The 72089-nt window shown below is 43.2% G+C and overlaps 4 protein-coding genes and 1 pseudogene across 8 annotated transcripts in view; 1 reads left to right on the top strand and 4 right to left on the bottom strand.

The window, feature by feature from the left end:
- ampd2a (adenosine monophosphate deaminase 2a) overlaps positions 1-21234 on the bottom strand; it is a 35767-nt gene extending 14533 nt beyond the window's left edge. For 2 of the 5 annotated variants that reach the window (XM_008289414.1, XM_008289415.1), the window contains exon 1: positions 15410-15915. In XM_008289414.1, coding sequence (XP_008287636.1) covers positions 15410-15869 — 460 coding nt within the window. In that variant the 5' untranslated portion in view covers positions 15870-15915. Of the gene's footprint in view, positions 1-6179; positions 6372-15409; positions 15916-20178; positions 20216-20536; positions 20601-20892 lie in introns of those variants that run through there. The other 3 variants (XM_008289416.1, XM_008289420.1, XM_008289419.1) reach the window with 3 other exon arrangements.
- A 4988-nt stretch (positions 21235-26222) lies between these two features.
- On the bottom strand, positions 26223-27626 carry LOC103362893 (probable G-protein coupled receptor 61). The gene has a single exon (XM_008289413.1). The coding sequence runs from the start codon at positions 27624-27626 to the stop codon at positions 26223-26225; it is 1404 nt and encodes a 467-aa protein (XP_008287635.1).
- Positions 27627-41904: 14278 nt separating this feature from the next.
- Positions 41905-47090, top strand: LOC103362892 (amphoterin-induced protein 1-like). Its single transcript, XM_008289412.1, has 2 exons — positions 41905-42091; positions 42533-47090. Exon 2 carries the CDS (start codon positions 42600-42602, stop codon positions 44127-44129), a length of 1530 nt encoding a protein of 509 aa, XP_008287634.1. The 5' UTR covers positions 41905-42091; positions 42533-42599; the 3' UTR covers positions 44130-47090.
- Positions 47091-49810: 2720 nt separating this feature from the next.
- On the bottom strand, positions 49811-55169 carry LOC103362907 (pepsin A-like). The gene is made up of 9 exons (XM_008289434.1): positions 55114-55169; positions 54229-54379; positions 52464-52581; positions 52040-52158; positions 51777-51973; positions 51585-51701; positions 51374-51518; positions 51188-51286; positions 49811-50035 (listed from the first exon to the last, which is right to left on the bottom strand). Exons 1-9 carry the CDS (start codon positions 55167-55169, stop codon positions 49907-49909), a joined length of 1131 nt encoding a protein of 376 aa, XP_008287656.1. The 3' UTR covers positions 49811-49906.
- Positions 55170-59727: 4558 nt separating this feature from the next.
- LOC103362891 (putative RNA-binding protein 15 pseudogene) lies at positions 59728-67703 on the bottom strand (annotated as a pseudogene).
- Between the last annotated feature and the right edge of the window lie 4386 nt (positions 67704-72089).

Below are 72089 nucleotides of genomic sequence, written 5' to 3'. Positions count from 1 at the left end.
TATGGACTCAGCTCTTTAAACAACTCTGATCATCTCGGTCATACATTATAAATAAAGTGATCTTAGAAAGAAGACAAACTCTTGATATCAAGCACTCTCTGGCCAAGACTTCCCTTACCTCACCTCCATCAGCTAAATGAACACATTAGCTCATTTTTTTTCTTTTAAATCTACTCAGAGGACATCAAACACAAGGACATCAGATGCAAAAACTAAACAGCCAGCCAGAAGTTTAAGAAAATGCAAATAGGGCATAACTATGATTAACTGTGAAGCTCTGGTGACAGTGGCTGCGGCGGCAATCTGTGACACAGCATGAAAATCCTTGTAAAGCGTCCAAGAACAGAGGCCGGCTTAAGAACAGACAGCTGTACCAGCAGATACTGTGTCACTTCAGCCTCACATAGGTATGCACACGCTGGAAACACAATGACTCACATGTACACATGAACAGACACACCTGAGGGTGACAGAGAGGGGCCTTCCCCACTCCACTGCTGGAAACAGATGACAGCAGATCCACTCCAGACGAAGCCCAACACAACAGAGAGCCACCCCGAGACTACATACGTTTGTCTCCTGTTACACTAAACAAATTCACTGATTGCTGTGTATCTTCAAGCTAATTTCGGTTAAACAGAACAACAATTCAGAGCACACCATAGTTATTTGGGCACACACTGTAGTTGATAATAAGTCTACGGCTTTGGGAGAGGTTTGCTCATGCTCCTCTGTAATTGGGGCCATTATTGGTGCTGTGTCTGCCTTGTGACAATTAGTTTCTGCCATCTGCTGTCTGCCTCCAAGGCGCTGGAGTCAGGAATGAGCAGAGGGTGACCCTCCACGGTGAACTAATATGTGAAACGTTTCAATATTGTGCATGGATGTGACTCACAGCAGAACTTTCTGGTGACACAGCGAGCTGGCATGCAGGAGCGCCGGAGCATACATGCACTTGCATTATAGCCCAAGTTATACTAGAGGTTTGGGACAAAATGACACGTCCCCCGATAGCATATCTGATACAGACCTCCTAATTCATGTTTGAATAACATGTGGTGAGCAGGATATTTCATTTCAGTGCTTTCTGACACATGAATCATGCATCAATTCGAAGATCTTTTTCTGTTCTGATGTTTCTTGGCAACACAGACACACCTACAAAAATGTTTCAGTGATAAATGAGCACCAGCTTGGTCGATTTATCAGATTATATGCAGACATGTATCCCCGTCCTTCCGTACATTGTGTATTTTCAAACGAACAAACAGGTGACTTTAAGCACACACACACAGAGTCACCCCCAGTATAGCATCCTCGTAATCCCCTGGCCTTTCCACCGCAGATGACTCTTAATCCAGTACCCCCAACTCTATTTATCTCAGTGACATCATTGTAGTGGGCAGCACAAACCTTCAGCGTGCAAGTCAACACGACAACAGTGGCAGTAGAACAATAAAAATACAGTCACGCAAAGCAGAAAACAACAAACAACAACTTTCTCCCGATGAGTGGGTCGGATTCAGCTCAACATCCATAAAAAAATCACAAAGCTATCATTCAAAAAGGTCTAATTATACCATAATGCACGCTTATGCTAATTACTTGAGCAAAAATAAAAATGTGTGTCTATAATCTCTGAATAATATTTCACTGCAGGCTGTACCTTGAGACAGTTGACTCATTTGTGCATCAATGCAGGACATATAATCTAATCTTGTTCTTTTCGGCAGCATTTTTGTGATTTCTTAATAATAATCACTGTTGTGTTTTAGTTGTGGTACACCGGCTGGTACAAACAGGCAGCCAGTGGCTTCATCTCGAACATGATGTTTACCGCGTCCACCGTTCCTTCTTCACGATGCAAGTTAATTTCTAATACAAGTGAGTAATACTGACAGAGCTCTCCAACTTTGCTTTCCGCCACATCCCTGAGACCTGTGTCTGCACACCACCCACATGCTCATTTAGCAACCGTAGAGCTGCCTCTGCTCTGTAAAGATCAATACAATCCTTCCAGTCTGCCTCATCCTTGACGTCCCTCAGGCCAAAAGCAGCAGCAGCAGATTGGTTGTGGCAGCGCCATTCTGGAGAATAATGAAGTATCAAAACACAAGCAGATCCATGAGCGTACTCCACCACCACCACGGCAAGCTGGATCAGTTCGCCAAGTTTATTCTCTCATGCTTTCAAGTGCATTTTGACATCAAAACCACTCTGTATGAAACAAACTTCCCATAAGCCCCACATTGTTAACAAAACCTCCCCATTAGTCCTGCCGGCTCACAATTAATGAGATTTGGCTTCGGTCCAACGTGAGTTTGGATCAGTTTCCTGGTTGGCAGAATATTTCGATTTGTTAAGCTGCAACGTTAACAAAACTCCCGTCAGACTTTTTCATCTTTCTTTTTCGCGAAGGTCAATGTTGAGAACTTGCAGATAACCTAAGCAGGCTTCTCATTTATAGCTGGCAGTGACGACTGCTTTAAAATGACCAGCGTAGCAGATTACATCAGCGTTGGCTATTTCATTTCTTAATGGTTACACTCAGATGCTGGATCTCTGTGGAGTTTCTGGCATAGAGCAGGTTCCTGTTTTGCTTATCTGGTGCACATGTTCAGGCCTTCCAACAGTGTCCTGCTGTTCCACTGATTTACAGGTTGCGGTTACGTACTAAGATATGCAGCAGCGTGCTATAAAAAAAAAAGGAGGGCAGGAGACTTCAAAATAGTAACGTTGGTGTAAACAATGCAGGATTTAAAATACTTTAAACTGGCGTTGAGGATGTTTTATGAGGAGAGAAGTGCACTCAACATCTTTCTCAGCGCTCAAGGATGTACACAATGTGCTTTAGTGAGCAGCGCTGAATGAGGACATAACTTTTGTTTGCTTACAAGAAAAACTCCACAGGGCACCTTTAATGTGCTCTCTCCGAGCCACTGGCTGGAAAAAACTGTGTTTCGGTAGTTCAACGGAGCATCACATGAAACACAAGAGAGTCCCTGTCAAATCAATATTTGAAGCTCAATAAGCTTTGAAGCAGGACGCTATTATTTGGATCGCATCGTTTAAATCTGGTGTAAACGTCAGTATGATACAGCTGTCATCGTAGTGGATCAGAACACCGACTATTGGACATTTTAGATGTTGTGCTGCTCATCTCATGTCCATGCTGTAATTACAGATTGTGAATATTAACGAAAATTTCTCAATTAATGTTAATGTTGCTTAACTTAGTAACTGACAACTTACAAAACTGAAGATATTCTGGCTTCAGGTCCAACAGCATGTGATCCCAGATCTAAAGTGAAGCTTTACGTTGTAGATATTTACAACTTTGGTTACTTGCAGAGGATGAAAGTGGAACTTAATTATATTTGATAAGGGATTGCAAAGGATGTGGATTCAGTAATTGGATTAGACTTGTTAAAATACTATCCAACCCCAGCCCGAGATGGGAACAGTGCCTCCCCAGCTTCACAGTCTAATTTCTCAATTTATTCTATCCCTCTACGTAAGTGATGCGAATTTCTGTCAAGTAATTAGAGTATGTTTACTGGTTCGATCCCCCCCAAGTATCTGCTGCCTGACATTGCGGCTAAAAACAGATCTTGTTGTCAGTCAACTTTTCTCAGTGCAGGGACAGTTTTCACCAAGATAACAACACCCAAGGTGACTGACATTTTGGTGGATGGAGCTGGCCTTGCACTGATTCATTTGCATGGATTACAACTCACCGTGCCACGCCAGAGTCCACAGCGCATTATGGAAATTTAACCAGTTGTCTTGCAACAGTCACATAAACACTCACGTAGGATTCATTCTGATGCATTAAAGATAATCCACCATTCTTTTTACTCACATAGTACTCAGCTGTCAGGGATTGGCTCTCTGTTGGATTTATGCAACTTAAAAATGAAGCCGACTGTCATCTGTTTTGTTTTTTTGTTTTTTTTAAACTTTGCATTTTTTTTCCAAAAGTGACGGTGACAAGAGCCACACGAACAAATCACCTACTGCACTGTTTAATCTTATCTACTTTTAAAATAGATACACCCTGACTTAACTGGATGAATACGAGGGTGTGTCTACCACGGTCGCTTTAATTGCAGCAAACGTCACCCAGACGTTTCTCTTCTTCATCTTTTGCTTAACTGGCTCTCGTGTCTTGTAATGAAGTTTGACTCCATCTTTGCAAAGTAGAATAAGACCTTTTTAATTAACGCTGTCGTTGATAGTGAATATCTTTGTCTCCGCAGCAACAGACAGGAAAGAGTCTATATGACCCTCAGCTGAACAACAACAACAACAACAACAACAACAACAACAACAACCACAGCGGTTCTGCCTCTTGTGGTCCAAGCTGACTGAAGTGTTTCCTACTTTTGCAAGAATATAGTTGGTGTTATTATCACAAAGGTATAAACAAAATCCCTGTTTTCTGATATCAGCACATCACAGTACGGCAACTGCACATCAAAATAAACATGACAATAATAATAATTAATCAACTGTTATTAAAATTGCATCCCACTTTTACACGTTACTCGACGAGACTTCACGCGCGTCAATACATTTTAATAAAACCTAATTTTAATATTTAATTATTAAAGATCGTTTTATACCAATATCTTCAACAACAGAAAGAATAATAATGTAATGACTGTGAAATTATACTATTACTATGCTTGAAGTCATTAAGACGCTAACACTGACATATTGCCCAGCCCTGCATATCGTTGTACAGCTGACCTTGTGTTTATATTCAGATATGAAAACTCCAACACAATCGGTTTGCGTGTGCCGTTATCAAGCCACAAGAATATTCATTGAGACAATCTAATGAAATAGAGGCAGTCTGCGTAGCTTTGTAATGATGTTAAACTGGACCACTGCAAACACAAGCGAGCCTGTCGTCCTTTACAAAGCTAAAAGGCATCATCCAGCCAGGGGATGTCATGCAGCAGCGATGCATCATGGGCATCTGAGTGTACGGGAAACTGTTGACGGCATATAAAACAACAGCATGTATGCGAGCGGTGTCCCACAGTAATGTGTTTTGATATGACTTTGGGCCCAGTGTGACTGCAGCGGCAGTGCGTACAGACTTGTTTTTCTTTACCGATTTCACTTTATTCCCTGAGAGGGAGAGTGATGACACATGCTTCAGATGTTCCTTAGCAACCGCAGATGAGAATAAACCTGTACTTTAGGTCCTCATCTCTAAAATATATTATTAGTGCCCAGCAGTCAGAAGGGAACAAACACAGCGGTTTGGAATTGCTTGTTAAAAACGACCGCATGCAAAGTTAGTTTCTGAGCAGTTTGAGCATTATTATTTTTAACTAAAAAAAATGAATAAAGACATGCTAGAATGGGGGGAAACAATCAAATGCATGCAGAAAACATGTTCTCAGTACTGTGTCAAGCTTTGTAAACTTTTGCCTTTAAAAGGAGACAGACATCCCATCATATAGAGCAAAACACAAAACAGATGCCGGCTGTTCTCATTAAAACCCTGTCCTTATAAACAGCAGGAAGGTCGACGTGTTCAGGTGGACTTTTAAACCACAGAGCCCAGCAGTGCCTCGGGAGTACAAGGTTAACGAAGATCTGAGCAGGATGTTTGTTTTCTTCCAGCTTCAACGGCACCTGTTCAGCCGTGGACACGCCGCTGCCGCCTGCCTTTCTGCTGTGCTGCACACTCTCGCGGAGCAAGTGACATAAACTGCATATGTTTAGCGTTCATCAGCTCTCTCTGAAGAATTTCAGCCATTAATCTGCTGGGCTACCGTACTGCATCACACTGAACAGGAGCTAACAGCAGCAGGGACTTGATGCCCCAAATGTTGGCTCACTGCAACAGCCCGACTCCGTATAAACTATGGAGCACATTAAAGCTTCGCAAGGATCAGCACCATAAAAACAGACCAATCTGTTCATGCTTTGCCATTAAAACAAATTCCTCATTTCTACATTTCACATCACTGTTTTCTGCCCGCTGTCAGCTCATTCCAGCTGTCTTTGCTGGCACCTCATCTGTCACTACGAGCACGCTTGTGCAGTATTTCTGAGAGTGATGTGGCCGACGCAGAACTAGTGAAACTTCTAGTAACACAGCATTCACATTACAAGGCGTTAAGGTACTGTTTGTTATGAATCAGCATTGGTTACAGTACCTCTATCTCCCTGTCTTGTCCTGCTCTCACAGTCTCCGTTACGGTCGCAGTGGCCTTGTCTGAGCTCTTGCGGGATGCTGGGACATATAACTAGGCCTGGGACGGCCGATGCACCCTCCCCCGCTGGTACAGTGGAAGAGAGAGAATGACAGCGAATAGAGAGAAGAGCGAGACAGCATATGCTCTGTTGAAAACACAAGCTGCTCTAACACCGGGATCTCACAGTCCCCCTCCTTTTTCTCTTCCCTTCGCTTCTTCTGTTGTAACTGTCGTCACCTCCAATGTGCTGGTGAGACAGTTTTTTTTTTTTTTTTCCTCTCTTCCCTCTTTCCCCCCTGATTCTGTGCCTCAGCTGCTTCCTGGATTACACCGGTTTTTCAGTGCATGAACAGCACAGCCTTCAAGCTCCCGGATTTAAATACTGGGTTGGAGCGTACCACGTGGCAGAAAAGGGGAAGGACCGGGGTGAACCACTTTGCGCCCTATTGTGCTGTAAAATGGAGGAGGCCCTGGATGACTGGCCACTCCCACTTCTCCTCTGCCTCCCACCTCTTATTCATGAACACGCTGCTTCAATCATGTCATGACTGCCAGCCTTTGAATGATATTAGCAGGGCATCACAATATACGTCAAGTTACTACAGACAAAGAGTGGTTTCTCTATAAATGATCACTGATTGTGCGTCCTAACTGGCTTGCTGTGACTTTGTTTAACTGCTATCATGTGCTGCTGATGCTTTTTTTTATTCCATTTACAGTCTGTTTTGATGCGTCTGTTTTTGCCATGTCAAACCACATTTTCCTGCAGTGATTTAACTTCCTGTCACGGTTTAAATCTGAGCACATGTATGTACGACGGCAAGCACATGCAAGCTTGGCTCATTTCCATATTGCATGCCAAGTCGCGCCACGGATCACATGATTTCCTTCCCCTCTCACATGACAAGAAGAAAGGCCTGTTTGCTGTCTCTCTAAGCGACTCTGCTCAGCCGTTAAAGTTCCATTTTTAGTGAATTTTCAAAGCCAAACACTCAAAGCAACGACTTTTCCAGATGAAGGTCCGGGCACACAAAACAGCAGCGTAACAGACACACAAAAGGCAGACGCAGACCACAACAAGGACTGAATTCTGGACACATCCTGCTTTTTGTGCAATCCCGTCACATACCCACACACCTACAAAATGACAACAATGTGGCCGCACTTGCCATCAAAGTAGCTCAGTGACATTTAGAAATGTTGAAGCCGTCCAGGATGTGATGAACTCGTGAACCCTGCTGTACTAGTCGGGTGTATTTATAGCTGTTTATAACTGAGGGAAATTTTGGGAAGAATTCTAACAGCCTCCCTCGCGCAGAGAAATCACAGATACTATCTAACCGCAATCGAGCGCTACCCGCTGCCCACAGCATTTGAAAATAAAATGCACAATACGCTCATTGCTCTGGATGAGCAACCCAAACCGTGATGGAGCTAAAACGATGTGGTCAGTGATATTTCCACATCCTCGCTGCTGCTGCTGCTGCTGCTGTGTACTCAGGGGCAGGATTTCTACAGCTCAGCTCTTACTACACCACAGCAGATCAACAATTTATCTAAAACTTTCTGCTGCAAGAGAGACTTGAAAGACATGTTTGTTTTCAGAGTTTCTTGGAAAGCAATCTGTGTTAAACTAAATGCTAAATATAACTTGGCTTAGCTTGACTTATACACATCGAATGCCTAAAATAAATACAATTCCTGAAATTTCTGACATACTAACTACTTAGAATATGAGCATTACATTTAATTAACCTCCAATTTCACAGTCGGTGTGTTGTTAAAATCATCCTGTAATAACAGAGGAGAATCAGAACAAAAAAAGAGCGCATAATTACGATGTTTGAGGACAAATTGCTCACGACTTACACTTTTAAAAGTCATGGTAACAAGCTTAAAATGCAGCACAAGATTTAGAGAAAACACTTCCTCATACAAAGGATTCCACTGCTGCTCTCTTATGATACCATCAGACTCATAATGGACGTGTCTTGGGAAAAAAAAAAAAACAAGATCCAAAACCAGAGAGTCTTTTTTATTCCATACATTTTTCCTCCTACACGTGACAGCTATGTTACCCACAATGCAACATGACTGCATACACTTGTGCTATAGATCTGGGTGTGTTATACCAGCTGCAACCAATACAGCCTCAAGCTGAGGTGAGTAGAGGCCTGCAGAGGTTTGCTAAGGCTTGCACTTCATGAAAACATATCACAAGCGAGATAAACTCCAGGATAACCTAAACAAGAGGTTATCGAACAACAGGACTGATGGTGCAAAGTTTACAGTTGCATTGTATATGAAGGTTTATGCTCATGTGACGGCCACATCACTCCGGCTGCCATATATAAATTGCCTCCAGACGACATAATGAACACAGAAGAAGCACTATATGTAGGAAGTTAAATTATGTTTCCATAGAACTGCCTCAGGGTGTTTAGGTGAAAGTATGTGTGACATTCAGTGTTTCCTATGGGCCATGTGGAGATTTCTAACACTTTATATTTGCATGAACTTGTACTGACTTGTTGCAGTTTTGGGGTTTTTTTCCCACTTTTTCTTCTGAGCTTACAGACAGAAAGAATGTATATAAAGGACAGTGTGTTCTGCCATCGATGGTGTTGTTAACGGCAAGATAATCAGCGGAGAGGTTTGCTAACAAAAGCCAGCTCAAGCTGGTGGGAATCTACGGCAGATAGTCCACCTGTTTTATTTAAGCCACGTTTCTCAAAAGCATGTATGTGATCTTTTTCAAGCCCAGCTTGAGCCTCTCTGCTGCTACCGCTGTTGCGTTCAGCACATCTTTTTCCCAGGACATTAATCAAAAGCACAGGGGAGTAGCTGTGTACCATTTTCACTCCCTTTCTCCCAGAGGAACACACTGGCTGGCATCATTATTATTATTATTATAACAGCCACAGTCAAGCAAGACCTGCACAAAAGTTCCCGTGTGACTCAAAGAGGACAAACATTCACAAACATGGCTTCCCAGCTGCATCTGGACTGATGTTGTGTTTCTTCTTCACCAGTGCATCAGGAATGTTCTCAAAACAATACATCCTCCCTGGAAACCGTCACATGCAAACACATACAACACACACTGTAAACCCACATTAACACGTAACACATTCACTGATGCACACACCAACAGATACACACACTAAAAAAAGGACCATATACAAAACACATATTCATGTCCCTCCTTCCTGTCAGCGGTGATTATCCAGACTATAGGTCTCGTCACCTCTGTCAGTGTAACTCTCACCATATCTGAATATAGCTGAGAGGAGCACTCTGTCACTTGACACTGTCAACATGTAACACTGTGCTTAGCGCTGCTTGGACATCAAGAGGTCAGTACGCCGCTCCTGAGACGAAAGGTGAGTCAAGCATCAAAGCCAGAGACAATAAAAGGAATTCTGTCTGACTGAGATGACTTAGAAAGGAGGCTTCTGGAGACACAGTCCACGTCCTTTGTCTGTGAATGTTAATATAAACTCTCACGTACATGCAAACATCTCGACACTGCTTTCTTTAATTTGAGTTATTCTGCTGAGAGTCACCATTCTTATGTTGATTTAGTAGAACAAACACAAAAAGTGCTATAAATGCTACAAAGTCTGTTTTAAGTTCAAATTCTGGATCATTCTACCTGGTTGAGAGCTTTTAGAGACTCAGGTGCTCATTTCTCAGCAAACAATTTGCTATTACTGATCAATTTGTGGATTGTTCCATTCAAAGTCCAAAAAATAGCCTTAAAAAAATCAGATTTTTTTAAATCACAGAGAACACCTGAGTGGTGAAGTACACATAAGAATGTGCAAATGCAAACACAACAATAAGGGACAGTTATTACTGGTAATCTGGTACTCTTTAGGGTTTGACATTTAAATAAAGAATTATCAGAAGCACAACAGGACTTTATGAGCATAAAGGAAAACACTCTCATGACATGGAATTATAAATGACACACGCTGGCCTACCAATCAGATGGAAGCGAGCATGTCTGTTTGGTACTGACCTTACCACAAATGATATCAGAATTTTGTTTGTTTTTTTTGGTGGGAAACAAATGCAAATATTAACATTCCCAATATTGCAATATGATTTTTTTTATTGCATATTATTAAGCCCTGGTGTGAGTTACTGCTCACTAATGATTGTTAAACTCATCGTCTCACACCCCATCAGTGTGTGAGCGTTCCCAATCAAAGTGAGAATATGATCTGGGAGGTCATTGACTGAACAGGGGGCAAAGGGTTCAATGACTCACTGAGGTCATATGACAATAAAAAGCCAGTCAGGGACCAGACATCAGCTGACGCTGGTTCATCTGCGATCAAATGAGGTGGATTAAATGAAAGCGGATCTTCATTAGGAGCCATGGACGGAGACAGATCAAAGCAGTGTGCTTAACTGTACCTCAGCAATGAAACACAACCCATCGTAACCATGTGCACTGTAGAGTCAGCCTGCAGATCACCCAGTGAGATACGGCGGACCGGTCCGGTGCTGAGTCTGGCTGCTGTGTGTTTGTGTGAGTGTTGGACAGATATGGCAGTGGTGCTGGCTATCTGGTCGCCTTCAGCAACAACAACAGGCACACCTGTTGGTGTGAGAGTTGTCAAGGCCCGGGTTCCCAGCTCTTCAAAATCCCTTTTCCAGAACCGGCACACTCCCTCTGTTACACGGGAAGCTATCAAGCTATTCATAGCAGAAGAAAGCCCTGGAATTTTCCACCCAAACACAGAGCAAATTGGTCCTCAGTCATGTCTGACTGCAGACTGGAGACGCTGACAACCGGCCACTTGTTTCAAACTGATGGGATGTGTTTACAGAGCACTTTTACAGCAGAGTCTCCCTCTAGTGGGGCGATGGAGAAGTGCAGAAGTGTACTTACCAGATGTGAGATATAATGTACGGTAGACAAAGCAGTCCATCAGAAAAAGTGCATGTTGTTTTTTCACATTTTACCAAAGTAATTCCCACATACACATGTTCAAACTGAGTCATTACTGTACCTCTGTAGCTGCTCGTAATCCCAGATGCGTCTTCACTGGCTCACAATTCGTTAAATTTCACAGTTCAACAATATAAATATGATAATCTACTGTGCGGTGACAGCGAGGCTCTGCTTTGTCTCTCAGCTGAGAGGAAACAACCTGACCGTGGCACCTTTTCAGCAGGAGAGGAAAACACCCACTATATGCTGAAACAACTACAACTGTGAGGTTATGGGGCCCAGGGGAGGAAGTCCCAGTATTTGCTTGTCACATGTTTCACTCTAATGCGGGACCGGCGGGTGGGAGTGCGATGATGTGGGCGGGCACAGGGGTTACCAGCTGGGCGGGTTGAAGTCCACAGGGCAACAACGTGTAGATGTGCTAATGACTCAGGAGGGAGTGAACCAAGCCCCTCTGGGCCGACAGAACAGAGCTCACACGACTCGGCAAGTCATGAAAGACAGAACACATAAATTCATGACAGACCCACAGAGGCATGCCATGACAGGAACAGTACATCTGATTAATAATGAAGCAGAACGGGGGCTGCTGGAGCGGTGGAGGGAGTACAGTAACTACTCAGCTGCAGCATGCAGCAGGATGTACAGAGAATAAAAAGCACACATTCATGTGGAGCTGGTGGTCTAATGAGAACTGATGCAGTTTAAGTTCATATCACCAGGTGATAGCGTATAGCACAAATATAATTAAGTATTTAGAATAAATAAACATTTTCAATTAATTACACACACAAACACAGTCTCTCAGTAAAGTTTAGGAAGGTGGCACTTTGTAATTTAATCCAAATGCACATTCCACAGACCCTCTATCCTCTTGATATATTATCTGGTGCCAAATCTAGTGTGAACACAGCAGGGATCACTGTTATTGAGCCGACAACCCTTCCTAAAAAAGCTTCCAACATCACACTAGATGACCAAACAGCTTGCAGATAAAATGCACACAAGGCTGCATCGAGCTGCCGCCCAGCGTTTTAGGGAGGATCGAGATGGGAGCCTTCGTATCAGGGCGCAGCAGAAAGCAGAGCAGTAATTCAAGCCGGTGAGAGGAATCCCCTCCACCTCTCTGGGAGATACTTTAATAACCTCTATATATCACGTCATATAACTTAGGCTGCTGAACACATTACATATTCTGCTTTATGTGAGGCAGTGAAGGTCCAGCGGGAGAGAGCAGCCTACAGGCAGAGACGGATTCCTGCAGATGAGAAAGCTGACTGACTAATCAATGTGTCCACCAGCAAATCAACTCCAAACATTACATAAGGGAACTGAGCAGGAGCGCCGGATAGATATATCTGGAGAAAAAAATAAAAAATGTAAACTTCAACAAATCTTGAAAGGAGGGATGAAACAGAGCAGAGCTATTTCTGCAGAGGTTACAGGAAGCAACAAAGGAAACATACAGCCGGCAGCTCATGACGTAGTTAGAACTCCAGCTACTCAAGCTGCAGCTACGGTGGGTTTTTTTTACAACAGCAATTTGGAGTCAAAAATACTAACAGGCTGGTGTGGTCAGATGGAAGCAGCATAATGGGAAGGCTACATGTGGCGCTGTTGACGGACTGGGAGTGCAGAGGGCTCAGCCAAGCGGCTAATTGAGAGGACTTAAATGACTGCATGGATGGAGAGACCTCTAAGTTATTTATTACTGCAGCAAATACAGGCTTCCTCAGCAAATACTGTATACTGTGTGTCAGCGTGAGTTACTGCTCGAGATCTGCTGCTGCATCCCTCCAGTCGCTCAACTTTTGTGCTGTGCTATGGCACGCTGAGGATATGGCTTCAAACTAAATCAATATTAACATTTAATTGCTTTCACAGATAAATTATTGGTCTAGCTTTCTAGCTTCTCCCCGTCGAGACCAGTTAGCATCAACCTCAAAGATAATCACAGAACTACAATCATTTGGCGTGCATCCCATCACACTCAAAAGTTAATCAGACCTTGAATGAATCCACCAGTGAGCCACAGGCCTGTTAAAACAAAGTCTAAAGAAAATGTCAACATGTGTGCTTATTAATCACATAAATCAGCCAATAACAAATATCTTTTATGTGGAAATTGAATTTTCAGCTGCTTTTTCATAATAATTATTAGTGTTATAGATGAGCTGAGTAAGTAGCCTGACTCAGGAAATCAAAGCAGCATTTGGAAACTGAATTTTACAAATGTTGTTTCACTTTGCACGTGTTCAGTTCAGTCTTATTCATTTAGCGCCATATTCACTACATATTACCTACATGAACTAATGCCGAGGCACATGACGTAGTAAGATGACAGCGACAAACTCTGACAGCGGCACACCCAGGACGGGCGGACATCTCCAAGAAGATGTCACGAGCGTGTATCTTCAATTAAAAATATAGCCAAAGGCCCAATCAAAGCTCATTACACTTATTGTATCTGGAACAGTCTGAAGAATAAGGAGGACTTTAGCTATGAATAAAGTGATTATTAGCTAAAGTAACATGATAAGAGAGGTGAAAATCCCATCCCACTGCTCTGACTAACCCCGGCTGACAAGATAAGATAAGAGAAGGCAAGAATCTGTAAAGTACTGATAAACTGTAATGGTCGAGGGAAGAGGTCAACCAAGGCTCTGCATCACTTTTCAATCTAATAAACCAGCTTACTAACTTTTCTAGACTTATAAATACATGTCAAATATTCACTGTGAAAAAGAAATGTTCAAAATGTTTGAGTGTTTTCTACGAGTTGAGGCAACGTTAGACGTGAATGTAAAACAGATTATAGTCACAAGTTAACTCGAGGGTGTACATCAGTGCATGATTTGGGAATTTACACATAATTTAGACACAATCACCTGATCACAGCTGTCTGAACTGATCATCCATCTATATAGAAACAAACTGAACCATGTCATGTTTCAGCCACTATTTCTGCATCACTTTCCACCGTTTGCACTTCCTTCTCCAGCGATGGTTTAATGTGACGGCGCTGAACTTCTAATATCCGACTGAGTGCGTTTCAATGAGTGTCTATTGAGACTAATGTCATTGATAAGCTGAAAGTTAAACACCACGGCACCACTATGAACACATTCTAGTTTAAATGAAGAAGAAGGATCACTGGACCACTAATCCAAAACTAATAGAGACATAAAATTAATGGGGAAAAAAACTATTAAATCACCAATAACAATTTTATGTATGATAATTAATCAGCAGCTGAAATTTCATAACTGTGACAGCCCCAATAATCAATACAAAAACAGGGCTGTTATCTATTTGAGTGAGCAATAACAATTTCTAATTATTAGAACACACTTGGGTGCTGTTTCTTCATGATTACAGTTATGGTAGTAATCAGTAAAAGCGGTGTCAAGTTTTTAATTGCAGTTAAAAATAAACAACAAAGTTCCTGAAGTGACAGCTAGTAAACAGCAGCTTACGAGTTTTGTTAATTAATCGATGAGTTGACTGGAAAATCTAATCAACAAGTATTTCAGCAACTCACTGACTGTTCTAAGTAATTAAAACAGCAAACGTTTCATTGGAACTATACGCAATTTGTAAAATCAATAGAATATGAACAGAAATCCAGCCTCACGTGTTCAAGCCGCAAAACAATTCTGAAGACGAATAACCAGCAGCTCCTCTCTGCAAGCTGACAGAACTGGTTTCTTGAGTTTGTTACTGGTGGAACCCTGGAAGTCTGTTTTTAAGATTGTCATCGATACCCTGCAGCTTCAAGGTGGAACTGCACAGATGTGCTGTTGAGTGGTTGGTTGCTCATTATGTGTATGCTAGCATCTAAAAAACATCCCATAGGCACAGTAACAAAACAAAAAACAAAACTGACTTTAATAAACAAGAGCAAAAACAAAAGTGCAGTTAAAAGATCAAGTCAGTTCCAGATTTGTGAAAAAAATCTTTGAACTTAAGTGTATCACTAAAGTAAATTACACACAGAGGAGCGTGCACGCTGAATGCTAAACAGCCAACATCAGTCATTCAAGCTGAACATCAACAATGAACAGAAATAAAACTGAGCAACTAACTAGAGTTGCAGCGCTCCCCACCTCTTACTGCTACTGTGGAGCAGCATGAATTAAACACCAATGCACAAGCATCTTTTCTGCACATCCATGCAGCAGCAGAGTTCACTCTTTCTATGGGACCCCTTTTCACCCACACTCACCAGGGCTGGTGGTGCTCTGCAGGCTCCCTCTCTTGTGAAACGGGGATTTAGGTTTAGGCTTCCCTTGTCCATCGCTGTTGGAAGAGGAGGTAGAGGAAGAGGATGACATCTTGCCGCCTGTGCTTCCGTTACTACTGGAGCAGAGCGAGTCAGAGCTGCGCAGTGGCCAGAAGAGGGAGAGAGGAGCGCTAGCTCTGCTGCTGAGGCTCTGTCTCATGGTGGGGCAATGGGGCGGCAGGACCCAAACTGGGCCAGGAGAAGCTCCTCTGCAAAGTTGGCTCCTCCTCCCAGGCAGCAGCAGCAGCAGCAGGTCAGCAGGCGTGCTGCACAGCGACGAGCTGCAAGGCAGCCCAAGGCTTCCCCAACTCCTGCTGGGGGCCATCCTCCTTGGTTGCCCTAGCAACCAGGAAACGAGTTTCCTGTAGCTAATGCGGTGAAAAACAGCCACAGCGGAGGCCATCGCAAATCAAAGTGTGTAGCTAGCATGACAGCCAGCAAGCCTGAGCAGCGACCACACTCCACCAGCTGAGAGCCAAGGTGAGCGAAGGACAAAAGCTTTTCCACTCGTCTATAAATAGCCGTTAGAAACACCAGATATCATGACAACGTGTCCATTCAGCCGAGAGGAAACAGATATAGCATCCAGATGAACGGCAAGTGACTAAAAAGTTAAGGAACACAGAATGGACAGTGTGGACAGGCACAGGAACCAGCTGAGTGAGTGAGCTGAACTCCCAGTCGTCTTTGCTGGAAAATTCTGAGGGGAGAACAGCCGCCTAAACACATGCAGCACAGGCCCACCTGACAGAAAGTAATATAAATAGTGGCGTCCAATAGCCTGCAAGGGCCAGTAACACAACCTATGACAAGTTCAGTGTGTGCAGAGCTTTCATGGTTCTTGTAGTCCAGGAAAACAACAGCAGTAACGAAGCAAGCTGTCAGAAGTCAAGTTAAACAAATCAGGCGAGTGTCTTCTTTCTCTTTAATGGCACTTTACTTATTTTAAATTTCCTTTCATGGTATTTCCTGTTACAGTCACACTCATCACTAGATTGTGAGCTAAACCTGATAAACTACGGTGGTTAGGTCAATCACACAGACTCACATTTTTACTGCCTGGTAGCTCTACTTTGGCTTTTCAAACTCATCTTGAATACAACCTAAACGACTCAGAAATGCTCCAGATTAAGGATCTTTCGTGTTACAGATGATTAAACATACATTAAAACTGCGTTACTAAAGCCAGAAGAACTGACTACCGACTGATAACATGAAAGCGGATTTAGGAAATGTTGTTTTATATCATTAACTGGAGCATTCAGGCCAAGATTGACATTAAAAAAAAGTAAAGACCCCCCTCTAGTGGTACAAATTATTTATGCAGTTCCATCATCGCTGCTCCGGCAGATTCAGACACATTTTGTGCAGGCAAAGTTTTTACTATGACAGTATCAGAAACGCCACCTTACAGGGCTTCAGCGTGCTCTTAATGCCGATAACGTAATTAACTGAATTTGTGTATACAGGACAAAAGACGATATAAACACCCTGCTGCTGCTCTCTAGCAGCTCTTCTGCACTCAACACTTTTTCGCAACACAATCATTCAAATTAATTCATTTCCTCTATTATGATCCTAAAATTTCTACCAGTAGAAACAGGGTTATCGGCCCATCTTTCAGCAAAATATAGCCGAGAAAGGTGCGTCTCAGCTGGAGGACGGTACGTTTCCAGTGTACAGAACGTCAGCTGGAGCACACTGCTTAATTCACAGCCTGTTACTGTGCAAACAGTTTAACTCTAACTGTGTCCTCATCACACTTCAAACTGCGACTGAACCGACATCACAACCACAGGATCAGGCTAAAAGTGGTGGCAAGTAAACTTTGGAGCTACAATATAAAAGAATAAACTGCTATTCAATATTACTGGTGGGCTTAAACCAACAGACCTCAAAACACTCCAGCTGACCTATAAAGCACACAGTCTGTACATGTGTAGAAACTACGAGCGTTTTAAACAGACTGGTAACAGACAAACCACTAAAAACCAGCCTTTCTATCAGATGAGCTTCAACAAAAAGACTGAAAGACAAATTCAGTGGGTTTCTGCCAAAACTGGAAGCAGGAATCACTGGCAGCTTCCACGTTTAAATAAAAATAATTAAATACATTTTTCAGGGTGTCTCCAGCCTTTTCTGAAATCTGACCCAGTTTTTGAGAGCGTCACCATCTGGTGCAGCAGCAAAGCCTAAAAAACAGAGGCCTACTTTTGTCTGGAAGAAAAAACCAACTACCCCCAAGAATATGTCCCACATGTTGCTACGAACCAACTCGCTCACATTCTTACGGTCCTACAAGAAACCAGAAGGCAGTCGTGTTACCTGATGGCTCCTCTTTGGTTTCTCTTTGCCTCTGTTGCTTGTTCAAGCTCTCTGTCTGCTGCACAGCCGCCTGCTACAAATGAGACCACTGTGCATATCACCGGCTGCTTGGGCTTTTTTTTTTTTTCTCTCCTTCTGAGCAAAGCTCATGTAATTCAGCATTTTGTTTGCAGAGGCCATACAGCAAAAAAAAAAAAAAAAAAGGAAAACTGTGTGTGCTCTCTTTCCACAAATAGCCTCTTCATAAGTAACGTGAAATGTAAAACCTCCCTGAACAAAGCACACGTTTTCTAATTAAATGATGTGTCCACTGCAAAAGGGAACCCAGTTTTATTTTAGCATTGGACAAAACACTGCAATGACTTTCTCCTGTTAATTGTATTTTTTCTTTCTTTTCCTATTTCTATTATTAATTCTTAGGGTGACACCAACAGCCGAAACCAAATTCCTTGCATGTTGTGTCGGTATTTGGCCATTAAAGCTGATTCTGATTCTAAAATCTGCTTCGATAAATCATCAGGCAAGTGGATATCTAACTTAACTTTTCCACTTACTTCTTTTTGAGCATTGTGCCAAACTGTTTTGAAAAATGCAGGAGGCTTAAAGACGTCTACAGTTACCCTGTTATAGCAAAAACAGATACTCAAGGGAAGTTTTACTGTATGTATTGACTGAAAATACACACAAAAGTCTAAGGTTGTTCTTCGGTTTAAGTCACCACTGTTCTTTTTTACACTCTGTGGTCAACAGCAGTGTCCCCCAATAGGTTAAACGTCAAAAATAATAACCTACAGACAGTCCAAATATCAGTTTTCGGTGTCCATGAATACAAATAATCAGCACTGGTATCTGCACAAGGAAATAAAAATACCTGTCAGCCACTAAAACTATGACGACACTGTGATTCTGGCCTATATAAACTACTGCACCCTTTCTGATCATGCATGTGGATTTGAGATTAACAACAGTGTTAGATAAAGTTTAATCCAACATTAGACACGACTAAAAAATGGTAAACCAGGATAAGATGGACCCCAAAGTAATAAGGTCTCCCGTCGCACTGTAATTCCCCTCCTGACCACTGAAAACAGACGACTTTCATTTCAGGTCTCTTCTGGAATAATAGCAGCCTTGCTAATCTTTAAACAGCACTGAAATACCGTTTAGTGGTCTGAGAAAACTACCAGAAGTGGTTCTGAAGCGTGTTGATGGTACAAAATACCTGAAACATGAGAGTCACATGCAGGCTGACCCTTTAGCTTTAACAACACATAACAAATAAAGTGTAAGAGAAGGAACCTTCTCATGGAAATCAATGGTTTTAAATGCTCTTCCCTAGATTTCTAAAAAGTTTAATCATCATCCTCTAATACAGTCGTATAATAGCTACCAAGCAGGAAAAAAAAAAGTTTTTATCCGTGTCAAAAGTTAACTGTCTGACTCTTTATAACACTTGCTATATCTTGAATTTGTTGCTGATCCAGGCTAAGCCTCGATGGTAATTATTTGGCACCATTTCTATGTCAGGAATTAAAATATGAATGATTATAATGTTATAGTAAAACTGAAACTTCAGTCCTCGACCTTTCAGTTCTGTTTTGATTGGCAATAATCAAATAAGTTGATTTTGTTTCTGCAGTTAAAGACAGAAGTCAGAGCGATACCAAAGAGACGTGGAAAAGAAAAAAGAAAAGAAGTTGATCTGATGCATAATTAAAAAGTTTGTACATGTGGATCAGAACGACAGTGAGGGACGACTGGGGGGCATCTTCACTGACTCGTTTACATTTAGTTTTCTAACAACTAAACTCTTGTCAAGTCACAAGAACTGTGCTGAAGTGAACACATTCAGATCACAACAACTAGAACAGACTCGAGTTCTGTTGTTAGAAAACTAAATGTAAAGGCTGGTAGCGGAGCATCGTGCTCTACAACCTGGACAAGATGCCCCTCCACCCGGGGCAGGAACTCGCTGTCATCCAGATGTGCAAACTTGTGAACCTTATTCAGGACTTTTGGGGTCTTTTGGAGCCCAGCCTATTTGGTTTAGGTGACAGGTATTGTTTTATTATCTGTGAAGACATTTGTCGTGCATTTGGAACCAAAAACACGTCAACTTACCAGAACAGTCATTGAACGTAGTATAAAAGCCTAGAATTAATACCAGCAAATATTTTGCACTTATTCTTTCTTGGAGTTTAATGGACCCTGAAGCATCTTCTACGTCTGGGAACATGAAAGTCCTGAACAGGGTTAATTATGCATCAGATTAATGAACTGCTGGGTACAAAAACAATCAGTGATTATTTGAGTATTGCCACTTAACGTATAATTCTTTTTTGTTTTTCCTTTCTAGGGGGGCATCTTCTCTGTGATAGACTGGTTACCTGTCCAGGTGTCTCCTGAGTCAGCTGGGATGGACTCCAGCCCCCCTAGTGAGGATTCAGCGGTGTGTAGATGATGGATGGATGGATGGATCTTCTCTGTATCAGGGGAGAAGTTGCCCCATTACAAGCCTTTATATTTACTTTTCTAATTACAGAACTTTAGTCTGTTGTGTTTAAGTTGTTTTAATCTACATTTCTTGTGACTTGCACAGAGTTTTGTTGACAGAAATGTGAACTCCTGTCATGGCTCATCTGCCCCTGGAGAAGATGTCAACCTCTGATCCAGCTAATAACTTGTTAATTATGCCTGAGATTAGCTGTGTTTTAAGTTTACCCCTCCTGTGTGTGACTGACTTACCGCCCGACATGGTTGAGGACTAGTTGGAGGTGGACTGGAGGAGCTCAGGAAGACAGGAAGTGTCCTGAAGAGAAGACAGAACAGCACAGCACGGTTTGTTAACGAGTGTCTAAGTTAGCCCGCTAGCTAGCACACCTGTAGCCCGCTAGCTAGCACACCTGTAGCCCGCTAGCTAACACACCTGTAGCCCGCTAGCTAACACACCTGTAGCGGTACCGTCTCCGTAATGTAACGGTACCGCTGGAAACTATCCTCCAACTTATTCAGAACATATCGCTGCTGCTTAGCTTCAGTTTAACTAGTTGTTGGTCGACCTAACTAGTTAAACACCTGATAACGGTGACGGTTATACCTACTGTAGCCGCTGGAAGTCGGTCAGCTGCGTTAATTTAAGCTAATAAGTTAACAGGCGAACTTTCACTTGGGGTGGGTTTTATGCTTTTGACGCAAAGTCAGTTTCCTCCACAGAAAGAAGAAGTTGTCGTTTTAAAGGAGCCGCTCTGTGTCGCAGTGAGTCGGTCCAAAGGTCCTGAGCACAGAACCGGGAGGTGACATAAGGTCTGATCAGGTTGTTCATGTCCAGAGAGGTTCAGAGGAATAACACCCAGGAGGCTGGATGAGGAGGGAAATAAAGAGCAGCTCTGAGCTCAGACATTTATTAAAGACCCCCTAAAGTCACTAAAGTTTAATGTCTGAGGATGTGTTGTCATATTAAAACCTAACTTGCTGCCCATCGTGTCAGTGCTCACTGGGATTCAAGGCCTTTATTGGTCACAATCACATTTATACACATCATGCAGGTGTAAGAGGCAGTGAGATGCTTTATAGACCTGGTCCAGACCCAAACAAGGAAAAAAAATAAAGAATAAAATACACAATAGATAGATAGATAGAAATAAGCAAAATAAATCAGTGTCAATTAGTGCAAAAAATAAAATTTAATAAAATAAAAAATGATATAGACTAAACACATATATGTCAAGGCCCGGATTAGAATTCATTCTCGGCCAGCCTGGAATGGAGTCTTCTTTTTTTTTTCCCAACGGATGGATTCCAGTCTGGAATCTTGACCCCGACCTGGCCCAGATTGAAATTCTGATCCGGGCCGGCCCAGATTGGAATCTTGACACTGTTGTGGATATTTTTGCTATGATCTTAATAAGGTCAGAGTTGTCTTGTTTTATTCAAAGCTTTGAAGGTACAGGTCATACAGAGTGCAAGCAGTCTGCAGGAGAGTCCGCATGAGTGCAGGCAGCATAGTGGTGTTCTTATACATGTACAGGCGTGGTCTTTACTCCAATGGTAGTAGAACAATCCCGTGGTTGATAATCAACAGCTGAGGGTACAGGGTGCACTCATCCACAGATATTAGACTAAACACATTGGATGCAACAAGGCTGTGTTTCCTATAATCTTCCTCCCATGAACAACCTCTTCTTCCTCCTGTACGGTCACTAATCTTTTACCTAGATGTTATGAAAACACGTTTCCTCTCATTGGGCCTGTAGCCTCTCCACTCAGCTTTAATGAAACTTGCTTTGACATTCCTCATGCAGTATTTTTCCCATTGCAACACCACCCTCCTCAGGGCCCAGAAGTCCTGCTGGGTGCTGCTGCCCATCCAGGTGCTGATGTTCCCAGCCAGAACGCTCTCAGTGGTGCAGGTGTAGAAGCTCCTGAGCAGCTTGAGAGGGAGCTTAAAGTCCCTCATGGATCTGAGGTGGCTGAGATGCTGTCGGGCTTTCTTCATCAGGGTGTCGATGTGACAGGACCACGTCAGGTCACATCCTGCTGCTTGAAGCTCTCCGCTCGCTCCTAAATGAGTGTGATGCCCTCGTCTTGGTGTCGTCCACAACCAGCTCATTGGTCTGGCTGACGTTCAGGAGGAGGCTGTTGTCTCTGCACCAGTCTTCTAGGTGGGTGATCTCCATCAGATAGTCCTCCTTGTTGTTGGAGATCGGACCCACTGCTGCTGTTGTTGTGACGGTGGCTGTGAGACCTTCATCAGTGTCTGTTACCAGGTACACGTGTGAATATTTTATGTTAATGTGCAACGTTACACGGTCAGCCTGCTGCATCCGTCTCCGTCTAATTCCTGGAGCTTGTTATTGTGATGGTCCAGCCGAGGAGCGAGCGGTCTGGGTTTGGTTGATCACACAACGGCCACACAGGCAAGATATCTTCATGTTATGTGGAGCTAACTTTAGCTGCTTACATTCTACATAACAGTGAATCACATTTAATTGTAGGTCTAGGAAATAAAGTTAAGTACAAAGTGCAGCATTTCCCACTTAAGTATTTGTAGAAAATGAACATTTCAATGAACAAAGAATCGCAGAATTCTATCTAATTGAAGTACTACTGACCAAATCCTATTAGCACAATACACAGCAGTGTTTGAAAAGTGCATTAGATGTTGTACCTTCTACAGCTTGCTAGTCCTTTAAAGTGCTCTCATCCTTTACAAAGCCCTGTTTACTAAGGTTTATATGATTAAAGGACAAAAAGCAAACAGGAAGACCGCCTTACATATCTAGTTAAAATAAAAAAGGAACAGGGCCGTACACTTCTGGCTGACTCAGGGCTTTCCAGACTGAAGTCCAACGTTACGTTAACGGTGAGTCACTCAAACCTTTGGCCGTTATTAAAACCAACATATAGGACTCGTAGCAGTCTGGTCGATCCTGATGTAAAATGATTTGCAAGCGATGTTTACTGATTCTGTAGACGCTCCTATTTTAGTCAGCTGATCAACTCACCCACAGCTGATTATTTTGGGACGATGATTAATTTTCTCACCAGTGTTGCTGTACTTGTTTTGTCCCTTCATTTGTAGTCATACAAGCGCACACGTGTATATTTGAAGGAGCACACATGCTTCATGAAGTTATCCATGAAAACTGGGACGTATTTTCACTTTCAATTGCATTTTTATTTCCTAAGACGTGTTGGTTTTTTGTTGTTCTTTGTCTGTTTCTGCCCCAGAATGTAGCCGCAACACTCTTATCCATCTGCTTCTGCTTCATCTTGATAAGCAGTGACGCAGAAACATCTGGCGGCAGCTTTTTGGGGTTTGTTCTGTGGTAATATTTTCCTTTAAACACGATAATTATAACTTAAATAATGCTTTGAGGGAACAGCAGGGTGTCCATTTTTACAGAACAAACTGAGTCTAAGCTTCACGTTCTTTTAGCGTAAATCCAACAATAATGATTTCTATTAACTAAACGTGTGTGTGGAAACATTTCACGAAATATGGGGAAAGAAATACATGTTGAATTTAAATGATTATACGGCCTGGTGTGTGTAATATTTGTATTTTTATGTATGAGCTAAAATTATTAAGGTGCACCAATTAAAGACAGCACAGAAATAATCACAGGGAATTTTAAACATACAGCAAAATCGTGTTATTAGAGTAAGAAATAGTCACATGTTCGCTCGTAAGATTGTGATAAGGCAACAAAAGCAAATGTCAGCTCTGGTTTAGTCTGGAGAATATATTTTAAGAAGTCACAGAAAAAAGGGGGTCTCGCTGGATTCCCAATAGAGCACGCTCCTCCCACCGCCCACCACAACACGGAGAAATGTCACTGGGCAATAATTGCCATGGGGATGGCAGAGCCTGCCGAAGCTGGGGGCGGTTTGACTGAGGTCCATCACTGAGGTGTGAGGCCTGTCGCACACCAGCATCTTCCAACTGAAACAGTCAAAGGATGGATTTATTTAGACTGAGCATCTTTCTATTTCTATCTATCTATCCATCTATCTATCTATCTATCTATCTATCTATCTATCTATCTATCTATCTATGAGGTCTAAATATTACCTTGAGGTCAAAGAGTTTGAACTGTGATGTGATATATAGAAAATAAGGCACACACATTCAATAAGTGCAATAAAAATGCAATAACTGAGCAGCAAGATGTTAATGTGAATAAACAAAGATCATAAATACGAAGCATAAAGTAAAGCCGGAGCCCTGGATTGTAGGTAAAAGCATGAGAACGCATCCAAAGTGTTTTACAAACATAGAAACTCTTTATTACAACGGTATCTCTCGCTCAAGTTTTAGCCGTGTTTTTATTTTTTTTTCTCCTCTCTAACCACATTCATATGATTGCAGTACAGTGGAAGTCATTCTTTATTTTAATCACAGCATTAAAAAAAAACGACCTCTGAACAGGTGGAAATCGTAACACAGACGTTCAACATCGTTCACAGTTTGGGGTGTTCAGACGGCATGAAAAGAGGATGTCAAGCTCGGCAAGCTATTGATTGTGGATCGGCGCTGAAAAGTGTCGTTAAAAACCCTGTGTCCTCGTTATGTAAGAAAGACCCTTGTTTTCAGTCAAGCATTTCCACACATGGTTTAGCATATTTCTCCCTAACAGTTATTCTATAAAATACAATTTCATCTCATCAACAAGCTGAAAAACTTAACAAAATATCCACTCTTGTCTCTAATAAAACCTCAACAAGCAAATCTTGTCGGCCTTAAAACATTAAAACACTGTGCAGGGATCAGACTTGACATGGAACTGCATGTGTGACCTTAAAATAATATACCTCCTGCACTGAGGTACCGTTAAAACCCCTGACGGACAGGATAAAACGATCGACATGGATTCTCCTTTGGAATAAAAATCTCTGCTGTTGAAAAAAAAAATAAAATGACAAAAGGTGGCGTACATGTCAGAATACGTCGGCCTTTTACTCATCAATAAAAAAAAAATACAGTTTAGTACGTTAAACAATGTAAGAAATAGAAATTTGAATGTAATGCAGTGCATCAGGAGAACACTGATTTTTAAAGATGTATATCCAAATACGCTGATAAGTACAGCACATGGCGGAAAGCTGGGTGATGAGTTATGAAGTCGACATGAAGTCTGACTTGTTTATCGGAAATTTTAAAAAAACAGGATGTGTTTGGACGAGCACCGAAGAAAGTTCATCTGTAAACAACTTCCATGAGAGGCTAGGCCACAGTATGTACACCTCCTAACTGAAAAACACAAGTCTGACCTTAAGAGTGGGAACCATCGACTCATCAAAGGTGACAGAAGGACTTTTCCCTCCATAGAGTTCCAAAATACTTTTTGTATTTTATTGCTGTCTTCTTTGACTTAATGTGCAGTAACTCATGTTTTAAAAATAATTGAGCAAAGTTGGTTTGTGAAACAGTTTAATCGTCTTTTTTTTTATCCAATAGCAGAGCATAACTGTTACTTTAGAGGACACCAGTCTGTTCCAGCTGTTCACTTCCCTTCCTACAACCCAACACCTAATTAATGTTTTTTTTTTTTCATCTTTAAAAAGGCTTTAACAAGTCACATCAATATTAATTCACTGAGTTATTTACTGTACATAGCTGAGTGGTTGTGTGGCAGGCCAAAATACAGCCTTTTTTTTTCTTTTCATTTTTTTAAATCTAGCAATAATTTCCCTGTTTACAAGCAACAGTTTGAAATGCATCCCAGACAGCTGCATTCATCTGCTTCACCATGACTGTTTTCAAAGACTGGGATGAAAACGGATGAGGCAAAGTGCAATGAAGATTCAAAGATACAATTTAAAGTCATTTTAAATCAGCTTTCAACAGAAACAAAGAAACATGTTTTCCTGAAACACTTTATATCTTCAAAGTTTTTTTTTTTTTTTAGAATATAAAGAAAAGAAAAGCTTAGTTGTCTGTATATATATGGTTGTTTTTCGCCTGTTCAATCTCCATAAACTCTGAAGTCTCCTCTGCAATTTGTCCAGGGATACGGAAATCAATGGGAATGGGCTGCGCTGGCTCTGCTGGCTGGGGCTGAGCCACGGGACAGCACGCCTCCCCCTTCGGACTGGAAGTGCTGTGAGAGTTCTGAGGATCCAAGTTGCAGCCGGTGCCCTGAAGAAACTGAAGGAAATTCTCCTCTATGGATCCTTCCCGGCTGGGCAGCCTGTCCTCCACCTCAACCCCTGCTCGACGAAACAAACAAGGCAGGTGCTTGCCCAGCTCCTCCCGGATCTGTCTGTTGAGACAGCCGTAGAAAAAGGGGTTGGAGGTGAAGCAGAAGTAGCCGATCCAGGTGACCACCTCCTCCAGAGAGGCCAGTGTGGCTGGAGGGCTGGCGGCCAGCGCTGAGTACAGGTGGAAAGTAAAGTAGGGGAGCCAGCAGCAGAGGAATTGCCCACCCACAGCTGCCAACACTGCTGCGGCCTTCCCTCCCCCAAAGGGGCGCTGTGGAGTCGCCCTGCCCGTCCCGGTCCCCGTCCCGGAGCTGGTAACCATCGTGGAGCGGCTGCTGAGCGACTCCGACCGCTGGCGCCGCGGCGTGTCCATCCAGGTGGGCAGGGGGCCGTGGTGCATGGCAGCTACCCGGGCCACCTTGAACATGTTGCAGTACACGACCAGAATGACCATCAGCGGACACAGGAAATACACCAGCGTGAAGAGGACCATGAAGGCCAAGCGGTTCGACCCTCCCCCTGTCCAGTGCAGCGAGCAGCGCCTGTGACCCTGAGCCGGGGGAGATGGGACGCCGCCGCCACCTCCTCCCCCGACCCCGCTGCTCTCCAGAAGAGGAGTTCTTCCGCCTTGCAGGAACCAAGCGAGCAGCGGCAGAGCAGACATGGCCAGAGCTTTGACCCATATCCCCACGAGCACTGAAGCCACCAGGCCAACAGTCATCTTTACTTCATAGCGCATCGGGTGTATGATGTAGTAATAACGCTCCACGTTTATGACGGAGATGGAGAGGATGGCAGCACTGACGAGGCACACGCTGAGAAAGAGGTAGCTCCGGCACAGGGCCTCCCCGAAGAAGGCTCGGCTTGAGAGCATGCCAAGGGGCATCAGCACCAGGGCTGCCAGCAGGTCCACCACACACAGGTGGAAGACGAAGGCAAACTTGTGGAGCTGTGGGGCCTTGGCAATGACCGCCATGACAGCCACGTTACCCACCACAGCCAGCAGATCCATGAGCAGCATCGCCAGCAGGGCTAGCGACTGGGACAGAGCCCAGCCCTCGGGCAGAGAGGAGGCAGACATGTTGGATGTGGGCTGTGGAGGTGTGTGGGAGGAGTTCCACATCGGCTCCATTGAAGGGCGGGACAAGGCAGGCAGGCAGGATCAGTCACAGGCCCATCACCCATTCTTCAAAGCCAGGAAGTGCGGCCAGAAAACAGTGGCTTGAAAATTAGGTCAGAAGCTGCTTTGTAGTCCAGAAGATGATGCTGCGATCGTCAGGAGGTTCAGACTTTATGCCATCGGTCACAACCCGCCCTAAGACAGAGAGGGAAGAACAGAGGGCAGTAAGTTGTGAGCGTATGTTAAATGAACTAAACCTTCCCATCATCAGCTCAGTTACACTTTAGCCCGAGCTGCTATCAGTCACTCAGAGTTTTCTAAAATCCTCCCGAGCTCCTCAAATCTCACTGGAGACAATTTTACTGATAATCCAAAGTCAAGTCAGTGAAGTATGCGTTATTCAAAGCATGGACTCTTTTTAAGCAACATGCTGCAGGAACGAAGTAAAATGAATTTTACAAAATTAAATGCAACAGAAATGAGCCACAAAAACAAAGCAGATGTGTGTGACTACACTGATCATCTGGGAAAAATACAACCAGAGGATTTTAGAAAACATGTTCAGATTTTTTTTTTATTAATATTCCGGTAAGAGATCAATTGAGTCTGGTCTTTTCCTGGAAGCTGCAGGTGATGAGTACTTCTCAAGCACACATCCTGTCAATGCATGAATGCAAGAGCTAATTCACCAAAACCAATCCTGTCAGCGAATAGGTAATAGCACCTTTACATCATATCTACAGCTGCTGTATGAGCTCTTGTTGAGTATGCACGCCCAAACTGAATGTGCATGGATACCTTGTCTAACAACAATACAGTCCCAGGTCCTGGAAGGCCTCGTCAAGCTGTGGCCCAGTGTGTGTGTCTGACATTCAGTGTGCTGTAGGATTTCTGCTTGTGCACATGCACCAGAATATGATGTCTGCCGCTGAGGAATCTCTGACCACTTAGTATGAATGAATTTACTGTTCCAAATGGAGAACCTGAGGGTGTTCATAGGTTGCAGAGGCAGTCTGCATATTAACTGTGCATAGCTATTACAGACAACAAACAGACATGGTTGGCTGCTGCTGTGTGAATGTGTCAGATCAAGAAAATCCAGTTGCCTGCTGCCATGAATGCTGTGTGCCACAGATGTAGCAAAAGCCCAGGATGTTCTGTCTCCTGTCTACAGTGGTAGTAATACAAGTCCGGCTAGAAAAAACTGAGCTCTAACCTCTCTCATCGCCCATGAATGATTGCCCTCACTGAGCAACGTCTGTGTATCACACAAGGGGTACTCCCAATTCAGTTTCATCCTGCTGCCCGATTTGGTCACATCTTACCGCCTACTCATTTATATATTAATCCTTAATGCATTACACCCATTGCATAAAGCAAGGCCCACATTCTATGTATCAGAACACAGTTGTCAAACATGTATTTGTTGCACTCAGCAGTATATAATAAGCAGATTAGAGGAAGAGGGAGAGAACAAGCAAGAAAATGTGGAGAGGATCAGGAAATGTGATGGGAAGAAGCAGAGACAGAACAAGGCAGAGAGCATTATGTACCTGAATCAGAGTATTTCCTGATGCAGCTGTCTGCTGCTTTGGTCTCTGAGGATGAAAACCTGGTTAAGCTCCCACTGCTGAGGTACACAGTGGAAATCAATCACTGTACCTTGTAAATGCTGTTGAGGTACTTCCCACTGTAAGAGCCTGTTTCTTTTCCCATCCCTTGATCTGCCCTGTGCATCCTTCTCCCTGGATGACTACAGCTGTGGCAGCAGAGGTTTTTCTGAAGCGATGCTGATGTAAATGCTTGCAAAGACACCAGCTCACTCTCTGCTTTCCCCCTCCACTCACACACAGTGACCGCAGAGATGGAGCAGGAGGCAGCCAGAAACAGGACCGGAGCCGCCGTCTCCACAGGGTCCTAGTGTCCTCACCGTTCCGTCAAACGGTACCCTCACAAAATAGGATGTGAGTGTGCTGGAGAGATGTAGGCAATGTATGGAGCTGCATTATGAATATAGATTTTTAAAGCAGTGCTGGCAGGCTGTGACAGTATACGGGAGGTTTCATCTCAAATCGTCAGAAGCCTTCTGCTAGACTGATTTGCTAACATTTTCTGTGCATCAAATACAGATATTTCTGAAGGCAAATTTTAGCTTGATATAAGAAGTGCTTAGTGAGATTCTTCTTCTTTTTTTTTTTTTTTTAACTGCCTGTCAAACCCCTTTCAGCACATTTTTTGCGCATTGCTATTTTAAGCCCCGCTGAAGGACAATATTCTCAGGAAGTATTAAAGATAAAGAACTGAAAACTTCACCAGTATTTCACATTATGTCACCGATTCAGAGGCTGCAACACTGGACAGCAGATCAAATGGTCTCTGGTTACAGGTGAGCTGAAGAATGGGGGGAAAAAAATGAAGTCTCGTCTTTGAGCACATAAAAAAATGGAAAGTGCAAAAGTCAAAAAGTGATATTTACATGCCCCAGTCATACACAATAAAACCTATGGGATACTTTTTTAATGTGAAATGTTTTGTTGAACTTTCACAGAAACAAAAAAATATTGTTAGATAGTCAAATTCTGGTAGAACAGACTTCCAGAATGGTATCCACATTTTATGCTGTAAAGACTGCGTTCAGTTCAGAGATGCTCGGACAAAATATTGTTCTAAACGTTTCATGATTTGAGATGGAAGGACACATTTTGATAAAGATATTCATGATCCCCTGAAAACAAAAATAAAACAGATCTCCCAGACTTTGACTTTTTGCATAAATTTGGAATATCATCATACAACAGTAGCAAAGTGATTTAAAAAAAATCACATAAAAAAAAGGTGAAATGTTTAAATACAAACACAAAACTTGACATTAAGTGTGTTTGCGTACCTGTTTTTCGACCGTACACTTGAAATCTAAACCTAGTGTAACAAGCTAAGCTTTAAAGCTGCCCCTCTGAGAATTATGGGTTGATTTAATTGGGTAAATATCACATTTTTTCATCCCCTACTATTGTGATAACAGAATAGTAAAGATGCACTCTTATTTTCCATCCATCCCAAAGCATATATTTCCTGTTGTGTCGTCGGTGTTGCGGCTTCATGGAGCAGGTTTGACTGGATGACCTCCAGTTGACCTGCTGGTGTTCATAAATCCATGCATGTGTTCAACACGTGTGCCTTTCCGCCACATCTAATCCCTTATTTCTTGCTCCTCCACCGGTGTATTTATTTTTGTCGGTCAGTAATGATTTGCGTAGTAATTTCATGGATTAAAGTGCCCTCCACTGCAAGATTTACTGAGACAGTGAGGCATTGATTAGGCCAGGCCTCAGCCTCCACCATCCCAGCTTCTCAAACTGGGGCTCCTGTTGCCACGGTGATCTTTTCCACATACAGTCCATCTCATTGCTCTGTCTGCAGAGGACAATGAAATCTGGGCTATTATGGATAAGGCTACTTTACTGAAGGAGTGGACGTGAAGCTGCTGAGGTCTGGGTGGCTGTCATTTGCATTTGTAAGCTTCCCCGTGATAATACGCACATTTGCATTTCATGGAAATCGCACTTTCCACCTCTTTGAGCATCTAAAAGCACGTTTTAATTTGTAGCACCTCTCATGCATTGATTGATTAATGTAGTCCACTAATAGGCTTGTTATGATAATGCCGCTGGTTAAGTCACTGTGAGAATTGAGGTCTTCTGGTTGAAATATTACACAGTTTGTTGCTCTCATCCCACATATCAGTGCACTTAGTGTGCCAGGAACAGTACATGCAGTTACAATGAACATGACTGTCACAGGTTCATCACGCCAGCTACCCAACAAAAGCCTCGACAGCAGCTACAGAAACATCTTTTTTTATTTTTATTTGCCAGATTACGATAATGCTTTCTGCATATCACAAACTATAGCTGAAATCATTTAATTAATCTGTTAGCAAAAAGTGAATCTGCAATTAATTGTGAGTCATTTTTCAGACTAAAATGCCAAAAAAAACAGACAATAGTTGCAGCTCTGCTACTTGTCACCGCGCCTTTGTTCAGCATGTAAATGATTATTTCAGGATTTTCTTTTTGTTCAATCTCACAGTTCAAATGCAATTCACCTTCAAGCATCGTACCCCACAGCAGCAGAGAAGCATTAATGTTTGTGTAAGTTAAATAAAGGACTGATCAGCAGCTGACATCATCTGCTTCAGATATGAAACTGCATAGCGGAGCATCAGAAAACATGATGCAGTTGGGTGGAGAGATTTAATAGACAGCGCTTACTACTGTTGTCATGGTGAAGATGTATCAAGATGTCTGGTAACACTAAAAGGAACGATGGGAAAACGTACACATGCTTGTGTAGCACATGAAGCTTCTCAAGGGCTCCATGTGAGTGAAACAACGTCGCAGGTATGTGCTGTGGTTTGATGCAATGTGCGAGTGTGGCCGTCTGTTTGCATCTGTATTCAGACATGTACAGTCGAGTGTGTGTGTGTGTGCGAGTGTGTGTGTGAGTGTGTGTGTGAGCGCGCGAATCAGGTGTTGACTCATGACAAAAATAGCAGAGTCTTGCTCGGCCGGCAGCACCAATCACTGCCACCACAAATACAATGGTTTCCATGGCAACCTTGAAAATAGACTCTACATTCGCACTCAGAAATAGCAAAGGACGCTGCAATAACCCCAGAGAGCCCCTACTGCCAATAATAGCTACCCGTAGATATGGTCGCACACATAACAGCAGCACTCAGAAATCAAATCATGCCATTACATTTACCAAACCGTAATTACTGCAGCCTACACAAACAATCAACTCAAATTCAAATGCACTTTTAGTATCGGGCGTACAGGAACACGCTAACCAGCTTTGTGTTTAGTAACATCAAAGCAACACAAGCACAAAGAGACGGTTGAGTTGTGCAGCACAACACCTGACACGACTGAAGCAGACGTTCTGTACGGACGTCTAACAAACAGCTGTTATGTCACATTTTTCAGACATCTTGTAAATGTAGAAATGTGTTGGAGTGATGTGACTGGAGATAAAGGCTAAAGTGGTGAATGTTGCCTTGGAGACTTGGGGAGGAAGGTTGATTTCACTGCAGACAGTCAAACATATTAGGCTGCAGTCCTTTGAATTGCTGAACCCCTTGAAACAGACAGAAAAAAAAAAGCTAAAGCGTAAAACTTTCCACTAGAATTAGTAAATCTGAGTTACTTTTAGGCAGGCAGCTCCTTTATGCAAACGCACACGGCTTGTCAAATTCAGCAATGCGTGTTTTTGTGTGGTGATCATGTAGACTTAAGAATTTCTTTGTAATAGGACAATGGTATGAAGTTGTTAGCGGTACCTTGACATGTTTCAGTGATCATGTGTTTTGCTCTGTAACCACACAAATCTGGAGGCGCTTAATGTTTGAAAAGTTTGCATCAGGTGACAGAATTACTGTGTTTTTATTTCCCTACGTTTAGTGTCGAGCGGGGCAGTTGGTAGCACTGTTGCCTCTCAGCAAGAAGGTCACCGGTTTGCGTCCCGGTAAGGACACCCGGGATCTTTCTGCGTGGACTCTCCATGTTCTCCCCGTGCAGCGTGGGTTCTCTCCGGGTTCTCCGGCTTCCTCCCACAGTCCAGAAACATGCTGAGGTTAATTGGTGATTGTAAATTGTCCGTACGTGTGAATGTGAGTGTGCTTGGTTGTCTGTCTCTAAGTGTAGCCCTGTGATAGACTGGTTACCTGTCCAGGTGAACCTGCCTTCACCCTGAGTCAGCTGGGATAGACTCCAGCCCCCCGCAACCCTAGTGAGGATTAAGCGGTGTATAGATAATGGATGGATGGATGGATAGTGTCGAGTGCAGGACGTGCAGCAGAACAACGGTGCAGTGGGAGGTGCTTGGGTAATAACAGGTGATGCATCAGGTGTTGTAGGCCGTGCTGATGAAGCCTGATTCCACTCAGCCTCCCAGGCATACATGTGCAGTAAACTAATTAGCTCAATGAGCTGCTCAACTGAATCGCCGACAGCCTGAGGTTGTACGTTTTCTTCTGAGAGCTGCCCAGGTTGTGTGCAATTCACTTATTATTGTCCACAGCACTGTAATCTCGTAATATTTGGAGCATTTGTTTTCCTTCTCATGATTTTTTTTTTTTTGGATATTGTGCAAGTGATTTTAACGCCGAAGCTTCTGTCTGCCTTCAGGGCGTCTTGGCAGCAGCCAGTTGTAGCAGAGTGGTTTGTGATGGCACCTGGAGCAGTGTGTGGTAGTATTTAGGTGTGATCACTCGGTTTGGTTGAGTAGTGAATTCATTATACTGCCTCACACTGTGCTGTAAGCTCTGACTGAACCAGTGGGTTATTTGATTTTACTGATTTATTTACATGGATTTTAAAGATTAAAGCGCTTGTACTGGACATTAATGAAGCATATGGAGTACACCAAGTAGCTCTAACCTGCATTAGCTACAACATTAATGCAATAATCAAATAGGATTGACTTTGGTTTGAATAATGAGTATTGTGATACTTTCATTACATCAAACTGATGATCATTTGTAATATCTTGAATGCAGGTATTTCCTCGTTGTGGTATCACCACATTCAACAGATCTGAAGCTTTCATCCACCACTGGCTGATGTAGTTTTATAAACTGTAAAAACAAAGGTTGAAGCACCGTCTCATGGTACCAGTTCTCCTACAGACAGATTGCTGCACTTGAATGTACGGATTGGGGCACGTTTAGATGTGGCCCATGTCTTTGTTTTATATAAATCTTTGTCCTTCGAACTTAAAGCCAGTTACAAGAAGCAGGCTGACTCGACACTGAGGAGTTGTCCAGATAGTGAAGCTGCTTCCTGGAGCAGGGCCCTGAACACGCTGCTCTTACCAGATGGTGGCAGTGTGTCCACTGTGTTGTGCATTGTGCCACAGCGGCTTCACACAGTCCAACACAGGATGCAGTTACATCTATAAGGACCGTTTTGGTTTCTCGTCATCTTTTGCAGCCACACAAACTTTTTTTCACATTAATGAGAAACATGTTTGTGTTTTTAAACAAGATATTTGTTGAAAATAAAAGCTGTAAGAATCCAAATCATGATCAGCTTTATTGGATTAGTGCGCTTTCGAGGAAATTCCTTCTTGTTCTGCTTCGTTCTCTTAGTACCTGAAACACATACGAGCTTAAACATGAGCAACAGGTTAAAGAAAGGGAAATGTGTTTAGCTGCTTTGCACAGCTATAGATGTGTGTGGAGGAGTATGTTTTAAACTGTGCAGATTCTAAAGACACAGAAGTAAATGGAGCTATTAACAATAAATAAAAGGCTGACTGACAGTTTATATATATGAGCAGCGATGAATATGACTGGAATTAAACTATTAACAGATATGTAATATACAGTGGGTCATAATAAATGAACACATTGCGTCTCAAACAAATTCCACTGCACCTGTGAACACACCAGTCATACCAACAGAACTTCACATAGATGGACAAAACAGCTACTCAGTTATTTATCAAACAAACAATAAAAAAAATCCCTCGTCTGTTTTATACAATAAGCCGAGGTTTAATTTGCTTAGTTCAGCTCTCAGTGGGATGTTTTTATCTATCAGAGATTATAAAGTGCCAAACTGTTCTTCATATAAATGTTCTTGATCTTTCCATGTCCTTCAGCCGCAGAGGTTTATCTCTGGGACTTGTTTGTGTTCTCTCTCCGGCATTTTGAAGGAACATCAGTGTTTGATAAATCTGGAGGACACATTAATAGAATTAGTATGGATTCTTAAGTGCGGAAAATAAGGCTGAATCTTTGCTATGATTTATACCAGCTTTCAGGAAGGATCATTAGGTGTCCGATGGCAATCTGGAAGACTGAAACTCCAACGCAAGCACTGAAATATGCATGCATGCTCTTTAAGCTGCACTACCTATAAAAACAACCTTTAGTGTGGGCCACCAACCTTGTGATATATTCATGTAGCAGACTGGAGCCTCCTGCCACGCTAGCAGCTCCAAGAGGCTGTACTTTGGCACAAGTGTGCCTTAAGCCAAATGGAAATGTCAGCATGCAAATGTTAGCGTCTTATTATGCTAACATTTTCTAATTAGCAGCAAACATGCTGGACAGCTGACGCTCTTGGACATGTTTGTTTTTGCAGATATTTGATCTTAAAACAGAATATAATTCTGACGTGAAAAGTCAGGTGATTGAAATTCACACAAATCAGAAGATCACAAAAGTCACAAGGACGCATCCTGTCAGCACTGAGAATGGCAGAACAGCATTTAAATGCAATAAACAAGAACATATTTTCATAAGTGCAAGTATATTAACCACTCAAACTGCTCTTTGCTTGTCATTCAGGCCAAAAAGAACCAGAAGATGATCTTGTGGTTTGATCCTTAACCTTAGTAATAACTGAATGATCATGTGAGGGCAACAGCACATCACACACTGTCTGATATCTGCTGTCATCGTGGTGCATCAGCATGACCACAGTGGATCATTATCAACACTCACTCGGGTTTGTTTCAGGTCTTACCAAACGTTTATATCAACTGTTTTTTTCCTGGTGTTGATTTAAAAAGAAGAAGAAACAGAAGAGCTGATCTCATTGAGCTGATGGAGTGCTGCGAGCTGGGCTGGATGTTACTTTAACCTGCTGTCACTGCCCCGGAGCTGCACCTCATTTATAATTCACAAGAGAGCTGTAAATCCCCTGAGAGCGCAACGACCATCCACCGGGCTGCTGCCAAAATTCAGCCGGCTATCTCGTATTTCCCAGCTGAATGCACGTCAGGTTGAATCAGTGTTTGCGAAAACAGGGTGCCGTGATGGTGAGAAGTGAGTTTATGTGAGTCTGGAAGTAAAATGATAACCGCCAGACTGTGCATGTGAAACCCTTTTATTCATTAGAAAGAGGCACCAGATGCAACATTAATTATTGTATTTTCAGCATGAACATAAGACCAGTACCGTGTTTACGCTGTGGTCCACTGGGGTTAAAACCCAATCAATATGTCAGCTGGCCCATATTACACATGTCAATACTGCTGTGTGTGTTGTCCAACATGTAAAACAACATTTAATTAAAAATCTCATTACAGAAGATAATACAGAAAAAACGTGTTAGGGTAATGTAGAAACACACACTAAGCTTATCCAGCAGAGTAGCGCACTCACTGTCAGCACTGTCTGCAGCGCATGTAGCAGAGAAAGCATCCAGCTGAGCAGAGCGTCTTCACAATGAGCTGTTTGTGAAGCGTATTGCTAGAAAGTTAGAGAACAAGTTTGTTTAAAGAACACTGGCCGGTGCATTCATATTTGATTATTATCATTATTTATTTACCTCCTAGTTGTTTGGTTTGGCTCTAACCTGAGGATAAATGACCCCAGAAGACTCAATGAGCTAATTAAGCTTCTCTGTCCCGACGCTGCAGCAGCAGCAGAGAGGATGGTGTTGTCAGAACTCCTCAGCGTCTGCACAGCGTCACCGCTGACCAGAGAAGCACATTCAGCAAGACTGAGAACGACACAACGCTTCACCGAACATCACAGAGTGTCCTTCCTGCCTTCCTTCCTTCCTTCCTTCCTTCCTTCCACCATTCAGCTGTGTGACACATCTATCTGTAGAATTTAGTTTTTTTACTCTGATTCTTAATTTCCATTTTCTTTGTGACAGGAACAAAATAATTTTCCTTTTGCAGATAATTAAAGTTCTTATTAGAACTTTTCAGTGGCTCCTCTTTTCATCTTTGTCCATTTTCTGTCTAAGCCAAGAGCTTTATTGAATTCTCTATTTAGCTTAAGAAATAGAGGAATTGTCACATGAAGGAGCATTTAATCATTCCAAATCCCCACGTTTGCTGATTTGTGAGATGTTGAGGCACTGCTCCTGCAAAGCTCCGTTTCTGCAGCACAGCTCCATTGTAACGGCAAGTTCAGCAAAACCCGCTGCTGCTGATGGCTGTAGTCGGATTTAGTCCTGACACATGCTGATGAGTGGTGATGGGCAGAAGTGGATCCAGTCGGTCCCACTGACCATTTATTGTTCGTTGAATCCCAAGTCAAAATAAAACAACAAAGCTTTAAATGAAAGAGTCTTTAATAAGGCCTCGTTCCTCGTTGATGCAGCCGCATGGTCAGAAAACTGTTTGCCTTCCTCAGCCACACCCAGATGCTGTGGCAGCTGGTTCTGAAGCCTTCTCCTGTGGGCTCCACCCTCAGCTTCCTCAGTTACACACCAACAGCAAGAAACAACACAAACACACAGCTCAGTTTGGCTCCTACATCCATTATCTGATCAATGGACCTGACCATATTGTTTCTGTTCAGTGCAAATCATGTGAATCTATATGTGGTGATTTTTAAGTGCATAAATAAATGATGACGCGCTAAAACCAACGCATTGTGTTCCACGTTTTCATTGGACAGTGATGGTTCTGGAGAGCGTGGCGAGAGTTCAGACCTCCTCTAAATAAATAATCTATTTTTTTTTCTCATCACTACAATAAAGCACACTTTACACTTTGCCAGGACGCCCAGCAGCTCCAGCTTAGTTCTGATGCCGAAAGAAGCACATATGATGATGACACAAGCATTAAAATAATAAAACAAAATGCACACCTGAGCAGGTTTAGGATTCAAGTACAGAAAAGAAAGCCTCAGCATGAAAAGGTGTCATGATGTGTGATTTTACTCTTACATCCAGAAAGTAAAAAGAACAAATGTTGAGGAGAATTCAGCCTCGAATCGCTTCAGACAACAAAAAGATTAATGATAACAGCAGATTATATTACTCAGGTTGCAGCCCAGTGGATAAGCTGATCCATAACGCTGTCCGCAGGGATGCTGGAGAGGGATTTGGTCTGTTTCTGATTTGTGAGAGTCCATTTGAGCGCGAGTCATTATCTGAGTTTTGACTCCTTCATCACATCCCTGAAAGCATTCATCATGTTCCATCGTGGAGTGAAAAGGAACTGTGAGAGGGGATAGAAAGGACATTTACTTCTAAGTATTTACTCTTTCATTGAATCTGGATGCACACGTAACACAGCAGCTCTGTGTTTTAATAATTAGACTGACTTTTTAGACAGTAAAACTTCACGGTCATGTCAGTTTATAGGAGCTGCATGTGGATTTTTTTACTCGATATTTTTAGCAGGACAGCACAAAATCCATGTGTTTGTCTGTTTGTTTTATGAAAACGTGACCTGTGGCGTGTCAGCAGTGTCCTGACAGCGTAACTCTGTCCTGTAACCGACACTTGACCGTGTGACGTGATCCTGCGTTGAAATCTTGCCCTGATTTCTTGTCACAGTTTAAAGCTCTTAATCAAAGTCTCCCAGGCCGACATCATGTCAACCTTCTGATCCCGGCTGATGTCACAGCGTCTCATCTGTGTTTGCTTTCCTGTCTTCTGTCACTGATTCTAAGCAGCGCGTGGATTAATGCTGCTGAAGATGCTGCATACAGTCTGTTGTTTGTGATGAAGGTGGTCATGCTCCTTAAAACTTTGCATATTTTCCAAATTATACAAATTGTGGTTGTAGTTTTTCTAGAAGGTATTGTTTATTGGTTGTATAGAGAGATGGATGAACCCTCTATGGTGTCAGTTTTCAGGCTCAGTGTGGCGTTCGGGCTCATCAGTACCTGACTCCTCCGAACTTCCAGCTAATCCAAAAATGAGCAACGAGGTGGAGCCGAGGCAGAACATGCAAACTTCTTTGAGCCATTGACTGTCCTATAAGCATCCACACTTGTAATAATGCATCATTTTAAGCCTTAATAGAGTTTAATTAAGTGTATGTCACCCCTGTGTAGTTGTCATGATGGGAACATTAGCTATAGAGACCAGAACATGTGTGCACCAGGCTGTAAACATGTTTATTGTTGCTGTAAAGACGGCCATTTTAACACGGAGGTCTGTAGGGATTAACCCGCTTTCGGAAACAGCCTCAAGTTTCCATTTGGGGAACTGCAGGTGCTTCCACATTCATTTTTCAGCCCCAGAGATTACATCTTGCTCTGCATTCAACAATTATGAATGCTGAAACCAAGAAATAAAACAACACCTTCCTCCAACCTCCTCAATCCACCCCAGACTCTCAGAAAAAGACACACAAATGCAAAAAAAATCCATAAAATGAACCAAAACAAGCAGCAAAATGCAAAAAGAAGGATTTGCAAAGTCAAAGAATGGATGCAGCGTGAATCCGACGGGGTCCAGAGAGGTGACAGTGTTTACATATGAGATAATGCATAGCCATGTTTTTTGGGTTTTTTTTAAGTTATTTTTTTGGCCTTTGTGCCTTTATTTTGAGAGTGAAGTAAGAGAGAGAGACAGGAAAGTAGGGGAGAAGAATGGGGGGAGGACATGTGGGAAAGGGTCATGAGCGGGATTCGAACTCATGACCTCCACATTGGGACTGTAGATCTGCACATTGGATGCCAGCTCAACCAGGTGAGCTATAGCGGCGCCCCAATGCATAGTCATGTTTGGAGAAAACCTCTTGAAGAATAATCCACCTTTTCCAGTGACAGAAGAGACATTAAATCAATCGACAAGGCTGTTGTGGATTTATGTTTTTCCACCATGTTTAGAGGCAACCACATCAGAATCTTTCTTAGTGAGACTGAGTGGTATAAAGGAAACCCCAGTGGTGGCGGTAAGGGTTGTAGTGTAAACTTGAAGGATTGGTAAATTATATTGTTGTGTGTCATATCTCACGCAGATGGGCTGAAACCAAATCCTTCTCCTTCTGTGCTAGCTTATCGTCATCTCCTTCCCAGGGAATCCGTCTCTCCTCTCTCCAAACTGTCCAAATCACCTTCCCAATATTTCCTTCACGTGTTACAGGACGGTGGCTTTAAGCTGCACATCTTGCTCCGACCGCCTGCTTTCCTCCTCCATCACCTGACTGCTGGACCTTGGCGCCCACAGCAGTGAGACCTGCAGGCAATTTCATCTGCACATCACTGTTTATGTGAGGGCGTCTGTGTGAAGTGACCTTGTTCCCACAAGATTGATAATCAGGTTTGTGAGCCGGGTGGCCGTCTGTCATGTTGACGTATGCGTCGCGGCCCTTTTTCACCTCCTTCAGTCACAATCTCACCAAGCGTCTGTCCACGGAGCTTTTTCACGGCAGACATTTGGACCCGTCGTGGAAGGGAAATGGCAGAAAGGATGAACAGCATTAATGAGCATCGTTTAGGCTGTTCTGGTTGGTCAGTAACATAAAGACCACAGCCATTGGTGCTACCATCAGTCACACCTGTGGGGAAAGTCTCCTGCACAAAAGGAAAAGCACAGTAGCACCGATGGCTGCGATCCCTTGAGGTGAGGTTCTGCTTTGGTGACTCACTGGGACACTTAATGGAGCCGAGGCATCATTAGGTCGACTTGTCTCTGTCTCCACACCGTGACAAATCAAAATGTCTGCCCCGAAAAAGCTCTCTTATGCTCCATTGCCTTCAGTGAGTTCACGCTGTCAGTGAATCACAGGGCAGGTCTCGGTGCCACTCTTTGCCAGGTTTCCTTTGCTGCAGTGATGTAGTCCTTCCTCCTGCAGTGCCCGCTCACTTGTTTGTGCTGATTCTCCTGCAGTAATTGGCTGATTCTGTCCGTATCTACCTGATGCCAGATAACCCCACTGGTAAAACACATGCTGCTCTGAACTCCCCGTATTGATCCTTCACACGCTGCTGCAGGCGCATCACGTGCTGAGCTAAAGGCTGCAGCAGCTGCAGAGTAAGTGTTTGCCCTGTCCTTCACCGGAGTAATGAGATGATCTGGGAGGAAAGGCTCCATCGTTAAACACATCACAGCGCTGATTGAGCCATCGCAGGTGAAGTTCTCTTAAAGGACAAGAAAAACAGAGCCAGCCCTGAGGACAAAGGGGACACTGAGGCTGAACCAAATCCTCACGTTCATTTCAATGCATTTGCCAGATGTTGCTGCAAGAGAGGAAGATTTAAAACATCTTCATTTGAACATCTGAAAATCATTCCTACTGCATTTTGGTTTGCTCAATCCCACACAGACATGCATTTATATTTTAAATAAAGGTTTATCCTCTGAGTGTTTTAAATGCATTTGAGCTTCATGCACCTGTCAGAGTGAAGTTCAACACCCCACCTCTGAGGCTGAACATGCTTTGTCTTCCCTCTGGTGTCCTTTCAAACTGTATGTAAATGAGGGAGAGAAAGAGAGAGAGAGGGGGGAGGAAATGTGACACACCCCCTCCTCTGCTGTTTGCGCCCCTCAGATCAGCTGTCAGACGGCTGCGTTTCCTCACCGGTGAGGACCGCAGGCTGCTTTTCTTTTGCTTTTCTTTGCGGTCATTTCTGTGGAGCACGTCCGCCTGTGCGCCCTCTGATCTCCGCTGAGGAGGAGGAGGAGGATGTCCTGCAGCGGATCTTCTGCGGGACTGGGCTGATAAAGACTCCCTCTGCTCGCTTCGGATCTCTGGACACCGACAAAAAGGTAAAACAGCAGCAGCAGCAGCAGCAGCAGCATCGGGCGGGACACTTGTGCCTGCTGAGACTAATGTGTCTGAGTCAGAGAGGAGGTTTATTCATGGGATGAAGGTCCAGGGAAGCAATGACACAAGCAACATGTTAGGAGTGTTTGAGGCTATACATGCAGTGCTGTTGTTCTTATATCAATCCCCAGATTAATCCCTGCTGATTGGGTTTGATATGATGTATTATTGATGACATGCTCCATCCATAACTTTTTCACCGTCCAGCTGCTCCACTGCACCACGCCTGCCTGCATTAGAGCGTAAAGTGCTGGCAGCATTAATGTCATTACACTCTGCATCCTCATTATCATCTCATAATGGACTGACATCACGTCCAGCGTTTGGGTTTTCTGTGTAGCAGCAGCTGCCTTGTTGATCACAGTGTGCACATGTCCTTACAGCTCCATGACCCTGCCGTGAAGACCGAGTCAGCACATCCACAATCCTGCAGTTCTCAGTCCCGGCACGATGGGGGGCTCAGTCTGCGTTTCTCAGCCCGCCACTGCAGCAGCGTTCAGAAGCTTTATCACAGTTCTGCATCTGACTTTACTGCTGCTGGCGGTGAGAGTCGACGGCCAGCTAATGGGAAGCCCGCTGGACTGTCACAAGACCTGCGTGTGCGCCAGCAACATCGTCAGCTGTTCCAAGATGAATCTAACAAACGTCCCCCTCGCTCTGCCCAAATACACAGCCGTCCTGGACCTCAGCTTCAACGCCATCACCAAGCTCCGAGCTGAGTGGACCCCCGACCATCTCAGCAGACTGCACAGTCTGCTGCTCAGCAACAACGGCCTCACCTTCCTCTCCTCTGAGGCGTTCATCTACGTGACGAAGCTTCGTTACCTGGACCTTTCCTCTAACGGCCTCCGTCTGCTGGACGAGTTCATCTTTGAGCCGCTGGAGAATCTGGAAGTGCTGCTTCTGTACAACAATCACATCTCTCAGATAGATCGCACTGCCTTCTCTGGCCTGGACAAGCTGCAGAGGCTCTATCTGAGCCAGAACTTCATAACAAGGTTCCCCTTGGAGCTGGTGAAGGAGCGAAGCCGGCTGCAAACTCTTAAACTCCTTGATGTTTCCTCCAACCGAATTAAATCGCTGCCCCTGTATGAGCTGCAGCTTCTGCCCGCCTGGATCAAGAATGGTCTGTATTTCCACAACAACTCGCTGTCCTGCAGCTGTGACCTGTATGACCTGGTGGCACGCTGGCACCTCAAGGAGCTCAGCTCTGCCACTGACTTCAAGAGCAAACACACATGTGTGATACCAGGCCAGCGGAAGGAAAAAATGGCCATACTGGATCTGGATAAGGCCTATTTAAACTGCAGTGAGGTCAAAACTCTGGACGAAGTAGCATATCTGGAGCAGTACCTGGTGCTGGACTGTGACACCAGGCAGAGGGACATGGAGAAGAGATGGACACTGCCAGGAAACGTCACACTGTCTCCGGCAAACAAGACTGCTGTGTTGCGTTCTGACGGAAACCTGCAGATTGGTCCCCTGAAGGTGGAGGACTCAGGGGTCTACACCTGCTATGCTACAAGTGATTCCTTCAATGAGACGCTGTATATAACGGTGCTGGTCTATAACAGCACCGTGGCTGGTGGACTGGAGAACCTAAAGACGGCCTACACCACCCTGGTAGCATGTCTGGTCAGTGTCGTCATGGTTCTCATCTACCTCTACCTCACACCCTGTCGCTGCCCCTGCTGTCCGGGTCAGGGTCTGGAGAAAAGCGAGCCTGGACAGAGCCTCCACTCCTCAACTGTCAGCCTGTCTCAGGCGCACGAGGAGACGCCGCAAGAAAAAGCAGAAGGCGGAGGCTTCCCCTACAGACACGTGGCCTTCCTGGATCCCAAGGAGCAGATGGAGCAGAACGGGAGGCTGAATCCGATCGGTGAGGAAGATGAGGAGTGGCAGGGGGACAGCTCAGAGAGGAGGAGGTCTGATGCCGAGTCTGTCAGCTCCGTGTGCTCCGACACTCCCATGGTGGTGTGAAGGCCATCAGCAGAGCCTGCAGGGTGAGACGCTCATAGACACAACTTCTCTGTAGCTCTGGACGTGTGCAGGAAGCGTCCTCCACACAAAGCTTCAGCTGGTGGTTTGGTGGCAGCAGCATGTACTGTTAATACCAATAAACTGCAAGGTCTCGATAAAAGCCATTCTAAGCCCAAAAACAAACTTTCAATGCCTAAAAACTGCAGTTAGAATACTTTATGACTGACGGACGGTATTTCAATAAATGCTTTTATCTGATCCAGGATTGAAAAGCAAACGGTCACTCTTACATTCTTACATGAAATTGCAAAAAGTACGATTTATGAAGACAAAAATAACCATATATCTGTCAGGGGACATCACAGATTCATATTCAGAAACGACTTTGCTGTGCAGCAGGAGCTCGAAATATTGTTTGCATTTATGATGCAAGTCCCTAAAAATATTCTCACAGAGGAGAACCTCTAATTACCGAGAGCATGAAAACCTATTTGATGTTATCCTCAGTTTCCTTTGCTTATGAATATCCAGAGGCTGCATGTTAACACAGCGTTTTATGTGCCGGGATTGTGACGCTACGGAGATGCTGAAGTTTTAAAAACGACGGACAGAAGCGGCTGCTTAAAAGAGAAGCTGTTTTATTTTATGCAAAGCTTGCAGAGCTCACTTAATTATTCCTGCAAGATAGATCGTTCAATATTTATGCTATATGTTACATTCCTGTTTGGTTTGGTTGGCCTTCACAGAACATGATGCAGGGCTCATGCATTTCTTTCACATCTGGGCGTGGTTTCATGTGTTGATTGTGTTTACTGCTTCGACTAAACGTCACATTCAGGTCTTTTTAACGTCATTTCAGACTCAACACAACTTCATTAATGGCACGATGCTTTTATTATAATTTACTTTAGTCTGATTTAAAGCAGCTCTAATGTGATTTACATTCGTTAAAATTGTGTCGACGAGGAGTTAAAGATAAACCAAACAGTTGTTCATATTGATCACAGCGACACATTCTCACTGTACTTATTGTTTATTTACCTGTGAAAGCATAACTATGAGCTGCTACCCGGCACATGTAAGTTCAATTTAGACAGGTGTAAGAGTATTTCACCTAATCTACAATAATTCCCAGGAAATGCAGCATTAAATATTCAACAAAGATCCATTTTTAATGTTGTTGAGATTTAATTAATGAGAACAATTTGCGTCCAAAGATATAATTTTTGAACAAAATGTCCGATCCCCTCCTGGTTTCAGAATGTGTTCTTATTCTAACCACCTGATCAGTGTTTATGCATGAATGCAGTCTGTGTGTGTGTGTGTGTGTGTGTGTGTGTGTGTGTGTGTGTGTGTGTGTGTGTGTGGTGTCAGCAGAATCTGGTCCACCGGCTGAACGTATCACAGTTTCTGCTTCACAAAGTCAGCATTGCAATAAGCTAAAGCTCGTTTAAATCCTACAAAAAACATTCCACAAGACAATAAAGTCACTCAGCTGTCAGTGCAGCTGCTGCAGGATTTGCGTCCTGATGGCCTCCATCCTCTGAGACGCTGCTTCTCACTCGTTTCTCCTTTTTGACAATAGATAAATGCAGCCACCTCTTTGCAGAACAACTCACGGCTGAGCTGTGAGTAGTTTAATGAGACTGAAGAGTTTGGAGGAAAAAAAGTCATTCATAACACAAAATAACTAAAGATTGTAGAAGAAAATAAGAATCATTTTGCTGGGACTGATTTATTTTTCTTATTCTCTGCACCAGTGAACATCTCACGACCGTTTAGATTCATCGTACAACACTCTGTTTGGAAACCACTGCTCGAAAAGAATTAATAATGTTTAAATATACATACTATAATGTCACTTGTTTGATTTTCAGGGTTTAAATCACACTAACGTTACGACTCAGTAGTATGTTGGGTGTGAGTTACAGACGAGCAGCATAAATGCGCATCCCGCCACACTGGACGGCTAATAGCAGCCGGGAATGGTGGTCCAGAGGGGAAACCAGTGAGAGCGAGTCCCATCCACTGCATGCTTCTGGGCATTAGAGCCCAGCCCTGAGCAAATCAGCCAATGACAGCCAGCCAGCCAGAAGTCTCATAAACACAGTCAGAAATAGCAGCGAGCAGCGCAGCCAGCACACAGGCCTCCTGGCTGTCTGGCTCAGCTCAAATGTAAATATGGAGGGAGCAGTTTCTCAATCAGACGTCTTCATTTTCATTTCCAAAATACCTTCAAGTCAAGTCGAGGCTCATGTTTGAACTTGAATGGAATCACCACAAAAGTATGGTACATGTATGAGTATAAATCAGTGACGATCAAGAAATAGAGTGAGGTGTAAATGCAGTTTTTACTAAACTGAAGTCACTCTGGTTCTGTTGCTGATAAACGAGCGACACGATTTACTGTTGATGATGAAATATACTCACATAAATGTCTGACGTGTTCCTCCAACTGTTCAGGATCACAAGATGTAGCAATGTGAAGTCAATGCACTTTTTCTTTTTTAATCAGAAGAACAATAATATATTAATCTCTCACTTCTCATGGTGCTTTTTGGGGGATAATTTAGGTGAATTCACGCCTTAATTAAATGTGTTGTGAGAACATTGTGAGCGTCGTCTAGTAAAAATAATAACGGTGTTAGTATGTAGGAAGTAATTACGTCTTTCAAAGGGTGTCGGCTTTGTCATAACGTCTGTTTGTTTCCTCTGAAGTCACTTATAATAACCAAAGACTGAGTTCCGTGTTGAGCGTTCATAACCTACATGTTCAGTGTTTACAGCCTCGTTGTCACGCGTGTGTGCGTCCAGGTCACCTTCCTGTGTTTAGTCACAAACATATGTTTTAATATATGCAATCCTGTATAAGGACTTGATGTATTTTCATTTTTGCTGTATTATTGTGTTGTTCCTGTGTTTCCTAAACAGTATAAATAAACGTGAATAATGTCGGCTGTATCTGAATCTGTCAGACGGACTTGTGGTTACAGACGTTGGCTTCGCATAAAGACTGGAAACAGGGAAACATGCTTGGCTCTGGACAAAGATTAGAAACATCCAGCTGCTATTTAAAGCTCTCCAACACATTGTTCAGGAGTAAAAAGCAACATGCTGCTTTATGGAAGGTCATGTGTTGGGCTGTTTTGTGGCTGAGCTCACTTAAACATGGACGATATGAAAGGGCAGCACAGCCCTGACGAAGGAGGGAAATGCTTACAGGTAAGGAATTATTTATTAGAAAACCTTCATGACCGGCAGTGTAGGTGAGCACCTGCATGGAAAAATGACGCGTCCAGTGTTTATGATGCAAAACCACAAAGAAACCATCAACGAACCCAAATGTGAGTCTCAGGGAAGAGAGAACCAACAACTGAGCACCAGAGAAGGTTAAAGAAGGAAACGGGACCCAGGAGACCCTCTGCCTCCTCCAGGTTTTATTGGACAGAGAAAGGCCAGAGTCCTTTTCCTGCTTGATTCCCAACAATTAAATAAATGCAATGACCTTTTAAGTTGCAAGCATTCTTTTTGATGTGTTGATAGAATATTGTTTGTAATTGCATTAACTTCATTTTAAATTTATACCTAAATTTCTGCAGTCGTTGATTTAAAACTAAATTCAAGACGGTGTGTTTAACAAATATCATAAAAACAGGGCATTACAGGGTGAGTATCTTTTCTTTTACAAACGTATTCTGAATTTAGGAATATTTTAAATCATGAGATGACCAACAGCGAACTTGTGCACAGACTTTATTCTACACAATACAGTTTGTTCTGCTGCACATAGGAAATGATAAAATCCTAATTAGCAGTGAGGCTTTGACCTCCTGCCCGTCCCAGTTTAGCAAACCAGTGGATCAGAACGACAAAGCTTCAACCGACAGTTCTGCTCAGCTCAAGAGGACGTCGCATGCTGATTTACAAACGGTGAGAAAATTTGTGGTGTTTTTGATTTCAAGATTTAAACGTGTTAAAATACACAACTGTAGTTCAAAATAAAAAATAAATTAAGCAGTTTTGTTGTTGACTAAGTTTTAAAAGCTACACGAACAAAAACACAAAAAGAAAATCTGACTGAAAGAAGTTCATTTTTAAAAGTTAATCAAATAAAACTTGTGTCCATAAATATTCATGTGGACTAACTAGTTGGAACTAATCAACTAAAACTCTTGTGTTTATGCTACCAGTCATTAATAAAATAATAATATATCTGACTGTAGAGGAAAATCCTTTAACTACACACTGTTTTCTGGTTGAACATAATTTCATTGAATGTTGTCATAACTCAGAAAGATTGATGCAAACTGTTGAGTTAATCAGTTTGCTGTTGAGGCCAGACGTTGTTTCTTAAACCTACTGGCTGATGGTTGAAGCTTCATTTACAGCGTACAGCAGAGAGACGGCTAATCAGACAGAGAGAGGGAAAAGGGCAGCGACATGCAGCCGTGATCCCAGCCAGAAGCAGATCGAGCTCTGCTGAAGCTTCTTTTACACCAAGAGACGTATCGGCCCTCCTATCTGGAACCGTCTCAAAAAGACCGAAGACCGTATTAATTAAACTGTCAAACTTTAGTGGTGCAGTTATACAAGGATCACATCTGACGAGAGGATCAGGCTTCACTTCACCTCACAGTTAGTTAGCCTGGACCTCAGCCGGCTTCAGTTTCCAACACTAATGACTCGGTCTCGTTGACTTGAGAGTGAAACGTGAGACCACACAGATCGCCACGGCACAAACTGGGAGTCGTATTTACTGCACCTGTCCCTCAGACATACTTTCTTCTGGCAGCATTCGGTATTGCTGGATTTTCACCCTTATTTGGATCGTTGTCCCTCTGAGCAGAGCGAGCGCTCCGGCCTGTTTTCACTTCCCTCTGCTGGGCTGTCATGGTCCAAGACAGAGCAGAGCCGTAATGGCCTCTGACAGCCTGATGTTTGATGTCAGCTCTCAGTGTGTTATGAGCGACAACATACGTGTGCAGCAAATTTGTGCAGAATCAGTGTTTAGATTAGTTCATTTTTGGACAGACGTTGTGCACCTTGATGTGTGAAACCTCACCTGCTGCCCTGCTGGATGAATGATTGAAGAGGCCTGCAGGGATGTCCAGGCTTCCCGTCTGACCAGCTGCTTCCTCGTGTTACCATGTTTACCCACACTACACCTAACACCGACCAGGTGTGTGTGTGTGTGTGAGACGAGGTTTAACCAAAATGCAGCACAACAACGCAGCCTTAACACCATCTTATGACATGTTCCTAAATGAATGTGTACGGGAGGCACGAGGGGGTTAACGGCGGCTGATCCGTGTGTTGATGCACGTAAATGGGAAAGAGCTGAATGACTCATCCCCTTTGGACATTAAATCACAGATTATAATTAGAACAAATGCAGCTGCCTGAAGAAAAATCTCAGATCGCTGAACATCACAGACACAGATGGCACGAGCGTGAGCCGGAGCCTGTCGACGATGAATGACTGGCATGTTTGTCTGTGTTTTAAAAGACTGAATTCTAAGTAAGATGACTCATCCTGTTCTCGGGCTCCTCCCAGGAGCTTCACATGAATGGGGAAGGGACTGGAAGTGCAGCACAGTGAGTCCTCTGCCATCTAGTGGCCACTGCAAGCCTCACACGTATAAAACATTTGGATTCACTCTTTTTAACTTTATAAAATAGGATTGTACGGGTCTGACTGAAAACGCTTTATTAGTTTAACACACAAGCATGATTTTGTTTTTTAGTGTTAATCCAGAGAAGTTGTCTGACCCAGATCTTCACACTGCTTGAGCAAATCCCACCCTGCTGTTGGCCATGTCGAAGGCCGTGTAGAACTGCCTCATGAAGACCTCGCCCAGGATCCAGGGGCCGGGAGCAGCAAACCCAGTCACACACCCAGACCCAGACTGAGGACACAGGAGAGGCCTTCGTCACACTGATTTCATAAATTATAAATTTGCACCCTGATTGAACAAAGAAAAGGGTCCACGTGCCGCAGCTTTAGCAGCAGTCTAGAGTTATTTTACACATTTAAAGCAATTATTAATCATTTTTCTATTCACACTAAATGAGTAACAGAGCAGCCGCTAATTGCTTCAGTGTTCATTATTTCAAACCATTTTCAGTTCCCGGTTTCAGAAGAAAACTACTGCAGTGTGATAAACTGGTCGTGCAGTTTGAGGTTTTTCTGCTCCAGTCATCCTCAGATGCATTAATCTCCTTCCATTAAAGAAAAGGCAAAGTTCACAACAGTCACTCAAATAATTAGAAACTGAAAAAAGTAATAATAAATAAAAATTTGCTAAATTATAATTTAGTGAAATAAGACATTGCTTTTGAATTGTGGTTGGAAAGAATAATTTAAAAAAAAAAAAAAAACTGTCCCAGGCTAATTAGAGCACTTTGCTGATGAGCAGTGAAACCAGAACACCTGTCAACAGGTGCAGAAGTCTGACTGAGAGTTAAAGGAAACACCTGATGGCAGTGATTGGCTCAAAGGGTTGTTTAACTACATACTAGTTTATGGGTCCCATCATGCTTGTTTTATTTTATTATCAGTAGTATTTTTCTATTTCTGTTGAACCACAATTCAAAATCAATGTCATGATTTTTTATAAATTTTTATTTATTATTACTTTTGTCAATTTCAACTTATTTCGGTTGTTTTTTTCCTTCTTTAATGGGAGGCTATGAAGACATCTGAGGACGACTGCATGTAGCCAAACATCACAGATATGAATGGTGTGGACAAAATAACAGAAACACCTCATTGAATGTGTTTTTGTTTGTTTGTTTGTTTGTTTTTTGTTGTTTTTTTTTTTAGTTTATCTGGGTGCAACTAAAAAACTGGAAACTTGTGTCTAACCAACAAGTCATCCATCCTATACCCACATTATAAAACTGAACTGCAACTTGCCTGAAATGATAATCACTACTTGCACAATGCTTTAATGGGAATGAAGTTTTGTTGCAAGATTTGTTTCTTATAGTAGTTTTTGGGGTCGGTAGTTGTTGAATACGTTGGTAGGACGGAGTTCCGTCTGCTTCATATCACAAACCTTCATAACGTAGGCCGAAGGAGGAAGAGAGAAGCTGTAGCCGTTGATACTGAAGACAACATCTGGCAGCAGGTTTATAAAGCTGCAACTGATGGCAGCCTGTGAGGCAAATAAACAACATGTTAAGCCCACAACTGTAAACTGAACATCTTTAATGTTTTGCTCGCTGATAGGAAACCGACTCACTGTGCCGTACTCGTCTGAGGTGGCTCCCAACCAGCCGTTGATGTTGCTGACGTCGTCGCCCGAACCGATGATTACAGAAGTACCAGAGTCGACGACGGCCTCACAGCCCCCAGCACAGGCCACAGTGTTCCCATTGATGGTGATGCTGCAGCATGGAGAAAGTACCATTAACATGAATCCAAACAAGAACATGTGAGGAGGCTAGAAGTACCTTTGTATCTGGATGTTCCAGAAGCTGGTGGCCTGGTACAGAGGGATCCACTTGATGCTTCCAGTGTAATATGTTGGATCCGCTCCTCCCAGAACGAACACGCTGCCCTCGACAGAGCTGCAGCCACAAGAAAACAAGCCTCGTAAAAACACCCGTCTGAGGAGGCACCAGTTCTATTTGACAAGGTCTGACCTGCTCAGGTACATGGAGAACATGTTCTGGGGGATTTTTCCCTGGTTCCACATGTTAGTGAGTAAAGTCGGGCTTCCGTCAAGCGACGTGTTGGAAAAGGGAAGTCCGACCACCCCGTCCCAGGGCACGGAGCCCAGGGAGATGGCTTCTGTTTCAGTGAGGCCAAACATCTGGTGCTCCACGTAGACGTCACCTATCTGTCAGCAAAACCATGCATCAGGTTTAGATTCAAACTGAAAAGAGTCAAGAGGAACAATCCTGACCTTGATGGTGTCGTATCCGGTGCTCCCTGATGCAAACCCACTGTTGTATGAGATCTGGAAAGGCTCTGAGCCGGCCTGAAAGGTGGAGGATGCTGAGCTGTTGAATTTTAAGTGGCTGCCTGAAGACAGAAAGCGACGGAGTGATGTAGAGCAGAGCAGGAGACAAAACAGACGAGAGAGTTCGTTTCACTACGATTGACTTTAAACATAAAGACGTCTGCTGCCTAAGAGCAGCAACAATCCAACAATCAGCTGGTCGACCTCCTCATCGGTTTCTCAGTTGATCCTAACAGCTCTGGTCAAACAGTTGTCCTGACTTTAGGGAGGATTTCAGCAAACAGTTGAAAATCCTGGCGTCCCATTTTCCTGCTACTTACACAGGACCTATTCAATCATCCTGAACACGACCCGTTATCATCCTCACCGCAGGACGAGCCGGTGCATCTCACAGAAGGAACCCACAGGTCGGAGGAGCCGGTGTCGAAGAGAACTTTGAAGAACTGGGGAGGAGTCCCGACGCTGATCACTCCACAGTAGGTGATCTGCTCACAAAACATTTCTTCAGCTGGAGGCTCGTAGGGAGGACGTACACCTAGACATCAGCATCGAGGGATGGGAGCTTGTATGCACCGACTCACAAACCATCACTCAACCCTACACACTGTTCATATCTGAAGAGTTCATCTGCAGATAACTCCATCACCCTCCCCATTTTTTTATTTTTAACATTTTTTACTTATTTATTTTTTTATTTAGTTTTGTATGTCTTTTTTGCTTTTTACTTCTTTTAATGTTGTTTAATGTTGTTTTCCGTACGCTTCTCTTGGAACCTGTACAGCACTTTGTAACCTTGTTTTGAAAAGTGCTATATAAATAAAGTTTATTATTATTAATTTTATCTTCACAAACCTTCAGAAAACCCATTTTTCCTTCGTCTACCTGAGACAACATCAATCAAACTTCATTTATCTCGGTTTGAGTCAAATCCACTCAGCTTCAGTTTTATTGATTTTATATCAAGCAAACAACCAAAATATATGTTTTCTGAAAATCTACAAAAATGTAGTTATCTGTTCTTGCAAATGAACTCTTCACTTTATGCCTTCACAGTACGGTTCGAGTCAATTTTGATTCAGACCATACTGTGAAGAATTCCTGTCAAGAATTCCCTCATACTAAGTGTCTATATCATATTTTAAACTACAGATCTATTTAGAATGTCTAAATAGCTGATGTCTTGTTAGTAAATGTAAAAAAAGAAATAGACATAAAACATTCACAGTTCACAGATTCCCTAAAACCATCATTTCCCTTGATTTGAGCCACACTGGTCATGTTGTGATCTCAGTGGATACGAGTGAAATTTGACCCAAAACAAGTATAAAATAAAATATATATATATATATATTGTGGGCCACTTTAGTAAAAATCAGCAAATTTCAGGCTAAAAGAATGATGTTTAGGGTATTTTTTATTGCTGTTAAATGTCAAAACTTGTCAAATTGAACCCAAAATCATATATATGTGGACATACATGACCCAATAAAACACTAATAACTTCAGCAGCGCTGTACCTGATGCTTTTATTCAGTGTGGAGAAGAAGAAGGAGGTGTTCTCGGATAAAAACACTTCTGAGAAGCAGCCAGAGAGACTGTTCAGGATGTATATTTCCATACAAACACCTACTACATTTGAAGCTTTTGATGCTCCGTTTATAATATCCAGCGAAGTTCAACACTAGCAGGTGACAACAAACCTTTTAGAGATAACGTTCCTATTGGCCAGAAGAGTTACAGCTCTATTACTGCGGCCGAGCAAGAGAAGATGGATCATGGAATTATTTATAACTCTGCTCTTGGAATAAAATGACTATAAGGGGAAGCCATCTCTCTTTCACAGCGTCTGGGATCCTGACGTAACTCATCGAGACTTGGCACATGCTGTATAAATAACCCTCTTCTTCTAAAACGTTTTCCTACGTTCAGCACATGTACATGAATTTAAAATCTACCTCAGCTAAAGTGTCGCTTAATCCTCGACCAAATCATTTTCTTTTTTTTATTCTTCTTCTGTTTGTGTGTTAATTCTCTGGAGGTTGTGGTTTTGGGTGTTCAGCTGTGTTTATATTTTTAAAAAAAGCTTGTTTATGTCTTTAGTTGATGGAAGAAAAGCCTTCAGTGCTACTCACATCAGGATCAAATGTCATGGGCACGACGCTCTGCTCGTTCTTCAGGAGAAACTTTGCAGCTGGTTCAGACAGAAACCTCCTCCTGTGCTCCTCCAACAGGCCTTTCTCTTCCAGCAGCTGTCTGGCCGACCTTCGTCTTATCAAGGGAATCCTGCGCAGACCCAACGGCAACACACAAACTCTGCAGCAAACATCTGTGAACGTACTTAGATTTTTGGAGACTTCATAACTTGTCCTAATAAGGAGCTGCAGGCTGGGAGTGATTTTTGGGAAAATATAACGTGTTGTGAGCTTAAAAAGGTCAAAGAATGTTCGTGCTGAAGTTCTCATTAACGGATCGTGAGCAAGAGAAGAAAAAAGTCACAGAGCCCAGCTGGAGCCTGAGGATACAACTCTCATTACAGCAAACAATATGAAACGTCTATCAGCGTAAGCAGCAGCGTGACTCCAGTCCTGCAGAACGAACAGGAACGTCTCCAACAATTAATCACTCTGCAGTGTTTTCTAGTAGAACGTGCTGTAATCTTTGATTCAGAGCAGAGGAAACAATTCAGAGGTGGATTAAAAGTTAGATTAATGATCCGACAAAAAGCCCCTCTGTGAGTTAAACAGCTGCACTCAGGTTTATTTAGTCAAGAATAAATCATGGTATCACCTTTCTGAGACAGCACAGTTTAACCAAACCTTTTAACTTATTACATCCCGATTGCTCTTAAAATCAACTTTATAATCATTTTAATTTGAGTGCATCTTTCCAGACTTTTCACTTTCACCCTCAGACCTTTAACATCATACAGCTCCTGACATTAAGAGTCTCTGCTAAAGCCCTGCATGTTAAACTGCATATTTTTACCTGTGCAAATACGACTTTGTCGTGAATCTCACCTGAGGAGCCCGTGACAGACCGCCACACAGGCCAACACAATGCAGGCACACTTCATTATTCCAGAGTGACCCTGTGAAGGTCTAACATGTGGGCAGGAGAGCTGGTTTTATATAGAGGTCAGAGCCACACTTCCTTTTTCCTGCAGCTGATAAGAGACCACGTAGCTGAATAAGAGAAATCAGATAAAGGAAACAAAGAGAACCAAGTAGAGACGGATCACATATTAATGTCTCGACCCCTACAGCGAAGGGATCCGGTGGTTCTGTTATGGTCCAGAGTCTCTTACTTGCAATACGTACTCAGGTGCAATCTACCACAGGCATCTCTCAGGTACCTCCATTCCGTTATACCTGTTGTCACCTATTTATTTTTTACACATGTGGACAAAATCGTTGGTACCCCTCGGTTGATGAAAGAAAAACCCACAACGGTCACAGAAATAACTTGAATCTGACAAAAGTAATAATAAAAAAACATTCTATGAAAATTAACCAGTAAAAATCAGACGTTGCTTTTGTGTTCAACAGAATTATTTTAATAAATAAACTCATGAAACAGGCCTGGACTAAAATGATGGTACCCCCAGAAAAGACCGAAAATAATGTGACCATAGGGACATGTCCAATCAAGGTGTGTCCTCTAATTAACATCACAGGTGTCTACAGACTTGTAATCAGTCAGTCGGCCTGTTTATAGGCTTACAGGTAGTCACTGGTGACATGGTGTGGGCCACACTAAACATGGACCAGAGGAAGCAAAGGAGAGAGTTGTCTCAGGAGATTAGAAAGAAAATGATACACAAGCATATTACAGGTAAAGGCTATCAGACCATCTCCAAGCAGCTGATGTTCCTGTGACTACAGCTGCACAGATTATTCAGACATTTAAGATCCATGGGACTGTAGCCGACCTCCCTGGACGTGGCCGCAGCAGGAACACTGATGACAAATGGAAGAGACGATAATACAAACACTATAACCTCCACACGTCACCATGGTGTGAACCTCACGTTCTTTAATGCTGTAACCAACATTTTTGTTCAAATACATATGAAGAGGTGAGACACACCTTTTGTCATGTTTAACAGTCACACAAGACTGGTACAAATGCTACATATATATATATGAATGATTTTAAGTGAAATCAATCTTATAATTCTGATTTAATTCAGATTTTTAATTTGGTGTGGTCACACTTTAAACCTGTCTCAGCAGGTTTACAATCTCAGTTTGGTCTAGACCAAATCAAAATTTCAATCTTGCCTCAGCAGATTTAAAATCCGCCTGGATTTTAACTCAGACTGTGACGTATACATCTCTAGTCTCTACAAATGTCTTAGTTTTTATCTTGCACAGTTTGTTTGTTAATGTATAATTTGTAGTTTGCACCCAGTTCCGTTGTTCTTTGTTTTTTGGTATAATGACATTAAAGGATTCTGATTCTGATTACAGAGTCACTGCTGTTGTTCTGAATGATCACATGAATCCTATCATGAAACAGTTCTGTCCTGATGGGAGCGTTCTCCTCCAGGATGACGGTGCCTCCATCCAAAGAGCACAAAGGGTCTGGAAATGGTTCCATGAGTACGACAGTGATGTGAGTCGTGCTGTGGCCTTCACAGTCACCACATCTCAAACATCTGTGGTTAATGTTTCACCAAAACACCAGATCAGAGAATATCTTTAGGAAGAAAGATTTTGATCCTTTAAGTAGCGTTTAGAGACAATCATGATGTTTTGACAGCAAGCAGTTTTTCCTTTAATTTGTCATCTTGTGTTTGTTCCAATATCTTTAATCTGATTTAATCATTTTCANCAGAAATAACTTGAATCTGAAAAAAAAGTAATAAGAAATAAAAATTCTATGAAAATTAACCAGTAAAAATCAGGCATTGCTTTTGTGGTTCAACAGAATTATTTTAAAAAATAAACTCATGAAACAGGCCTGGACTAAAATGATGGTACCCCCAGAAAAGACCGAAAATAATGTGACCATCGGGACATGTTCAATCAAGGTGTGTCCTCTAATTAGCATCACAGGTGTCTACAAACCTGTAATCAGCCAGTCAGGCCTATTTATAGGGTTACAGGTGCTGTTTGCTGACATGGTGTGGACCACACTAAACATGGTCCAGAGGAAGTGAAGGAGAGAGCTGTCTCAGGAGATTAGAAAGAAAATTATAGACAAGCATGTTAAAGGTAAAGGCTGTCAGACCATCTCCAAGCAGCTGATGTTCCTGTGACTACAGCTGCACACATTATTCAGACATGTCAGATCCATGGGACTGTAGCCGACCTCCCTGGACGTGACCGCAGCAGGAACATTGATGACAAATGGAAGAGACGATAATACGAATACAATAACCTCCACACGTCACCATGGTGTGAACCTCACGTTCTTTAATGCTGTAAGCAACATTTTTGTTCAAATACATATGAAGAGGTGAGATACACCTTTTGTCATGTTTAACAGTCACACAAGACTGGTACAAATACTACACACACACACACACACATACATATATATATGTATATGCATGAATTAATGATTTACGGTGAAATCAATCTTATAATTCTGATTTAATTCAGATTTTTAATTTGGTGTGGTCACATTTTAAACCTGTCTCAGCAGGTTTACAATCTCAATTTGGTCTAGACTAAATCAAAATTTCAATCTTGCCTCGGCAGATTTAAAATCTGCCTGGATTTTAACTCAGACTGTGACGTATACATCTCTAGGTTCTACAAACGTCTTAGTTTCTATCTTGCACAGTTTGTTAATGTATAATTTGTAGTTTGCACCCAGTTCCGTTGTTCTTTTTTTTGGTATAATGACATTAAAGGATTCTGATTCTGATTATAGAGTCACTGCTGTTGTTCTGAATGATCACATGAATCCTATCATGAAACTGTTCTGTCCTGATGGGAGCGTTCTCCTCCAGGATGACGGCGCCTCCATCCAAAGAGCACAAAGGGTCTGGAAATGGTTCCATGAGTACGACAGTGATGTGAGTCGTGCTGTGGCCTTCACAGTCACCACATCTCAAACATCTGTGGGTAATTTTTCACCAAAACACCAGATGAGAGAACATCTTTAGGAACAGAAAGATTTTGATCCTTTCAGTGGCGTTTAGAAACAATCATGATGTTTTGACAGCAAGCAGTTTTTCCTTTAATTTGTCATCTTGTGTTTGTTCCAATATCTTTAATCTGATTTAATCATTTTCAGTCATAAGAATGTAGTGTAGCTTCACTGAGTTACAGATTTAATGCAAACTCAGGTCAGAAATCAGTAATAACTATAGTGTGTTAATAGTTTGCTGCATGTAATATCCATCCATCATCTCTACACCTTAATCCTCATTAGGGTCACGGGGGGCTGGAGTCTATCCCAGCTGACTCAGGGTGAAGGCAGGTTCACCTGGACAGGTAACCAGTCTATCACAGGGCTACACTTAGAGACAGACAACCAAGCACACTCACATTCACACCTACGGACAATTTACAATCACCAATTAACCTCAGCATGTTTCTGGACTGTGGGAGGAAGCCGGAGAACCCGGAGAGAACCCACGCTGCACGGGGAGAACATGGAGACTCCACGCAGGAAGATCCCGGGTGTCCTCACCGGGATGCGAACCGGCGACCTTCAAGCTGCGAGGCGACGGTGCTAACCACCGAGCCATTGCATATAAGATGTTTCACATTATTTTCTATTCAAATTCTGTTTTAATTCATCCAATTAGAATAAATAATAAAAATGTCTCAACACAAACATCTGCATCATAGTTTGATACATACATATACATGTATATATATTTATACTGTAACTAAAGAATCTTACAGATCAAAGTGACATTGAACACTAACAGTCATTGATGTAAACAAACCTTCTCCAGCTTCATTAGTCTGTTTGACTTAATGTTCGTCTGCAGGTTAAAAGCTGAATAATTAATCCAAGAGCTTGTGTGTGCAGCTTCCATATCAGGCTTTGAGTTCTGCAGCATCAAGTGTACTTCAGCAGACGATGAGGATTTGAAAAGCGCTCCTTCATTTGATGGACTCAACGACATCTCAAGTTTCTTCTCCAGTCACGAGTGTTTTATGGGAGCTAAAAGCCAAGTAGGGTCTGACCTTTCCACGGCGATGTGCTGAGTTTCTGTTTACTTTTCTCATGGATGTTGTGTACTTAGAGGAAGAAATGGAAAGATTTAGGTTCCCTCTAGGCTGAAACACAGACTACCGACGTCTTCTAACAAACTCACGTGTAGTTCTCTCTGCAGGACGAAACAAATCTTGGCTTTAAATCTAAAATCAGACTAAATGTGCTTTTTGTACGTCACACAGACGTGTTGGAAGTAAAAGATAAGGATCTGATGATATTGACGTTTGTGTGAGAGTCTGATAATTCACTCCTCACGTGTACAAACACAACCAGCTGGAAAAGCTTATCACGGTTCCTCTGAAACACGGCGATACTGCACCGCCTCCCGTCTTCTGTTTGCTCCACCCAACTCTGCCCTCTGGAAGAACCAATTCAATTCAATGTAACTGAATATTTCTCCCATTAGAGACTGGATCGTTTTAATTTTTAAAAAAGACGCAGCGTCAGCGTGTGAGCTTCAAAATCAGCTGCCTTTATTTAAGCACAAACCAAATGCAGTTCACATTAAATATGACAATAAAAAGAGACTACATGTATAAATATGAACTTTAACCGTAAGTCGTACTCACCGAGGTAGTTTCCCACCGTCGTATGATGACCTCCTTGAATGAGCAACAGTTTTTCACGCGTATTCAGAACTTTAACTGCAGCTCATTCAGTCACGCTGCAGCTAAACTCGAGTGTTTTCACAGCTTTCCCTTTCTTCCTCGCCTCCACGTCGACCTGAAACACTCGACATTTTAATTACAAACAGCTTCGAAGCGCGAAGATCTGCTGAAAGAGAGGTCAGAGAGAGAGAAAAAAAAGACATTCTGGAGTTTGTTTGGACTCGAATGTGAAACGAGAAGCTGAAGTACGGCCGGTGAGCTGAGTGCTGATTGCTCAGTTCAAAGATCACAGCTGAAGATTTACTTCCGACAGGTGCAGGACGTTTGTGTGATCGTGGACTCATGACATCAGACTGTGATACTCGTTTTATTCTGCTTTCACCTGATGTATGAATGCATTTATTTATTCTATCTAATGACTGTATTTTCCACCGTTTGTGTCGGCAGCGTGGGTGAACAGCCCGACACAAACACCCCACGCCAGGGACAATAAAGTTAAACTTGAACAGCCACCACGACGAATGATTGTTATTCTGATCAGAGTGCTGCTGCAGGTCATCTAACATCATTCTCCCAGTGCAAATAAGAGCAATAAATACTTCATTTTCAGGAGTGTTTCAAACTATCAGCTTCAAATGAAGCCTCAACAGCTAAAGTCTTACAGTTATTTCTATACAGCTGTTACCAGAGTCGGGTTTCTGACCTCGTGGAGAACACTGAGACCCTGAACTAAGAAACCTCCCCCAAAAAATAAACCCATATTTTAGCCGTAATTGTTACAGAAGGTAAAACAGTTAAAAATAAAACCATACAATTGAGGAAAACATGTCATTCTGACTTTCTTTGTGCCCCAGATGACAGCAGGTCAATTTAAATGTCTAAAACTAAACCCAGATTAGATTTGCTGTGCTCCAAGCGTATAGCGCCCACCAGGTCAGTTTAATGACAGTAACGAGGAAAAACTTCCAAACCCTACATGTGCTGCAGCTCCTACAGTCCTTCAGTTTATACATGCTGATTACTTTGATAAATCTGACTCCTGGTTTATACTGAATTAGGACAGTCGTGTTATTTTGCTGTGTGTTTAGTCAGGCCTATTAGTGCTGCTGTGTGGCTCCACATCTGCACACCTCAGTCGCGTTATTCTGGGAGCGAGGGGCTAAAAAGTTTGGAAATCTCTGAGTAGTTTCTGTTTAACTTCCCTCTAATTTGTTTCCTCTATGTTTTGCTGTCAGAAGTTTTGAATCACTGCTGCGTTATTACCTGCTAACGTTTCAGTGACTCATGCACAGACTGCCGGGCCTGTTATTAAAGCATTACGTGTCTGTTGTGTTTGTGTGGGAACGACACTAATAGCCGTTAATTATCAGACCTGTGCTGAAGCTGACACGCTGCTGATCGACATTCAACGATGGAGGAAACTTTTACTCGCTTACTTCATATTTTAGATACTTGTATTTTAACTGAAGTATATTTATCTGTCAGCTAGATCAGGATTCTACACAGAAAAGTTTGTCTGACTGTTTAAATGACCTAAAGACAGAATCGAGCTCCATCAAATGCTGCCACATTAATGCATCATCATTCACTTCCATACACTCAAATCTGCATCATAGACACTCTACTCTTGACATCTTTAGCCACACATTGCCGGTATAGTTTTCCTAATTTTAAGAAATAAGTATTTTTACGCTGGATATTGTTCATTTAAAGAACCTGAACATTCCTTCTTGTGTATCTGCCTCTGTTGTTGAGTTAAAGCAGCTGTTGGCTGGTTTGCTGGTGCACGAATGAAAAACGCTGCAGAAATATTTGCCAAAACTCACAATGACAACAGAATATGATGCTGACAGAATAAAACTTCATATCTGAGAAATAACAATTCTAAATATGATTTTCCTGCCTCTTACAGTGTCAAGCACAAGCTGCATAAACCCTTCTTCAGCTTTTACATCGAGCACAGTGTGTCAACAGTGGTCATGACCATACGTACCCGTCTGGTGGTCGAGGCCATCTGCATACGTTACCTGTGCAACAGAAGCAGGGAGAGCCAGAGGGAGCTGGCTGCACCTGAACAGCTCCAGGAAACCTCCGAGTGGAAGCTGCAGCACCTTGTGGACGCCCGAGGCTGCAGAGGAGCTGCTCCAGTCCCTTTAGTTCGAGAGCAACCCGGAAGCAGTGACGAGCAGCAGCAGCAGCACTGTGTTGATGAGATACATCCTGCAGCAGCTTCTGACAGCCGGATACTTTGCTTTCATATGCAGTTTGGCACAGAATCTTTTAAAAAGTACAGAAATCTGATCAACATGTCAACTACAGATTAGGATTCCCTGCACAGGACTCTACAGGAAATCTCTTTCTCCTCTGCCGCGCTTCCTTTCCCATTTTTGGCAAGTGAAGCCGATGCTGTCTCACTGTCTCAACCTTTGTCTCCTCTTCTTCACAACTCCAACGCAAGAACAACAAGCAACAACACAAATGAAAACTGCTCCTTCTCGAGCTGCTGCAGACGCTGAATCAACACTCTGCACCAGTGAGCCGCCGGGACCAGATGAAAACGACGACCAGGGCCGGCGAACGCGGCCGTGCTTCCTCTGAGACGCTGTCTGACGGATGGCGAGCCCGCCTGAAGGAGGCCAGCCCTGGCGTGGAACAACTTGGCGATTCAGTTGAGCCCTCTGCTGGTTCTCAGCCACACCTCCGCACAAACAGAGGTGACCGAGGATCGAGCCACATGTCTGAGGAGACGGTGACTCTAGATTTGCCTTTTGCAGACGGGCTGAAAACGTATTTCTAGTATTGCCAAATTTCAATTTGACTCAAGGTCACATGAAAAGCTCTTCACAAAGAGGTCACTGCACAAATGTTGAGCAACATGAAAACACAGAACCGAGAGGCTTCCCTCGACTCTCACACTTCCTCTCCTTTCTGCTGGGAAGGCTCCTGCTGTCAAAGTGAAAGCCTTTAGAGTTTGATAGACAATTCCAAGAACAGAAAAGGTCACAAAAGTTGTCTTCCGAGGCACTTGTGTTTCCCACGAAAGAGAAAATTTATTAAGACAAGATCTATGGAGTGCATGCTGCACTTTGTGTGTTTGTCTGACAGTTAGGTATACTTCTGAGGCCCACGAGCACTGATGTTCTCCATTTCTCTCTCCAGATATCCTGAGTATACAGCACAAATCATTTCTCTCCATTTGAAACACAGTACTCAAATCAAAGCATGAAAAACAATCATAAACAGTCCTTTCAGAGGAAAGCACGTAAGGCCACTGGAGAGCAGCCTCCTCTCCTCGTTTCCTCTGAGCTTTGTGTCGCACCAGTCCGCTGCTCGTGTAGCCAGAATTTCCACTTTAAACTCCTGCTCAGGTAGAACAGATGTGACGGCGTACACATAGCTCCTCATGTATAGGTTACAACATCTTCTTTAACAGTACATGCTTTGTTGGGGCAGTAAGTAATGAATCATGACATAAGAAAAGAATTTGGTCAATCGGTAACTGTTCAACCAAACTCAACAGAGGAAGGATGGACACAAAAAGCAGCGTTGTAGAGTCAAACCAATAACCTACAACACACACTATGTTTGCACAATCCTGTTCTGAGACCGTCCACACACACATACCAGTATTGTTTAAAACGTATGTGACTTGGGTTTTCTGTCCAGCCACAATTACAGTTTAGTTTTTGGGGTTTTTTTTAAGCTTCAGTTCGGCTTTAGGTTTAACAAAGCTGCCAGTTGGTTCGGCATGCTTATGACCACAATTCAATTATGTTTTTGCATCGTGATGTGGTGGAAGATGTATTTTTTTACAACAAAGGAGGAAAAACCTTGTTGTAAAAATAACCGTGTGTGTGTGGACGAGGTCTGGAAGGAGTGTATTTAACTCAGCGGTAAACGTATTAAAGCAGAAAACATCAGGCAGCGACCGGAGCAACGAATAAGCTCGTATTTTAAAAAGAACAAAAATGCATTCTAGCAGTTAAAGACCAATACAGAACCAAATCTCTTTAGGGTTTGGACTCGTACCAAAGAGGACGTCACCTTGGGAGTGTTCTGTATAAGATCTTGTAACACACGCAGTCTGATACGCCTCGTTTTAAGGAAAACACACAGAACCTGCTGCTTGTGTCCATCCTCTACATACTGGTGCTACTGGTACCAGTTCTGAGTGAAAAACGGTGAAAACACACAAGAAAAAAATAAGTTGTTTTCACCTTGTAAAGTCACATGTGGCTCAGAAAAGAACACTGATGAAGTCAATTATACTTTAAGCCTCAGGGCTGGTATGTGTTTTAGCTTTACGTATGAACACAGCCAGATACCAGCAGCACGAACGCTTCTGTCTGTAGAATTGCCTTTTTTTTTTTTTTTTATAGTTTTCTGCAGCTTCACTTATGGTCCGAACTGACAAAAATATAAAAGCTGCTCATGAATCTTTGAATTGGAAAGTATTCAACATTTTTACATCGTCAGCAAAACCTCATACATTTGCACATCTGGAACACAGCTATGAATGAGCAACGGCTAAAGCTTCAGAGCAAACGGACAGAATTCTTAAATCAAAAGAAAATGACAATGTACATGAGTCTGATTTAACTCCTTCGTAGCCTGACTGTACCAACATACGTATCGTACTACAGTGTTGCTGAAACTGTCCAATTAAATCTATGTCAGGTACATAAAATGAAGGTGAAATGCTTTCTTCGGGATCCTAAATTCTTGTTTTTGTAATAGGCAGGATGTATGAAATGATGACAACAGTGATTCTTTTTAAATGAGATAAGGCAACACATAGTTCACAGAACCGTAGCTTGCACTGAATTAGTTTTAGAACCCTTCAAGTAATTTATCTCATCAGCAGAAGGCAACACGTCACCTGTATTATCTCATCAAATCCATCAATTTATCAAAGTGTATATAGTTCAGTGTGACTTTCATTTCTAAAAAACCTCCAATAGACTGAAATACAACCACCATGAAGGTTGGGGAAGTAAGTACCCTGTTGTTTCCTTCTAGACCACTTTGTTATCGTTACTTTTCCCTGGTTTTACTTCTCACATTTAACAGCTGACGAATGTGAAGACAGACACGTAAAACTTTCACATTTCTCATGATGCTCCTCTGATAATGACCATCACCAAGTAGTCGTCCTCTGATTTGGCAAAGGCTTTGGCAGAGGCATCCACGAACTGCTGGGAGAACTCACATGGGGGAAAAGCGTGAAGAACTCCTCCTTGGTCCTTGTCACGGCTGCCCCCCACAGGGAGGCTGATGATGCCAGCCGCCTCCTTCTGCTTTAAGTAGGAAACCAGGTTCTTCAGTGGTCTTTCGGTGGAGCTGCTGGCATCCTGGGCCCCGCTCTCCTCAGATTTCCCCGGCATGGCCAGGAGGATGGCGTATCCACCGGAGCTGGCAGCCTTGATGCGACGGGAGACTTCATCCAGCTTCGTCTGGTCCAGGCGCAGGCGCTGGCTGATCTTCAGTTGGGACACCTGCCCCCCGGTGGAGCCCTCCACCAGCAGACTGGTAGCCACCTTCATGTCCCCTTCCAGCAGGTGCAGTGCGGTGGGAAAGGTGCTGTTTTTCAGGAGCAGGACCCCCTGCCAGGCCTGACTCAGCTTCTGCCCATCTGTGGACTGCTGGCCAGACTTGGAGGAAGAAGAGTTAGAGGAGGAAGTAAGATGTTCTGAGCGCTCCTCCTTCTTCATTGGGCTCTTAGATAAGTCAATGGCTTTGCGTTTGCGGTCTCTATCGGAGCCGGAGCCCGGCTCAGATGGGCTAAGTGTTCTTCTTCTCTTGTCTGCGTGCACGGTGTCATGGTTGTTCTGCCGCTCTCTGACGGGGGAGGTTCTGCCAGAGCGAGGCAGTCGTTCAGAGTCACTGTACCGCCCCCCGTCCCGGCTGCTCCCTCCAGGGCTGCGCTCTAAGGAGTTGCCATGACGCCGCTGACTATAGTCGTTGCCGTCAGGTGAGCGCTCCGGCCGCCAGCCATCATCTAAATGTCTCCTTTTGCGGCTTAGATCTCTGCTTGCTTCCCGCACGCGCTCTATGGACCAGCTCTCACACGAACGCCTCTCCAGACGCTCTATGGGATCGAAGCCTGCTTCTCGCATCCTGTCGTGAACACCAAGGCCAGACCATTCAGCGGTGGAGTACAGATCTCTGTCTCTGTAGCGACTGGGAAGGGGAGGGGAGCGCTCTCGCACCCTCACCGGGTCAGTAAGACGGTGGGAGAAGGACTCAGGGACTAAGTCATAGTGCGGCAGGGGGAGAGGAAGCTGCATGTACTGCTGCTGCTGGTAGCGATGCTCCGTGTCTGCAAAGTCCACTCTGAGCCTCCTGTCAGGGCCACCGAGGGGGAAGCCTCTCATGTGACTGCATGCGGCCTGAGCAGCGTCCAGGCTCTCGTACTGGATGTACGCCCACGCCTCACCCTTCCTGTAGTCTATAGTTCTGATGGTGCCAAAGCGGTCAAACTCTTTAGCCAGTGCAGCGAGTGGAACCCAGGGTCCGAGGCCCCCCACCCACAGCCTGGTCGTGGGTGTAGGCTTACCATATCCAATTTTAATTGGGTTGTGTCCCACCACTTTCCCTGCCATGGCTATTTTGGCACGATGAGCCATGTCAAGGTTCTCAAACTTGATGAAGCCATAGGTGTTGCTCTGGCCTCTCACTGCTCGCTTGATGTCCACCTCTGTGATCACTCCGAACCTGTCGAAGGCTCTCCTCAGGTCGCTCTCTGTCACACTCACGTCCAAGTTGCCCAGAAACAACGTCCTGTTCGCCCTCTGGTCGTCCTCGTGGGTCAGCACGTCGTCATCACGGAAAACAGCACATTCAGGGATGAACGGGGGTCTATTTCTGGCCTCGTACACTGAAAACTCTCTGTCTCTCTCCAGATCTCGGAGGCTCAGCGGTGGAGGAGGAGGGAGCCGGCCCAGGGCCAGCTGCTGCAGCCGGTAGTCTCTGTAGCCCATACCCGACGGAGACAGAGCTCTCTGGGAGTGCAGATGTCTGTGTCCTGAGGGGAAACTGTCTTTAGTAATCGGGGAGCGGCTTCTCCGTCGGCTCATGTAGACGGTCTCTATTTTCAGAGGCCGGTCGTACAGCACCAGCTTGCCGCGGGCGTGCTTGGCAGCCCGGGCGTCGTCGGGCCTCCTGAAGTTCACAAACGCCACCCTCTCGTCGTTTTCTCGGCTTATTTTAACACTCACGTCCCCAAACTTCTTAAACTCGTGAAATAATCCGTCTTCTATCTCCTCGTCGTTCAACTGGGAGCCCAGTTCACTTATTTTCAGAGTTTTGTACTCACTATCTGGGTTTGGCGGAGGCCGCGGGTCGCTGCGTGAACCGGACCTGGACGCTTCCGCGGCGATGTCAGCGCCACCGTGCGGCTTGCTCCCCGAAATAACTCCGTAGTCGTAGCCGCTGCCGGTCCGACTGGAGGAATTATGTCCGTCTGAATCCCTCATGTCCCTTTTATCGCCGTGTAAGCTTCTCCTGGACGAAGCGGCGCTCAGAGCAGAGCCGTTGCCCGCGTTGCTGCCGAGCGTCGACAGGGTCTTCTTGCTGCTCGGGTAGCTTCCTCCTCGGTCTCTCTCATCTGGCGCCCGGGAGCGTTTCTTCAGCGGCGATCGCTCCTTGCCCTTCATTTCCAAAAAGCCAGATATCTGCAGTTTACAAACGCTGAACTGTGTAGCTAAACTCCCTGCAACTGAAATCGACCTAAACTACCTGAACTTGCAGCGGCTTGAAGTGCACTCTCAGGCGAGCGACGTCAGCGCCATGTTGGATCACTGGCACTACTGTACTGGAAGTTCCGCCTCCGCGCCCGTGCAAGAGTCTGATTGGCTGCTCGGCCTGTCAGTCATGTAAACAGGAAGCCAGCTCGCCTATTATAAACAAGGGTGCGGCTGTTGTGCAGGGGTCAAAGTCCAACCTGACAGGCAAAGTCGATTTAAAAATGACATTTGAGATAGTGATCATAATAAAGTGGACACGCAGACGGACTTTGCATTTTAGATAAGTCTAATCATTCACTTGACTGCATGTTAAGAACACAGCAAGAGGTGATTTTGTAAATGCTGTAGGCTTTGAATAACAGAGTTAGAATAACTTAATAAAGTGATTGTTGTTTGCACAGGGGGGATGTATGGTGTATTTAAAGTAGGTGCAATCAGAGTCTATTGGGCAATATATAGCAGGAAAATATTGCTTCAGTGACAGTGGGGGATGGGCAGGTTGTCTGAATATACAGAGCAAGGTTTAAACCAGCTGTTTGTGCAGTGCTGCATGTGAAACAGGAGCTGCAAAAGGTCAGAGCCTAGTTTGTGCCAAGAATAATGTAAAAGTGAAATCTGCGCTGTGATTGATGCCTTTAAGTCCATCGCCAGTTGTTCTTTTAACCCCTAAAACTCACTTCAGTGTGTTGAAGCTACACATTAAGATTTTTCCCCCCCCAATGAAAACAATGAATTCTTGGCTTAAAAGGCTCAGATATAACCCATTACTATCTCTAGTACGCACAGATCTATTAAAAAAAACAGATTTTAACCTAAGGGAATCTTTTAACTTGCTTTGTGAAACAAACAAACAAAAAAGAATCCAGATGCCAATTTATGATCATTCTTTAGTGTAAAGTCTACTTCATGGTTTTGGTGTTTTTGGTTAAAAGGAGGGGCTGAAACGTTCAAGAAGACAAATATAAAACCACCTAAATACAGGTTTTATATTCACGAAAGAGAGTTGGAGGCTCACTGTAGCTTTTCTGTTCTTTAGATCGAGTTATAGGGTTTCATAAGAGCACATTTTCCTGAACACATCCCCATCCAGAGAGCCTTTCTCTGCAAACCTGTGCAGCTCGTGTGCACAGAACAACACCAAAGAAAGCCTGCACTGTTCATTTTCTATGTATATACCCAATAATTATCCACAACATCCACCATGCTGTATATACTATCTATGCAAGGGACACAATGATAATACTTTGTGGCTTCTGGGACTGTGGGATGCAAAACCGCTGCAGAAAAAAAAACACTGACAACATAGACTGTCGACCTCTACAGTGTCCGGTTACATTTATTTTTGTCATCTTGGACCCAAAGAACTCCTTTGTTATATGTTTTGTGACAAAGATGCAAACCGTGCTTTAAAAAGGGAACAGTCTGTATGTAATTAAATGAAGCAGATCATCTGTTTACAGCATGTGTGAGGTTTTTACCCCTGCTGGGCTGCTGGATGTGTTACTGCCAGTGTTCTCCCACTAGGTGGCAGACCGGTTTCTTCTAACAACCACATCACCTGCAGTTCATCACTGAAACAGGAAGCTGGGGTAAAAACTGTCACAGTTAAGATTAACACTACAAAATAATCATAAAAACAAAAAGTCCAGTGACTAACTATGAGGCAGCGTATTGAGTGAAACACTTCCACTGGTTTCTACATTGTTGGAAGATTTGCACTGAATCATCAAATCACTTCTCCGCGTAAACCGTAAATTTATTACATTACATTTAAATGCTGATAAAAATGTGATTATGTCTTATGCTGTATGTTTTAATATTTCTCTTAATTACATTGAATTTTAAGCTCAAATATTGAAGTACAGTCATTGATAATTTATCATAAAAATAACAAAATACACAACAAAACACAAGAGACACACATCAAATGTAATCATCCCTACATGCAGCACATATTGTAACGTGACATAAATCCTAAAAGCTTTACTCACCACAGAAGCTCATCTTGTAAAATACTGAAATCGCTTTTTTGCAAACGTGGACAAATGTCTTTTTAGATTTCCTCGTAGTTCAAATACATACATTAAGTGCCTCTTATTACTTATTAGAATTAGTTTTAGAGGTGACCTTGAGTTTGTTTTAATTCAGCCGTCAACTCTTGATTTTCTTAATTACACTACACCAGCTGCGTACACTTCCTGCACAGCAGCCTGAGCCCTCACAATACCATTATGTGGGCTTTTTGTTGATGTGTAGGCTTCATTATTATTATTGATAATACACACTCAAAAAAAAAATGTTGAAGGCATGTATGTAGGGCACTCCCACGCGTAGGATTACAGGTTGCGTGACAGCAGGGGGGGAGAGGTGGTCGTTATTTAACTGTTTTACTTAATGGACTGTAGAGCTGCCTTTTCAGATTTTCTCTGCTTTCTTTATGTTCATGTCTAGTATTTGCACAGTCACACATGCACATATCTACAGTTTAGCTTCTCATTTCTTTGCCTTGTGGATGAGATTCTTTAAAACTACACACTTGCTCCTGGTGATGCACTGTTTGCATTAAAAACATACTAAGTTCACTTGTTCACATCCAAAAGTATAAATGACGAACTTGAATCTTACATTTTTTTTTACCTGAAAGCACTGACTCTTCATCGTCATTCTAATGTCGCCACATTTACCGTATTTTTTTAAATCTTAACAATTTTAAATCTGTGTCACTGTGTTGTTTTACTAGCGACCTTATTATTTGCTGCACAAACCTTTTTGCACCAACAATACTTACCAAAAAATGTGTTCCTCACTCCAAGGGTATTTTAAAAGGATTATGTTGTCCAAAAAAATGGGGACAGGCACTTTGGCCTCAGCCGTGTGAGTTGGTGCTGGCCCCTCTTTGAGAGACCATCTGGTGAAGTTCTTCCATAGATTGTCACATGTCCCCTTTGCAAGGTCCAGCAAGGCAATCTGCCACCCAGTATTAAAATGGGTTTAAGTGTATAGTACTAGGGGGGAAATTTGTCCTTAAATCTCCTCCCAATATCCAGGTCAGACCAGGTTGTTTGTCCTCGTCAATCGTCGGTGAACCAACAGGAATTGTGATTACATCTAAAATTGTGCCAATGTATTAAAAGGGAACTGTTGCAGTGCACGTTTATACCCGCAGCTGGAAGCAGCCGACGTACTCGCATTGTTAGAGACTTGAACGACGTGGTTACGGTTGGACTGCTGCAAATTCACAGAAAAATTAAACCTTTGAATATCTTGCAACAGATCGGAGTGTCATCTGCTAACGACCATCAAAAACAGACAGGCGTACGATGGTTTTTGTTAATGAGCTGTCAAAGGGGAAATCTGCAAAGGATTAGTGGGGGAAAAACAGCTTTTAATGAGTTTCTATTTTTATGTGTCACATTTAGGTGAACAGCATGGCCTGACTCACTGCACCCTGGCCTTCATGTGAAACAGATGCTCCGTAACAGATCTGTTTCTGTCATGAACCAACCAAAGGACAGCCAGTCTTTCACCTGTGTGCAGGTGTGATGAAACTCAAATGGATCTCTGAACTATCTGCAACTATCAGTATGAGTCGTCTAATGAAACTGAATTAATCTATCGAGTGTTTCATGTGATCCCTGATGGATTAATGGCGGTTTAATAGCAAGATTTGGACGCAGCACTTCTGATTAGAACATGTAAATAAACACGGCCTCTTGGCGTGTTGGCTGAGCACCGCAGTGTGTCTGTCAGAGCCCAGTGTGACCCACTTTCTCCACTGTCTGAACACCTGCACAACACCAGCACTGATGCACTCTGAACACAGCGGTTGGTTTATTTCTGTGAGGGAGCTTCAACAGATGAAGTAGTGTAAGCCAGGAGTGGTGTGTGTGGGGTTTTTCCTCTTCTGCATTTATGATTAAAACAAAAATGCGCATGATATACAATAGTAGTAAAAGCCCTGATTGTTCAGGTGGAGAGCCATGATGTAAAGTCCTCATTGTTCTGTTTGCTTTGTGTTTACTAGTTCTGTGTGATGCTGGTGAAGTGCACTTGTCTGAAAATGATCCGAGCATTGATCACAGAGCGCAGCGTCATGCATGTGGGCTGACAAACGCAGATATCAATTGCTTCGACTTGTCCGTTCACATCTGTCAAAAGTGCTCACTTGCTTTCAGTAGACATTAAAGTGCAGATGCAAATATGTTTGTTCAACTGCTTTTACTAAGAATAATGGACCAGCTAACCGATAGCACGGAGCCTAGTGCAGGGTGAAGCTTTTTTTAGTCGCCGAGTGTGACCCAGACAGCACACACCACAGAGGGAGAAACAGGAGGGAGGGAGGGGAGAAGAAAGGGACAGGGAGGGAGGAATATAAATGAGACTGGAGTAAGGGAAAAGTACTGGACGGATGTGGTGGTGCAGATGCAGAATGCATGAGCGCATGTGAGTGGGAGCAGA

This window comes from Stegastes partitus, unplaced genomic scaffold, assembly GCF_000690725.1.
Source record: "Stegastes partitus isolate 25-593 unplaced genomic scaffold, Stegastes_partitus-1.0.2 Scaffold614, whole genome shotgun sequence".
Taxonomy (NCBI): domain Eukaryota; kingdom Metazoa; phylum Chordata; class Actinopteri; family Pomacentridae; genus Stegastes; species Stegastes partitus.
This window is presented reverse-complemented; position numbering and strand designations above follow the sequence as displayed.

Bases quoted from the DNA above. Each gene is read 5' to 3' on its own strand.
- LOC103362892 (XM_008289412.1), top strand. From the start codon at position 42,600: ATGGGGGGCTCAGTCTGCGTTTCTCAGCCCGCCACTGCAGCAGCGTTC.
- LOC103362907 (XM_008289434.1), bottom strand. From the start codon at position 55,169: ATGAAGTGTGCCTGCATTGTGTTGGCCTGTGTGGCGGTCTGTCACGGG. The intron at 51,519-51,584 runs GTACTTCTAGCC...TCCATGCTGCAG, and splicing joins TGGAACATCCAGATACAAAG to CATCACCATCAATGGGAACA. The intron at 51,287-51,373 runs GTGAGTCGGTTT...TTTGCCTCACAG, and splicing joins CCTCAGACGAGTACGGCACA to GCTGCCATCAGTTGCAGCTT.
- LOC103362893 (XM_008289413.1), bottom strand. From the start codon at position 27,626: ATGGAGCCGATGTGGAACTCCTCCCACACACCTCCACAGCCCACATCC.